The sequence below is a fragment of the Mytilus edulis genome, chromosome 3 (assembly GCF_963676685.1).
Source record: "Mytilus edulis chromosome 3, xbMytEdul2.2, whole genome shotgun sequence".
In the NCBI taxonomy this organism is placed as follows: domain Eukaryota; kingdom Metazoa; phylum Mollusca; class Bivalvia; order Mytilida; family Mytilidae; genus Mytilus; species Mytilus edulis.
The window spans coordinates 77,192,053-77,244,632 of NC_092346.1; the positions used below are offsets into that span (position 1 = coordinate 77,192,053).

At 32.2% G+C, this 52,580-nt stretch overlaps 2 protein-coding genes across 3 annotated transcripts; both read left to right on the plus strand.

Moving 5' to 3' along the window:
- The first annotated feature begins 7,315 nt into the window (after positions 1–7,315).
- LOC139517484 (thialysine N-epsilon-acetyltransferase-like) lies at positions 7,316–26,679 on the plus strand. The gene is made up of 5 exons (XM_071308594.1): positions 7,316–7,538; positions 11,122–11,173; positions 20,925–20,990; positions 23,534–23,670; positions 25,144–26,679. The coding sequence occupies exons 1-5, from the start codon at positions 7,473–7,475 to the stop codon at positions 25,342–25,344; spliced, it is 522 nt and encodes a 173-aa protein (XP_071164695.1). The 5' UTR covers positions 7,316–7,472; the 3' UTR covers positions 25,345–26,679.
- Positions 26,680–40,328: 13,649 nt separating this feature from the next.
- Positions 40,329–52,077, plus strand: LOC139517465 (prelamin-A/C-like). Of its 2 annotated transcripts, none has more exons than XM_071308549.1 (8): positions 40,329–40,567; positions 46,084–46,521; positions 46,959–47,048; positions 47,697–47,882; positions 48,519–48,798; positions 49,279–49,404; positions 50,890–51,110; positions 51,654–52,077. In XM_071308549.1, the coding sequence occupies exons 1-8, from the start codon at positions 40,524–40,526 to the stop codon at positions 51,826–51,828; spliced, it is 1,560 nt and encodes a 519-aa protein (XP_071164650.1). In that variant the 5' UTR covers positions 40,329–40,523; the 3' UTR covers positions 51,829–52,077. The 2 variants fall into 2 exon arrangements, with proteins under 2 accessions (XP_071164650.1, XP_071164651.1); XM_071308550.1 differs by lacking the exon at positions 40,329–40,567 and adding an exon at positions 41,483–41,729.
- The last annotated feature ends 503 nt before the right edge of the window (positions 52,078–52,580 follow it).

The following is a 52,580-nucleotide window of genomic DNA, read 5'->3' on the forward strand; positions in this document are numbered from 1 at the left end:
GTTTCAGCAAATCAAAATATCACGGCTTTTTAGGCAAAGATTCGGGACACAAAAGGTGTGGAATATTTATTGATGATTGAATCAAAATATAGGAAATTTGAACAGGTCAATACCGACAGAGCAATACCGATTTATTACAAAGACATTTTTACACAACATCATATAAAATAGACTAAGAAAAGGTGCCTTGATATCAGGTAAAAGAGAGACGAAAGATACAAAAGGGACATTCCGACTATTAAGACGAAAACAAACTTACAGTGCCATGGCAAAAAAAAAAAAAAACAAACACAAAAATATCAAAAGACAAACAACAGTAAACGCATAACAAAATAGATAACTGTAGACTTATACTAGTATAAGCTATTTTATAAAGAAATTAATATGAGATCTCTTATAAATTATATGCAGTATCGTATAAACTAAATCATATATCTAATAATCTATTTGAGATCTCTTTATATATGATATCTTGATTTTAGAATAAATAGTAAAACTGATTCCCGTCCATTCGATACAGAGTACGTGATTGTAGTTATGACAATTGGATCATATAGTCCGTTGTCATCTGTGAAAACTGTCATTCCATTATATTCAACCAACTCTTGATGATGTCTGTTTATGGAGAGATTATTTCAACGCTACAACTTGGAAATTCACTTGGAACTTTTGTTTTGCAGCTTCCTATTAAACAGCAACCCTCAACCAGGGTACTCAAGATGGGAAATGTAAGCTCTGGAATATTGTATGAATTAATATCTATATAAAGGTAACATCTTTATCATTTAATTCAACAAAACCGATTTAATCAGTAGAAACGAAATATCAACTGTTTTCCGAACAAAATCTCAAACCAAATCTTGTACAGCAAAGTGTAGTAATTATGCTTAAATCGGTGCCACTGGCCGTCTTAAGCTTGCAGTTTGGTGAAAGTTTGGTTTTATTTTGCTACGTGTTGGAAGCCTTTATATGACTTTGAAATGAAAAACAGCGACAAAAGCGCTTTTCTTTTGCCCAATGTGTTTAATTACAGTGCAATTTATGTTTTATGTCATGGATTGATACCACATATCCTGTCTTTTAGAATTTTTTTGTACTTGTTTTGCTTTATAAATATTTTGAACTGAGCGTCACTGATGAGTCTTAATTAAGAAGAAAGGCGCGTCTGGGGTATTGAATTATGAGCATGGTACCTTTGATAACTATTTACACCACTGGGTCGATGCCACTGCTTGTGTACGTTTCGTTCCCAAGGGTATCACCAGCCCAGTAGTTAACACTTCGGTGCTGACATGAATATCAATTATTTGGTCATTTTTATAAATTTCCTGTCTACAAAAATATGAATTTTCGAAATACTAAGGATTTGCTTATAGCAGGCATAGATTACATTAGCCTTATTTGGCACAACATTTTGGAATTTTGGATCCTCAAAGCTCTTTAACTTTGTTTAAAATATTTTTGCTATATAATTTTTTTGAGCTGAGCGTCACCGATGAGTCTTTTTTTTTAAACGAAACGCACGTCTAGTGTACAAAAGTATAAGCCTGGTACCTTTGAAAACTATTTACACTACTGGGACGATGCCACTGGGACTAATTGAATATCAATTATGTGGTCATTTTAATAAATTTCCTGTCCTATAAAGTATGAATTTTTCGAAATACTAAGGATTTTAGACGTATTTACCACAACATTTGGAATTTTGTATCCTCAAATAGTTATCAAAGGTACCAGGATTATAATTTAGTACGCCAGACGCGCGTTTCGTCTACATAAGACTCATCAGTGACGCTCAATGCTCATCAACTTTGTACTTATTTGGCTTTATAACTTTTTTGAGCTGAGCGTCACTGATGAGTCTTATGAAGACAAAACGGGTATTAAATTATAAGCATGGAACCTTTGATAACTATTCTATACTATAGCAATGTACTAGATGAGTTAATCAAACTTGTTGAAAAGTCTTGTTTCTTGACATACAATAGACCATTTTCATAATACCAACTTTTGACACCGATTCTACAGGTTACCTATTCTATGGTAGTTCATTCTGGTGTTCGGTCAATTTCAAGCAACCAAAAAACGTAAAATCAAATATATGATCGGTACAATTTAGGGGGAATTTCCTATTTTCCTAGGAATAAGTCAGATATAAAAAGCATTTAAACAGTTAATCTTCTCTCCAAATTGTATCATTTAAGATTTTGAATTTACTTATTGACGTTGCTCTTGCCTGATCGAGTACCAGGATACTCTACCACAGAGAACGTTACCTTTTGAATAATATTTATCCCGGAGTCAAAAGTCGGTTACATGAAAATGTACTATTACATAACCATAACCATAACCGTATTGTCATTAACTAGACAGTTGAAACGAAAGGTGCACTCGGAACGCTAGAATGACATATATTTGATAATAACAATATTACATTAAGAATTATAAATACCATCATTAAAAAGATAAATTACTACTTGTTATTTTTGAGGTTGTTGGTGATTAAAAATAGTAACTTAGTTTGCACTAAGTAAGGATGCAACGTGACTGTTCTCGTTATAGTCCATACCTGAAATCAATGCATAGTTGATGTGTTCACAAGAATTATTTTTTATAGACTGTGTTAACAAAATATATGAAATAACTGCTTCTCATCTAGGCAATAATTCCAACGTTTAATTGTGTAAGTACAATTATTATATACTATATATACACAAAACTTAAAATTGACTTCTTTTGAAAAAGGATGTAAATAAACTCGTTATTAGAACACAAAGCAATTGGCTAGTTATTTTAGAAAAAAATAAAATAACACGTTATAAATTAGGTTCAAATTATGTTAAGCTCCAGATAACCTCTGCATCATTAATAAAATTAACGGTACCAATTTTCTTGCACCAGATGCGCATTTCGACAGTGATGCTCGTAGCCAAAATATTTTGAACTCCAAAGCTTATATAAAAGATGAAGAGCTATAATCCAAAAGGTCCAAAAAGTATAGCAAAATCCGTGAAAGGTACCGTTCAAAATATCTGAAAATGAGATAGAATCAACAGACATAATGATGTCGTTTTAAAGACAGAATATAACAATTAGAATATTATGTTTGAGTGGATATAGAACCAACTGTTTAATTCTGTCATGTTGATTTTAACGAATGGATGTACTTATGTCTTTCTAATGATACAAGCATAAATAAACAGCAAACGAACATCACTGTTTTTGCTATTCTCCATTATAAATGCCACTTGTAAAGCGACACTAATAACTGTTCTTGGCAGAGGCGATTTAATTTCTGAAATGTATGACCCTCAGACAGAATCATTGATTCTCATTTTGCCAATTGTCAATGTCCCCCTCTTTCTGAAACATTGAGGGAAAAATATTTTGAAACGTCAAAAGATTGATACGAAAACGAATTCGTTCGAAACTTAGGTTGTTCAGAATCTTTACTAGGTTTCTTAAGTGGTACAATTTTCAGGTGTTATGAGGGTAATTCGTGCTTTGTAGTTTATTATTCTTATTAACATAAAACACAGTTATTCAACACTTACTGTTCTATCGTAAATAATACTTACACAACGAAATTTTTTGTAACATCTTTGTTTTTGACACACTAAAATGATGTATATTCAGACGTGCTTTGTAGTTTATTATTCTTATTAACATAAAAACAGTTATTCAACACTTACTGTTCTATCGTAAATAATACTTACACAACGAGATTTTTTGTAACATCTTTGTTTTTGACACACTAAAATGATGTATATTTGACAAATAGCGTTAAACATGAAGTTAGGTACAAAAACTAAGACAAATTATGTGTTTAACACTGTCATGTAAAGAAAGGTCGTAAAGTAGAAGTGTGTTAAACCTACATAATGTCACCTCAATTTTTGTTCAGTATGAAGGTTTCTTTATTCTTTATAGGTCGTTTTGTTTTCTTAATACGATGTTTTGTATTCTTTATTCTATGTTTCTAATAATGGAATGAAAAAAGAAGCAAAAACAACCAACCCAAAAGGACAATTAAACTCATCAGTCGTAAAAAACTGATAATGAAAGGTAAAAAAAAAAAAAACAACGAAAAGACAAATAACAGTTCACAAAACTAAAGACTGAGCAGAACGAACAAAACCCGGGGTAATTTTAGGTGCTCTTGAAGGTAAAGCAAATTCTGCTCTACATGGCACCCCGTCGGCTTGCTCATCCTACACTTAATGTGGCAAATATCGTGTTGCTCATGAAAATACTTACCCGGTAGTAAGTATAATACGATAGGTTGCATTCGATGAAAAATGACTGGCTTGTGGTAACAGATATTCAATAACAGTCAGTCAGCTCGAGATGGCGTCCACAAACTTTTAGAAGAGAAAATTTTAGCTCCAATATTTGGAAATCTCGGTTCTACTCCTTTCCAATGCACCAGGACCATAACTCTAGAACGAATTAAAAATCATCAATATTGAACTTGACCACCATTTTGACATCAAAGTCAACATATCAAAATTAAAAAAAAACATTCATTCATCAATAGTTGTACGAAAATATGTAAAATAACAAAAATACCGAACACAAAGGAAACTTCAAAACGGAAAGTCATTATTCACAAATGGCAATATCAATATAGCTAGCTAAACCTCTCACTTGTATGACAGTCATATAGAATTCCTTTATATTGACAGCAATATGTGCGAAAAAAAATAGACATAATCATAGGTAAAAATGTCAAAAACTGGTGTACAGCAGTCAACATAGTGTAAGGGTCTCGAAATCGCACAATAGTGTTGAAAGTTCAGTATAAAATCAATCAATCAATGAGTTAACATTGTGTTATAATCTTAATTATAATATCTTAAAAAACAAATAATTATATCAACAAAGAAAAATAAAATGACTTTCTTGGCGCGCTCCGGTTATCAATTAACTGGGTCAGATTAGGTGTACGTTCGTCTGTACGCCCACTTGTCATAGCGTACGTGTTATAGCCATTTCAACTGTGTGGTCGTCAGAGTTTTTTAACGCTTCAATCAAATAACACGAATAGCTAGCAGAGGACTAAACCTTGTGTGTTGATTTGAATACTGAATATTTTTTTCTTCTCGTGCACCTGCATGTACTTTACTCTTTTATTCTATTTAAATCCTGTCTGGGAGGCCTCTGACACACTAAGTGAGCGTAACATCACTGTTATCGAAAGCCGATGACAAGCAAGTTAAAGGTGTTTATTTTAGTATCATTACCAACATAAGTATTGCGGTTGTTCACGCTGTTATGAAAATTATTATATAAACACTCTATATTCACATATTACCATCTTAATAGTAAATTGATTTTAGAAGTTTTAAGTAACCGACACTGATACGTTCAACATTGAGGAGATGCATGGACCTGAATTATATAATTGCGAGCAGTCGCTTGATTACCTGGACGTGTCATCTCACATTACCTTTAGCAATAATTTCTTTAGCCATGCTGATGATTAAACTAGGAAAAGACCGATTAAGCAAATGAACTATTATTACATAAATAATTACCAAAGTTACCAGGTCTACATTAGACTCACCAATGACGCCAGCTTCAAATAGTTAGAAAGCCAACCAAGGACACAGTTGAAGAGCAAATTGATGATCCAAGATTCCAAAAAGTTGAGCCAAATATTACATAAATAAAGGCTACATTAGTATACTGCTGTTCGAAATTCATAAATCGATTGAGAAAAAATAAATCCGGGTTACAAAATAAAACTGAGGGAAACGCATCAAATAAAAGAGAATTACGACACAACAGAAACACAACATTAAAATGTAACACACACAGAAACGAACTATAATATAACAATGACCATTTTCCTGACTTGGTACAGGACATTTTAAGAAAACAATGGTGGGTTGAACCTGGTTTTGTGGCTTGCCAAACCTCCCACTTTAATGACAATGTTAAATATAACATTAAAACGACAACATTTCATGACAGGACTACAATACAAATGAATGGAAGAAAATAGGGGACAGAGAAACATAAAAGTGTATTCATTCTCTATTATAATTTCTTGTTTCATAAATTAAGCGAAAAAAACAGTTTACAAATGGGAGACCATATATAGAATAGATCATAAGTCGGACGACTTCTACTTTTGTCCCTTAACAAGTTTACTTTAAACGTTTACCGATAGGTTACACAACCATGTTTGATATAATTATTTTCCCTAGAATCCAGGAAACTGTGTATGCTTTTATCATTAATTTTCCTGGAAAAAAAAACGGACACTTGGCAAGTAGTTTCTGAATTACCCCTACGTTAGTCTCTGCTTGTTTTTGTACTTTGTAAAATTGAGAATGGAAATGGGTAATGTGTCAAAGAGACAATAACTCAAGGCCACAAATGGATCTTCAATGCATTGAGAAACTTCCACACCCAGAGGAGTCCTTCAGCTAACCCTAAACAAATATGTATACTAGTTCTGTGATAATGGACGTCATACTTAACTGCGAGTAGTTTATATGTATCACGGGAGAAACCATCAAGCTGTCTACATGTGAAGAATTTATGTACTTTCCATTTAAAATCGAAGAAGTTTCTTATCTATGAGAATAAAACGTTAATATTTTTTATTTGAGTTTTTTCATGCATTATAACCACAATTGCTTACATCCACTTTACAGCGAGAATTCGTTGAATGGGACGTTTTTAATTATTTTGAAATAGCTCAACCATATCGTAAATAACTAATTCTAATGATCTTAAGGAAATGTATTTGTTGAGCAATATAATGATTTGAAATGAATTAAAATAAATTGAAAAATGGTTTTGGTTTTTGTCTGACAATCTTAATTGGATATTCAGTTATCTTTTTTAAATAAGGTTAATACCTTTTTTGCCGATCAATCTTAATTTTGGTTACCAGTGTTGACAATGTGAAACAATATAAAATGTCAGTTAACAACTTATCATAATCAAAAATCATAACTTATGGACGGCGAAAGTGAAAATCATATAGATCGAGCCGAAACTCCATTTTTCCATCAGTATCACTATATTAAAAATACAAAAAGTATGGGCAAAGCGGTTCATAAGACTTTCCAAATTACATCTAAATTAATAATATTAATGAAATATGTGTTTATATCACTTTTAACCTTTTAACTAAATAATTTGTACACGTGTTAATTATGATGTTCCATTTTTATGTCCTTAATTTATAGCTGGAACAAAATAAATGAGATAATATGCATATTGTCTAAAATTTATAGCTTGCCATATGGATTTATTTTTACTGTTTGAAGGCCGTACGGTGACCAATCGCTGTTTGCAACTATGGTTGATAGTTGTCTTATTAACAATCATACCACATCTCCATATCTGTGCATATTGTCAAAAATTTCTATGTAACAATAGAAATCGTTATTATTTATACTATTTGATTTTTATAATATAAACATTAGTTTAACATTGTATGAAATTACAAAAAAATGGAAAATTATACAATCAGTCGAATGTTACCAGGAGACTGTACAGATATCCTTTCAGCAATAAAGGTATGTAATTACCATATACACATGTCTGTTTAATAACCATAGATTATCGATCTTGTTAGCACAGAGACATCGGAACTTCAAGTTGTAGACAGTAAGTTAATTAAGTAAGAATAAATTAGGTTTCAACTTTTCAGTTAATTATTTGTGCCATTAAATGTTTGAAACAAGAAGTGAGAAACTGCCGGAGTAGCTGGGCTTAAATTGACTTATTCGATGCAATATTTGTAATGCCTAATCAGTTATTATAACGTATCAACCTACTTAAAATAGGTTGTCACTCGTAACACCAGGGCGCTTGGTCATAAAACATCACTCAGTACTCATAGCACAAAAGTTCGAAAACCAAATCTATTATGTTGATTGGTTGGTTTCTGAATTTGAGTACCATGATCGTGCTCGAAAATATTATGAATGCAAGGCCTATGATGACTTTATGTTTTGATGATATTCGTGTAACTCGCTCTTTAGTTGCAATACATTGTTTTAGGGACTTGCAGTTTGGTCGTTTTTCGCCATGACAATGTTAGTTTTTTTTTATTCCAGTTTGGGATAAAGGTAGAATTTCAAACTTTTTTAATTTTCTGAATTTGAATTTTAGAACACGTATGGTATATTCTAAACTATTGGCTTCCTGGTGGTTAATGTTATATTTTAATGTCGTGTTTCTGTTGTGTCGTAGTTCTCTTATATTTGATGCGTTTCCCTCAGTTTAAATTTGTATCCCGGAATTGTTTTTTTCTCAATAGATTTATTAATTTCGAACAGCTGTATACTACTGTTGCCTTTATTTAATGTCAATAGTTTTGACGTTTACATAAACATTTTGATATCAGAAGGGAGAAAGTGCCAAGAACTAAAGATCTAAAAAAATATTTGATAATCTGTTATTGTTTTTGAAAAAGCTTTGAACCATTTTGAGTAAAAATAATTTACTTGTTTGATATGTAAGCAAGTAATTTGATAAGTCTAGATATGTGCTTGTGTGTGTGTGTGTGTGTGTGTGTGTCTTAAGTCCAATGACAAAGGCCATTTCGGTCCGTTTTATGCACAGGAAAATGAAGTCAAATTTGCACATAATGTAAGAAAAACTCTTTTAGGTAAATTTTTAGTAGCAATAAACAAAAGAACTATGTCAATTGGGCATACTTTGATACTATATCTGCCCTTGAATTTTATTAGATAACATTTTTATTCGCTTTGATGATCCCGTATATCGTCAGGTTATCGGAATTCCAATGGGGACTAACTGTGCACCACTTATTGCGGACCTGTTTTTGTATTGCTACGAGTTACAATTTATGACAAGAATCAGCAAAAACCCATCGAAACAACATCTGATACAAACATTTAATAATACTTTTACATATTTGGATGATATATTGGCTCTCAATAATGACGACTTCAGTATGTATACTAAAGAAATTTTTCCTGTTGAACTTACTTTAAATAAAGCTAATACTAACAATGACCACTGCTCTTTCCTCGATCTTGATATCTATATCATTAACGGAAAGCTTAATACTGGAATTTATGATAAAAGAGATGAATTTTCATTTCCTATTGTTAATTATCCATTTTTAGATTGTGGCGTTCCCTTGTCACCATCTTACGGTGTTTATATATCTCAACTTGTACGATTCGCTCGTGTATGTAACAACGTTTTAGATTTTAACGAGAGAAATTTATGTATTACTGAAAAATTATTACACCAGAGGTTTCGATATCACAAACTAGTCAAAACATTTACTAAATTTTATCATCGGTACAAGGACATCATTCGCAAATATAGCTCAACATGCAGACATCTTATACGTTCAGGTATTTCACATCCAATCTTTTATGGAAATATTCTATATAAAGCACAAGCATGTCAGTATTCACCTCAGAAGCTTATAAAACCTTTAAATAGACTTATTAAGAAGGGATATAGTTACGATACTGTTGTCAGGTCATTAAAGATTGCATATTTCGGCTTTAATATTGATTCACTTATAGAGTCTTTGCATCGGAACTAAACACATGTATTTAAAAACCAGTTGTTGGCATGACACGGGTTATGTTCTTCTCATATATTTATGATGGTAAGATACTAAACCCCTAACGGAAGGGAGTGTGCCTGATATTCATATGACGAAAACATAATCTTTCAATCAGTTTAATTGAAGTCTGGAGCTGGCATGTCAGTTAACTGCTAGTAGTCTGTTGTTATTTATGTATTATTGTCATTTTGTTTATTCTCTTTTGTTACATCGTCTGACATTAGACTCTGACTTCTCTTGAACGGAATTTTAATGTGCGTATTGTTATGCGTTTACTTTTCTACATTGGCTAGATGTATACAGGGGGAGTTCTCATAAACATATTTAACCCTGCCGCTTTTTTTGCGCCTGTCTCAAGTCAGAAGCTTTTAGCCTTTGTTAGTCTTGTATTATTTTTAATTTTAGTTTTTTGTGTATAATTTGGAGTTTAGTATGGCGTTCATTATCACTGAACTAGTATATATATTTGTTTGGAGGCCAGCTGAAGGACGCCTCCGGGTGCGAGAATATCTCGCTGCATTGAAGACCTATTGGTGACCTTCTGCTGTTGTCTCTCTGACGCATTCCCCATTACCATTCTTAATTTAATAATATTAAGAAATTGTAATGAATTACAAACACACACACACACAAATATGATTTTAAGAAAGATTCATTTGTTCTATTTACACAGTTTCATCCTTTATGTAAGGTTGTTTTTTTGAGGCCCCAAGTACTTTTTGAATAAAAATAATTCTTTTATTAAAACAACTGACGTTAAACTGCGAAAATCAAGACATTTTACATATTTTTTCGTGGTTTGTTGTCATGCTAAATCGTCAAATTGAAAATTTGTTTTATTTTCAAAACAATTTTAACCTCAGTATTTTAAGGTCAAGTTTAAGATCAGCTATATGGTATTTTTAAAAATAAGCAATGGCATTTTGGCCAGGGGGAGGTGTAGTATTTTTGCCCATATATTTTTTTCTAGAAAGATCTCTTAAGGTTTATAAGATGCTAAGTACATTGATGCATGCAAGAAAGCCATTCACTTTGAATCAAAATACATTTTTTTAAATTTTTTTTTTGTTTAACCAAAGCGTTTTTAGTTCTAGATATCAAAAACCTAAACTTGAGAAGGTCTGGAAAATATGTTAATCTTAAATTGCCAAGGTTGAAGCTACAGGTATGACAGTGGGCGAACCAAACAGGCGAATATGCATCAGTTGTTTGTTATTTCTTCTGATTTATATTATAAAATTCAGAATGGAAATGGGGAATGTGTCAAAGAGACAACAGCCCGACCATAGAGCAGAAAACAGCCGAATGCCACCAATGGTTCTTCAACACAGCGAGAAAATCCCGCTCGCAGAGGCGTACTTCTGTTGACCACTAAACAAAAATGTGTACTTGTTCAGTAATTATGGATGTCCGAAATATTTAAATTGCTGGACTATTTAACATTACAGTCTTTTCATAAACTTATTGAGTTGAATAAAAAAGATAACATACATCCCCTTACTCTAATTATAATGTAGATTTTAATTTCAATTGTGTTTTTACAGGAATTAGCTAAAGCCCTAAAAGCTGAAGAACAAGTAGTGATCAAGGAAGAAAGTAAGTAATTATCTAACAAAAAGATGACCAAAGTGATCATTCATACTAATAAATCGAAGGCAATTTAATATAATCGCTATGGCAAGAAAATACGAAAAACAACAAACAACTACAGTCTATACCACACAAAAAAATGGATCCTAAATACAATATTTCAAGTAGTTCTCTGCTGTAATACAATCTTCTTTTGTCTGTCCGTTCGTTACTCTTTTAGACAAGTAAACATACTAATTTGTGAAATAACAAACGGCAATATGCTTAAACACACAATTTTTGATATAAAAAAAATGCCGTTACTTCATTCAACTACATTTTTTTACATAAAATTACAATTTTTCGAAAAATTAAGGATTTTCTTATTCCAGGCATAGATTCACGGCTGGTAATCTACACACGCAGAACATTTAGTTCTACAATGAAAACCGTGAGAGGATCTTCCGGTTGTGCTTGAGTGGAGTCATTATCACCGTTTTAAAAGGTATGTACATTTCTAAATCGTAATTTTCTTATTTAACTGATCAAAATATTGAAAATCGGAGAATGCTATGCTGTGGTGAATACTTACATGGCCAGACAGGGAAGAGAAACTTGTATCATTTACTGTTGTACGTGGAGTTGAACTCCTACAAAATTAGTTATCCCACGATAAATTGCATAAAAAAGTGACATTTGAATTTTGAAATGGTTATACTAACAGACCTACAAGTTCAAATTTAGTTTGTTTTCGGTCAATGGGTATAAATGTCGTTTTGGGCGGCGTGTACGCTGTCCGGTGTTGATAGACGTCTTAATAAATCTAAAAACTACATTTTTTTCATTATTTTATGCGAGAGGGGATTGGTTCTGATTAAGGACATCGTGAATGCGTGAGGGGACGTGAAATTATTTCTTTATATCCAAGCTATAAGTTGTTGAAAGTTGTCAAAATTTGTTTAGATTGTTCATTAAAAAACACATTTGAGTGCATAAATAAAATATGAGATAGAATTTTGAAATAAATTTTGGGAAGATAGGTTTAATATTATATCTTTTACGAATAATAAAAAAAAAGAAAATGTGTAAACGTTTTTGTTTTCTTGATTCCAGTAAAATTTTTAATTTTCCCTATCAGCCCAATGCATACTTTTTACGAAAATAGTTTTCTCCCCTTTTTTGTTTATTTGAAAAAAAAAAATTGTTAAAACACAAATGTTGATGTCTGTTTAAATATTTTGATTTATACAATAAACCACCAAAACTTTTTTTTTTGAGGGGGGGGGGGGGCAGATTCGGGCAACTAATCGGTTTAATTATTTGCCCAAATCTGCAAATTTTGAGACAGATTTACAATTTATTTGTTAGACTGCTTATGTATGTAAAGAAAAGATCGACGCTATTGAAAAAAAGAAAATTTAAAAAAATTGGCTCAAACGTCATGCGCACAATATTCCACAAAAGTCTCTTATATGAATTAGCAGTCTAGCCAATGAGTTGCAAATCTGTCACAAAATTTGCGAAAATTTATTTAAACAAATATCAAAATTAGGGTTTTCTTAATCATATTTTTTCAAATGATTAATTCAAGGAGAAATAAATATTTTCGTAAAAATATATATTGGGCTGATAGGGAAAATTTTAACCTTTTTTGTAGCAAGAAAAGAAAATCGTTTACACATATTTTTATTTTTATTATTCGTAACACATATTATGAAACCTATCTTCACACAATTAATTTTAAAATTCTGTCTCATAATCTTTGTTGTACACAAATGTGTTTTTTCATGAACAATCTACCAAAAATTAGGCAACTTTCAACAACTCATAGCTTGGATATAAAGATTTGATTTTACGTCCCCTCACGCATTCACGATGTCATCAATCAGAACCAATCCCCTCACGCATAAAAGAGGGTGGTAAAGGGTTATTTTCGTGCAACGTTTTCGGCCTTTTTATTTCACGTATTTTCGTGTTTTAACGTGTTATTTCTCGTGTTCTCGTGTTTGGCTCGATTTGCGTGCTTCGTGTTTCCCCTTATTTATGTTCCGTGTTTCGTGTCAGTGCTCTTAATTTCTCGTGCAGGTCCCGAATTTGATTAAAAAGTCAGTGTGTTATAATACCTTCTGAAACTTCACGTCTTCTGTAAACTTATAGAAATTGATGTATATATTGTTACCATTCTACTTTTGCTTTTGCAATATAAAATTGAGAATGGAAATGGGGAATGTGTCAAAGAGACAACAACCCGCCCAAATAAAAAACAACAGCAGAGGGTCACCAACAGGTCTTCAATGTAGCGAGAAATTCCCGCACCCGGAGGCGTCCTTCAGCTGGCCCCTAAACAAATATATACTAGTCCAGTGATAATGAACGCCATACTAATTTCCAAATTGTACACAAGAAACTAAAATTAAAATAATACAAGACTAACAAAGGCTAGAGGCTCCTGACTTGGGACAGGCGCAAAAATGCGGCGGGGTTAAACATGTTTGTGAGATCTCAACCCTCCCCCTATACCTCTAACCAATGTAGTAAAGTAAACGCATAACAATACGCACATTAAAATTCTGTTCAAGAGAAATCCGAGTCTGATGTCAGAAGATGTAACCAAAGAAAATAAACAAAATGACAATAATACATAAATAACAACAGACTACTAGCAGTTAACTGACATGCCAGCTCCAGACTTCAACTAAACTGACTGAAAGATTATGATTTCATCATATGAACATCAGGCACAATCCTTCCCGTTAGGGGTTTAGTATCATACCATCATAACATATATGAGAAGAACATAACCCGTGTCATGCCAACAACTGTTTTTAGAATAAATGTGTTTAGTTCCGATGCAATATGTATGGTATTAATGAAGTCCATCAAATTGCTAGTCTATGAATTCAATTTTTTATCAAGTAAGATGCAAGTAGCGGACGCTAAAAGGTGACCGCAAGGTCTTCAATGTTCATTACTAATGGCTGCATGATCTACAAGAACGACTGGATATAACTTCTGGTACTTGTTTCCTTCATATTTACGATCTTATTTATCGTGCTTCGTTTTTTCCCGATTTTTATTTTTCGTGCTACGTTTTTGCGATTTTTATTTCACGTGTTTCCGTGTTCAGTACCCCCCTTTACCACCCTCATAAAATAATGAAAAAATGTAGTTTTTAGATTTATTAAGACGTCTATCAACACCGGACAGCGTACATGCCGACCAAAACGACATTTATACCCATTGACCGAAAAAAAACTAATTTTGAACTTGTAGGTCTGTTAATATAACCATATCATAATTCAAATGTCACTTTTTTATGCAATTTTTCCTGGGGCAACTAATTTTGTGGGAGTTCAACTCAACGTACAACAGTAAAGGATACATGTTTTTCTTCGTTAAAGTATTCACCACAGCATAGCATTCTCCGATTTTCAATATTTTGATCAGTTAAATAATAAAAATACGATTTAGAAATGTACATACCTTTTGAAGCGGTGACAATTACTCCACTCAAGCACAACCGGAAAATCCACTCACGGTTTTCATTGCAAAACCAAATGTTCTGCGTGTGTAGATTACCAGCCGTGAGATTACCTTAGCCGTATTTGGCACAACTTTTTGGAGTTTTTGGATCCTCAATGCTCTTCAACTTTGTACTTGTTTGGCTTTTTAAATATTTTGATATGAGCGTCACTGATGAGTCTTATGTAGACGAGACGCGCGTCGATGTACTAGGTTATAATCCTGATACCTTTGATAACTATATCATATTGAATACCTTTAACCAAAAGGAAAGAGCGTCTTCTTGCATGAAAAAAATACACATCTTTCGGATTAGGGTTTTTATGTGAAAACAATTGTTTTGTTTCCCTGTTTGGCCATGTAAGTAAATGATTATTAAAGTTATAGGCTTCATTAGCAATGATTGAAAACAAGGCCGTTAGTTTTCTCGTTTAAATTATTTACATTTGTCATTGCGGGGCCTTTTATAGCCGACTATGCGGTATGGGTTTTCCTTATTGTTGAAGGACGTACGGTGACCTATAACTTGTTGGCAATCATATCACATCTTCTGTTTTATATACAAGTCTATAGCCTGTTTAAATTAATCGGTGTTTAATTGAACTGTGTTTTTTTCTTTATATTTATGTATTTTTTAATTATGTATTTCCATTTTTATTTGTCCAAATTTAATATGAAATAATAAAAAAATCTATATAATTTTATATCAATTCAGTCGACATTACCATACAATTCACATACATCTAATGACAAAATAATGACATTCATTTGTGAAAGTGTCTTAATAAACACAAGTTCCTAATGTCAATGCATCAAAACAAAACATTTAGGCCATTGTTATATTATTGTTCGTTTCTGTGTGTGTTGCATTTTAACGTTGAGTCGTTTGTGTTTTCTCTTATTTTTGAGATATTGAGATCAGACGTGGCACGGTACTTGTCTATCCCAAATTCATGTATTTGGTTTTCTTGTTACATTTGTTATTCTCGTGATGCTTGGTCCGTTTCTGTGTGTGTTACGTTTCGGTGTTATGTCGTTGTTCTCCTCTTATATCTAATGCGTTTCCCTCGGTTTTAGTTTGTTACCCCGATTTTGTTTTTTGTCCCTGGATTTATGAGTTTTGAACAGCGGTATACTACTGTTGCCTTTATTTTTCCAATAAGTTTTACCAAATCCTGTAAGTTGAATGATGTATGATGAAGTTACATACTCTACATGCTTGTATGTGGTAACAGTGCTACAACGTTCAGGGGTGTAGCTAGGTATTCACTCAACTGTAGGCACGAATCGGCAGGGGGTCTGGGGGCCGCTCAAGCCCCCCCTCCCGACGGAAAACGAATTTCAGCGTTTTGGCTGCAAAATTTTATGCACAAAAATATTAAATTTTTCAAATATTTTCAAATCTATTCCGTTATGATCGATATATACGTTTAACTTAATTGATAGTACATATTGACGATCCTTCATTAAAAAGAGAGGCACGTGCACGTAAGCACTGATATTACTATATAATAACACTGTCCTTTTGGCTAGAAAGACATCAACCATCAATCTTTTGATTCTTAAACCTTCACCCTAGCCACACAAATACACACACACATAGTCGATGCCTAATGCAAAAGTTCTGTTCTGTTCATACTAACGTAACACAATTCAAGAAATTCGTATTTCTTTATATCCCGCTCTACTGTAAAATCCCTACCTGCTTAGGAATTTGAAAAATTGTGGTCATTACACGTAGATCTGAGAGTACTCAAAACTACTGGAAGCTATTTGATAGATTGATTTTTAAACATCCAGTGTAAAATATTTATGCAAGTTTAGAACAAACAAAAAAACAAACTGATTATTTACAACAATAAACACAACAGGGAGCTTAGTCCTGTAATAGGTGTTGTACAGGACGAAGGTCTGGAAATTTGAAAATGCCATGCATTTGAAAATGAGGGATTATTGGATAGGAGCAGAAACTTTGCCTTTCAGTAGACTAACTACGAACTCCTCAAAGAGTGGCATTCTCTCTACAACTAGGCACGGCTGGTAAACATTTGGTTCTGCAATGAAAACCGTGAGAGGATTTTCCGGTTGTGCTTGAGTGGAGTAATTGTCACCGCTTCCAAAGGTATATACATTTCTAAATCGCAATTTTCTTATTCAACTGATCAAAATATTGAAAATCTGAGAATGCTATGCTGTGGTGAATACTTTAACGAAGAGATACATGTATCATTTACTGTTGTACGTGGAGTTGAACTCCTACAAAATCAGTTGCCGCACGAGAATTTGCCTAAAAAGGTGACATTTCGATTTTGAAATGGTTCTATTAACAGACCTACAAGTTCAAATTTACTTTTTATTCGGTCAGTGGGTATGAATGTCGTTTTGGGCGGCGTGTACGCTGTCCGGTGTTGATAGACATCTTAATAAATCTAAAAACCTCATATTTTCATTTTGTCATGCGTGAGGGGATCGGTTCTGATTGAGGACATCGTGAATGCGTGAGGGGACTTGAAATCATAATTTTATATACAAGCCATCAGTCGTTGAAAGTTGCCTTAATATGGTTTGATTTGTAGTTAGATTTGTATGAAAAAAACAAATTTGTGTGCATCAATAAAAATTATGAGATAGAATTTTGAAATAACAATAAATGACCATGTTTTCTTTTTATGAGTAAAAGTCTAACCAATAAATTTCAAATATGTGTCCGAATTCGTGGATTTGGGCAAATAATCGGTATAAAATAAAATTGAGAAAGGAAATGGTGAATATGTCAAAGCGACAACCACCCGACCATAGAGCAAACAACAGCCGAAGGCAACCAATGGGTCTTCAATGTAGCGAGAATTCCCGCACCCGTAGGTGTCCTTCAGCTGGCCCCTAAAATATGCATAATAGTACAGTGATAATGGACGTCATACTAAACTCCGAATTATACACAAGAAACTAAAATTTAAAATCATACAAGACTAACAAAGGCCAGAGGCTCCTGACTTGGGACAGGCGCAAAATTGCGGCGGGGTTAAACATGTTTATGAGATCTCAACCCTCCCCCTATACCTCTAGCCAATGTAGAAAAGTAAAACAATAACAATACGCACATTAAAATTCAGTTCAAGAGAAGTCCGAGTCTGATGTCAAAAGATGTAACAAAAGAAAATAAATAAAATGACAATAATACATAAATAACAACAGACTACTAGCAGTTAACTGACATGCCAGCTCCAGACCTCAATTAAACTGATTGAAAGATTATGTCTTCATCATATGAATATCAGGTACAATCCCTCCCGTTAGGGGTTTAGTATCATACTATCATAAAATATATGAGAAGAACATAACCCGTGTCATGCCAACAACTGTTTTTTTTAGAAATAAATGTGTTTAGTTCCGATGCAAAGACCCTATCAGTGAATCAATGTTAAAGCCAAAATATGCAATCTTTAATGACCTGACAACAGTATCGTAACTATATCCCCTTTTAATAAGTCTATTTAAAGGTTTTGTTAGTTTCGTTTACTACCACAATTTGATATTAATTAATATTGTAATTTTCATTGTTATTGATAAATGTTATATCAGTATTGCAAATCTAATCCTGAATTCTGTCTATCCTATTTTTGGGATATTGTTTGAGAAATTCATATATTACGTCACTTTGTGCGTTTAAGGTTTTGGCTAACTCGGCTGTGAATTTTTATGAGCTGGTTTAGGTAATTTTATGTATCCATTTTTATTGTGTATTTAGTTACCACTTCGATTCTATCATGTACATCTATTAAAACATTAGAAAATGCCTGTACCAAGTCAGGAATATGACAGTTGTTATCCATTCGTTTGATGTGTTTGGACTTTTGATTTTACCTTTTGAATTTTGATTTTCCTTTTTGAATTTTCCTCGGAGTTCAGTATTTTTGTGTTTTTACTTTTTATATAGTCATTTTATAAAACATCACTGGTTGCAAAATTATGAATTATTCGAAATAACAAGGATGTTCTTATTCCAGGCAGAAACCCTAGCCGTTTTAGACACAACTTTTTTGAACTTTTGATCCTCTATGTACTTGTCTTGGCTTTCGAACTTTTTTTGTAATCCTTGTGTTGACGAAAGACGCGTCTGACGTATATTGAAGTGTTTTTTTCAAACCTGGTACCTTTTGTTAGCTATAATTGGAATGTTTCTCTGTCCTATATGTTCTATCATTTATTTGTATTGTAGTCCTGTCATGTAATGTTGACTTTAACTGATATATTTACCATTGCCGTAGAAGAGGTTTGGCATGCCACAAAACCGGGTTCATCCCACCATTTTTTCTTAAAATGTCCTGTGCCAAGTCCGTAAAATGGCCATTGTTAAATTGCAATTCGTTTCTGTGTGTGTTAAAGTTTAATTTTGTGTTGCTGTTGTGTCGTAGTTTTCCTCTTATATTTGATGTGTTTCCCTCAGTTTCAGTTTGTAGTCCGAATTTGTTTTTTTCTCAATCAATTTATGAATTTCGACAACGGTTTACTACTGTTGCCTTTATTGGAGACATATTTGCAATTGATAAGACTTTCTATTCATATATACAGAAAACTTTGTGATGTATTGTATAAATCAAAATATTCAACTAAATATCAAAATTTGTGTTTTCGCGATCCATTTAAAAAAAAAACGCAATACAAGGGGAGTTAACTCTTTTCGTAAAAAAAATATATACTGGGCTGATATGAAATTTTCCAACTTTTATTTGTAGCTAGAAACAAATTGTTGACAACATTTTTCCTTTTGTTGTTCGTAAAACCGATCTTCCTACAATGTATTTCAAAATTCTATCTCATTAATTTTATTTATGCACACAAATGTGTTTTTTCATCAATAATCTGAACACATTTAGGCAACTTTCAAATACTCATAGTTTGGATATAATATTATGATTTCACGTCTCCTCACGCATTCACGATGTCCTCAATCAGAACCGATCCTCTCACGCATGTCATAATGAAAATATGAGGTTTTTAGATTTATTAAGATGTCGATCAACACCGGACAGCGTACACGCCGCCCAAAACGACATTCATACCCACTGACCGAATAAAAAGTAAATTTGAACTGAGGTTCTGTAATTATAACCAATTTAAAATTTAAATGTCACTTTTTTAGGCAAATTCTCGTGCGGCAACTGATTTTGTAGGAGTTCAACTCCACGTACAACAGTAAATGATACATGTATCTTTTTGTTTAAGTATTCACCACAGCATAGCATTCTCCGATTTTCTATATTTTGATCAGTCGAATAAGAAAATTGCGATTTAGAAATGTATATACCTTTCGAAGCGGTGACAATTGCTCCACTCAAGCACAACCGGAAAATCCTCTCCCGATTTTCATTGCAGAACCAAATGTTCTGCGTGTGTAAATTACCAGCCGTGTAGGCATAAGATTAAATGTCCCCATTCTGACCAGACGTGACTACGTATTTATACATCTTGCACAGCCAAACGGACGACCAACATTGGCAAGTCGGGTGAAGACAGAGTGGAAAGCTAGTTGAAAACTAACAACTCATTAAAAATTTATGTGTCTAAGTTAAGGTTCATTCAAGTTTTTGTTGATAGAATTGAAATGATCTGAACGAAAGTTCTAGTTTATAGTTTCTATATAAGGTCCACACATAAAAAAAGCATTTAATTCTATCCAGTATTCCATTCATTAAGGACGAGAGACTAGTGTACACATGACATTCCGGATAATTAGAGTTGTGACAACTTCACTGGAGTTCATGTACATATAACGTTGTTTTTTGGGTTTTTTTTCAACAAAAAAAAAAATATTTGTGAAAAATTATGTGTAGGCACGTGCCTAAAGTGCCTAACGGCAGCTACGCCCCTGACGTTAAACCAGCGTTTTAATGGTTTATTCAAATATCAAACAATCTCTTTTAAAGTATATTCAATTATTTAACAGAATCCTGTTGTTTGTTTTGTATGATGAAGTTACATACTAAATTTAATTTATAATGTATATAAATATCTTATTTATTTGTTATTCAATTATTTAACAGAAACCTGTTCTTTGTTTTGTATGATGAAGTTACATCTAAATTTAAGTTATAATATATATAAATATATATAAATATCTTATTTATCAAATATATAATCATTAAAATTAAATCCGTTTAGTCTTAAACATTACGATTACGATATGCTGTACTTTGGAAATCAGCACATAAAAGAATATATAAAATATAACCATTCAGACAATTATTTTTTTCAGTTCTTCTAAGCGACGGATTTGGAGAGAATCGACTTTTTGAATGCTTCGTTGCAGAATATGATGATGGTAAATATTATGAACAGACAATCGTAAATGGATATAAAAATGTGTTTGAACAATAAAATTTAAAGATTTTAACCAAGATATCAAAATAAACAGTGCCATAAACCATTTGTTTTAAATATAACGCTAAAAATAAATAATCAGGTTTCGTTTAATTTTAAAATTGTTTGATGATGCCATATTCGACTCTACATGCTTGTAAATGGTAACAGTGCTAAAACGTTAAACCAGTGTTTCAATGGTTTATTCAAATATCAAACAATCTCTTTTAAAGTATATTCAATTATTTAACAGAAACCTGTTGTTTGTTTTATGGCACAGGTGTAATTTTGTTTTCATGGGTTTCGTGTCAATATATGTAAAACAGGATTTTTATCATTGGCTGCCAAGCGTTTCTAATGAAGTTTAATCCAGCATCCAATACAACAATCAATTTGGTTTTTTTTGTAGGAGATTGTCATATGTTAATGGAAATGTTGGTTATACATAAATGACAAAACAACCTAAATGACCCTGAGAAAACCTCGTTAAGTTCATAATTGCGTCAAATGGTATTGTTTTAACATCACATTAACTTGTGTCAAGATGTCATGAATTTATTGAAACTTTGTAGAGATTCGTGACTTAATGATCATAACAGTTTTCGGCCTTTTTCAAAAATGAACTCGGCTACCAGTACTCAATGTTATCATGTATTTTGTACTGGTGCAGAAAGAGAAAACGACACTCTCTAAATGCCGTGCGTCCGAACTTTTTTCAGGATATACTTTCATTCAGAATGTCCAAAGCCGAATGTTTGAAGCAAACCATGTATAAAAACGGACTTTGGCTGAGGTAGTTGAAACCTTAGTTTTTTTGGATATTTTATAAATCTATAAACGGACAATTGAAAAAATAATAAATGTGTTATTAATCATGCTTGCTGAGTACAGAGCCGATGATACCCTTTGGGACTTATACTCCACCAGTGGCTGTATTGTACTAGTACTGTAAAAAAAAAATGAAAAAAAAATAAAATTTAGTTTTTAATATAGATTGGTAATATTATAGAATATGTTAATTTAGAAAATTAACAATATTACATGGATAATATCTAACTTAAGGGATCTATACCTATTTGAAAAGCTTTCTCCTTTAAAAATTATATTTATTAATAAGGAGCGGCGCATACCCGTTAATGAAGTACATATAAAGTAAACATTCACGAGTGTAACGTTATAATTGAACATTAATCGAAATGACGGATGTTCAAGACGTTGTGGCATAGGGTATGTTACTGCTGAGAAACGGGATATTAACAATTTTAAATTTGAAATCATCCTCTTTGTCATATATTCTAGTTTGATTTCTGATTCTTTATCAAAAGTGGAAGAACAAAAATACCGAACTCCAAGAAAAACTCAATAGAGGAAGTTCACTTTAAATGGCAAATTCGGGAGCCCAAAAAATCAAGTTATTTTGCAGACCTTATACATGTGTCACATGTAGTCAAATGTATCAAATGTAGTCGTTCAGTGTATGTTTGCTTTTTTTGTTAATATGTCTTTTGATTGAGTTAAACCATTTCAATTGATATTCTATAGTGTGTCTTCCTATGTTGTGATTATTTCAGGTTAGGGTTATAATTGGTGCCTGTCAAAACATTTAAACCCGCTGCATATGTCTTTTGATTGAGTTTAACCATTTCAATTGATATTTTATAGTGCGTCTTCCTATGTAGTGATTATTTCAGGTTAGGGTGATAAATGGTGCCTGTCAAAACGTTTAAACCCGCTGCATATGTTTGCACTTGTCCTAAGTCAGGAACCTGTTATTCAGTGGTAGTTGTTTATTTCAGTGGTTTATTAGTAGTGTTTCATAAGTGTTTCTCGTTTTTGTTTCTTTTTGATATAGATTATAACGTTTATTTAACACTAGTCGTTTAAGGGGCCCTTTATAGCTGGCTGTGTGAGCCAAGGCTCCGTGTTAGAGGCCGTACTTTGTTTTAATGGTTTGCTTTTTACAACTTGTGACTTGGATGAAGAGATTTCTCATTCTCATACCACATCTTTTAATATCTACTTATAGTATCGGAAGTATTTTAGGTTCACCAGGATGTATGAGATGCATCATGCAAGGAAAACTCGATATTGAGGAACAAGACATTATCAATTTACATGAGAGCGCAATAATGAAAGATCCTTTTTTTTCTTCATTTCTTTGAAGAAGTTCTATTTAGATTCCGCAAATAACGAGTTCACAAACAAGTCTGCAAGCAGGGATGCAGAGTAAGAACTCATTGTAATACCATCTTGCAAGGCTTTACTTTGATAGCATTGAATAATTTGTATATCTAACATGTATAAAGAGTCTTATAGAAAACTTATTTTTGATATAATTCAATTATTCAGAGTTAGATATCTGTAAAATTCTCCTAATCAAAAGTTTAGAACTAATCTCGGCTCCTTTTTTTTTTACATGAAATCTTTTAACATTTTTCATGTTTATCAATTGCTGCAGTAAGATATCAATTACTGTTGTAGCAAATGAATTCTTATATATTTTAGCCATAGTTGGTTATGTGTTGTATTGTACTATGTATTCATCGTGGGTAGGGAAAAAGGCATTTATGGAAGACTTATATGTGAAACCTAAACACCAGCGACATGGGGTTGGTACCAGACTATGGAGAACAGCAGTGAAGGTATAGACTTTAAATTATTTAAAGCTTATATTTTTATTATATTATAAAAAAAATGATCATATCAATGTCGATAGGAAAAACGCCATGGACGAAGGCGGAAAATTTTCAAAAAAGATCGTCCCGTGTAAAAATGGTCTTAGATGGCAAAATTATATTTTTCAAGGAATCAATATTTGTCTTTCAAATATTTTGGCCTCGGTCATCATTGAATAGACATTGATTGTCAAAATTCGCATCTATTGCAGTAAAATTAGTATTGTTAATGTAATTACTAGGTTAAATATACAAAATATTGAAATCCAAGGAAAATTTAAATCGGAAAGTCTCCAATTGAATGGCAAACGCATTGATAGCAACTGGCATATTCTTGACTTGGTACATGCATTTTCTGATGTAGAAAATTGTGGATTAAACCTGATTTTATGGCTAACGAAAACTCTCACTTGTTTGATAGCCGTATAGATTTCAATTATATTGAAAACATTATTCGAAACAAACAGAAATATAATTCAAAACGTTAAAAACCACTGCGTCAATAACTCTGCCTAAGTGAATTTTATTTCCCTTCTTATTACCTTGCCTGTCAGGTATTTTATAATCTATTGTTTGTCAGTTTGTCCTTTTATCTCAGATAACGGTTTTTTGGGTGTTTTTTTAGGACTTAAAATTAACTTGTTTTAAGATTAGATATTCACAAACACACATACTGCGTTTGGATTCACACTACGGAGTATGGATGCGTAGCAGAATATTCTGTTCTGATTTCGGTGCTTTTTGTACACGTGTCAGATTCCCTCGGTTATTGTTCTTGACCTTGATTTGTATCTCACAAATTTATTGATAATATGTGAACATCGATAAACAAATGTTGACCCTATTATCCCACAGTAACATTAATATGATATCATGGACATCCCCGGCTTTATAATGTTTGATTTTAATTAGTGTGTTCCGTGATGATGAAGGTAACTCCATATTTGAAAAAAATGACAATCGAACGTACAAAACCACCAAACGTCTGTTTACAGATAAAGATGTCGTAAGAAAACAACCAACTAGCAAAAAGAGGTATTGAATCGTCTAAAATGGACGCTACTGTACACATAGAAAAATGCAAGTTATAAAATATGCTGCTTGATTGATATATATGGAAGTGTTTAACGACCTTGACTGGCTATACAGCCCTCGCACGGTCGGTAATGCGTGATTGATACTGATTAATGCTAATTATGTACCGATGTCATAGAAGAATGTTGTGGGGAATGGCAATTTCCGACTTTCAGGAATACACTTTCGAAATCGAACTATAGTTCTCATTTTGTAGAATTAGGTTTTTGATAAATCCTCTAATTCTAAATTTTACCCTCTTGATGTCTCGTCAAAGAAAATGATTTAGCATTTTTTTTTCATTCAATATCATAAATTCACGACCATGATTAACATTATATATGAAGCATGTATGTTTTGTTTTAGGAAGCCCTCAAAGACGGTTGTAATCAAATGGAATGGGGAGCGTGTAGCTGGAATACATCCGCAATTGAGTTTTATAAACGAAAAGGTGCTATAAATATTACTGACATTGAACAGTTTCATACCTACAGACTATCATCTGAAAGTATGCATAAGTTTGTCAATTCTGCAGAAAAAATGGGAGATTCAGATGGTGAAAGATGAACTCATGTACACTCAACGTAGACAATTGTATTTATTGTTTAACAGAAGAAGAAAAAACACATTTACTCATGTATTTTTTTTTTTATTATTTCATTCTTATAAATGTGTTAAATCGATTATTATAGTGGTATAATCTATATTTTTCTAAATATCTGTGCTTTACACCGGTTTTGATCAGTCTGACAAATTCTGAAACATCACAGAAAATTCATTCCGATGTCATTTTAAATTACATTGGTTCGAATAATAAACGAAAATATAATTTAGTTATCATGTCAGGGTAGTCTCCTTTTTAACAAACAAAATCACAATTGATTGACAATAAATTGATGAATAGACGACCTAGCCTATTTGTATTTTGATATTTTATACCAGAAAAGCTGAACAAGAATTCCAAGTAAAGTTCTTTCTCGCTTAACCGTCTGATTGATATTTGTTGATGAATTAGGAGTGATTGAGCTGTAAGATATATTTACAGTTTTTTTACACCAAGAAGTAATACTTTTCCGAGCGGGATTTGAACTGTATCTTTTGTTTATTAAAGATTTGGTCTCTACTGTTAAAATCACCTTCATCCTTAGAACAACTAGTCTTTAAAAATATAGCAGCTTTGAGATGATGTGATTGTGCAGTTACTTTATTGTTACAGTATCGTATAAGCTGCCTATAGTTTTATAATTTTGTACTTTCTTTTAAATTATGACAACTGCACGACATCTTTTCTTTATTGGTTAGCCGTGGATTCTTCGTTAAAGGTTAGCTAAAGTCATAAATGCCATTATTTATTATCCTGGGGCCCGTACGACGGTGTCTTCAACCTATGTCAACATTTGATAAAAATATATTCAACCTATGCCTACAAACTAAATACAATAGGTGTTGTTATAACAATTAATAATTAATAAAATGTAAAATACAGTCAGTTTATTCAAGCATTCAATATTATTCTAAATTTTAGAAATAAAAATAAGTATTTGCAAAATTGTGTTGTAGTAAAAATGGAATGCTAAAAAGACAAAAATTGTAAAATAGAACACTACAACTAGCAACAAAATATACAAATATACCATACTTCAACAACAATTTTTAAAAGTTAAATTAATTATGTTAATGAAACTGAGCATACATGTTCCTTATGATATGATCTTTCTAATTTTAAAGCCAAAAACCCAACTCCACGGTTTACTGAACATAGAAAATGATAATGCAATTGGGGCATCCGTGTACTATGGACACATTCCTGTAATCATATATTTTATATTATTCCTGAGAATAGAACTGTTAGATATTTAATATGAATAGATGATTGCTTCTTTAATAAAATCATAAATCCTTTTTTTCACATTATTTCATTATATCAATTGTATACTACTTCCTTTTGGAAATACAGATCTCAACTCACACAATTACCTACATTTTCGCTAGTACTTGTAAAAGAATTGTATATTGAGTTTACTATAACGCTAGTTTAAAACAGGTTGTAAATTGATTAGACCCTAATCAATTTATGTTTTAGAACACTTAATCTGAATCAAATTATTCAACCTATGCCAACATTTTTTCATACAATTTTATATCTAAATTTCCAAATGTTGGCATAGGTTGACTGAACCCGTACGACATACTTTATTTTTGTTTGTTTGTCTCCGTAGTCATACCCAATCTGCATCACATCCTGTTTCGTCATATATTTTCCGTTTATGGATAATTTAACATAAATCATTAACTCAATTTGAAAAAGGTGCTTTGTCAGTGAATATGATAATTTACGAATGAACATCATAATATTGGTGTAGTTACATTTAGCAACGCAAAGCCTAATTTATAGAAATAGACTACCCTTCTGTGTAGAAAAGAGTAGAACTATATCGGATTGAATTTGAATACAATTTGTTTGAAGAAGACAAAATGAAAACATTAATTTATTAGAATTACTTTCACTTGATATTTTTGTATGAAGAATCAGTTTTATTAAAGATCTTAAATAATAACTTTCCAAACTCAATCAAAAACGGAAAGTCCCTTATCAAATTGCATAATCCAATCTTCAGACACATCAAACAAATGGAAGACAACTGTAATATTTTTGACTTGTTACAGGTTCTTCATTATGAAAAAAAATGCGGATAAAACTCATTTTTAACTCTCATTTGATAGTTTCTCAGTCGACGGACATATCTATAAGAAAAACGATACCAGTATCCGTGCAACACAAATGCTAACGTTATATTTTGAATTCATGCAAAATGAACCATAAAAGAGGGACGACAGATACCAGAGGGAGAAACAAACTCGTAGATAGAAAATAAACTGACAACACCATGGCTAAAAATAAAAAGACAAACAGACAAATAATAGTACAGAAGACACAACTTAGAAAACTAAAGACTACGCAACACGAACCCAACCAAAAACTGGGGGTTATCTCCGTATGCAGGCGCTGCTGGAATGTTGATACATAGAAATGAAAAGTTTACAATTAGGAAGCTGAAATCATTTTTTTTGTCGTAAAGTTTTGTTTTCAACCGACCCTCATTGTCAATTTCTAGATGTAAGTCGAGATATGAGGCAGACTTAGTATCTGTAGTATCCTTTATCTCCAGTTCGATGGGATAGATTCGTTCACCATAGTCACCAAATTTTGTATTATTAAGTGAGAAAACATCATCTATATAGCGAAACGTAAAGTTAAAGGATATTGCTAACTGCTTATCTTTCTTCCTAAGAAGTATCTGTATGAATTCAGCCTCATAGTAATAAAGAAACAAGTCGAGAAGAAGAGGGGCACACTTGGTTCCCATTGGAATTCCGACAGTCTGTTGAAAAACACGTCCTCCAAACGTAACAAATATGTTGTCAATCAAGAAATCAAGCATCTTGATAATGTCAGTTTCAGAGAATTTTTGGTTTGATTCAGAGTGATTATTTACAAAGTAGGATTTATCCCTCCCCAAGACATGATACTTGTATCTACGTTCGCCATTCTTTTTAATGAAACAAAGTGATAACAACTCTTTCAATTTCTCTTTTAGTTTGGAATGGGGAATACTTGTGTAAAGTGTAACAAAGTCAAATGTTGTAATACTATTGCAATTTGAGAGAGTCTAAGATTGTATGTACTCTAAAAGATCTTTGGAATTTTTTAGTATCCACATTTGATTCACGCCACCTCTAGAAAAGGCAGTTTCACAATAACTTTGGAGCCCGGCTTTGATTTCTGATAAAAGAGATGTTAATAATGTAGAAAGAGGTTTCCTGGGGCACTTGGAAGACCAAGCAATATATTGTTGTTTGTAAGGACACTTATGTAGTTTAGGTATCCAATACAGTGTTGAAAGATCCAGTTTTCATCTTTGGTTGAAACTTCAAAAGAACATACCACAGACCTATGATTTCCAGGATTTCCTCTTTGGTAAGTGTCGTGAGGGTAAATGTTGAGTTTCCAAGTGAATTGTCAATTCCTAATTCATTTATCAAGCAGTTTATGTAATGATATTTACACACACACACGATATTGTTTGGGGCTTTATGTGCGGGAACAACAACATGTCTGTTATGAAGGTAAGACAAGTGTTTTGCAACATTTTTGTCTTTGAAAATTGACGTAGCGAGGGTATTGATAGACCCATTAAGTGTCTTAATTCGGATTTTTTTTAACGACCTCAAGGCCTTAGTCCATTCGGAAAGAGTATCTACATCTTGTTTCTCGCGTTTAGCCCATTACCTGGCATAATCCTCGACTGAATCCATCAGATTTTTGAAGTTGTATTTCCAATTGAACGATTTAGGTTCACGATATTCCGGACCTTTAGATAACAAATTTCGTACAGAAGTGTTATTGACAATGTTGAGGTCTCCTGTAATAAAGTGGTCAGGCGGATTATATGTGAATTGGGAACTAGCACAGGTGCAATCAGGAGGTTTAGACTTGAAGTCGTCAATGTTGAGATCCTGCAAAACGTGTTTGTAATTGAAAATTTTAGTTGCAATAGGTTTGGTATAGATATAAGTAATAATTGGTACAGACTGATCTTTAAAATAATGAGGTATTTTCGACTGAACTAATTTATGATGAGGGATATTGCCTAAGTTGACGCAATCGAGACCTTTATTGGCAAAGGAGAGTTTAAGAAAAGATCTTTTCTCTTTTTCATCTTTCCCAATACGAACTGATTTGAAAAGTCTGTGACTTGCAATATTATAAGTTTGTATTGGTTTGAATGAGGGTTTGTAACAGTGGTTTCCAAACATAAATTGAACAGAGAATGAAGTTTTGAAGGTGGTAATAAATAAAGTTTCGTGCGAATATGATGAATACCTAAGGTCTTTTGCATAAATGGCAGCAAGTCATTAATAGAGATATAATGCAAAGAAGGTGATGTAAAATGAAGATGACCATGACTGCGTCTACGTCAAGGAGCAGAATTGAAAATGTTCATCACATTCACCGATCTACAGGAAGGACTAGTTAGAATACCTATACCATCAATTTTGCCATTGCATCCATATGGTGCCGCAGTTCCCAATTGTCGAATCCAGTAGTCCTCTTTTCGTCTACGGAGAGGCGTTGCATGTTGAGGATTGTTAGTCTTGTGGTACATCTTTTCGGTTATACGAACTGTCATAGAAACGATGGAATGATAAGGCTGATTAAAATGCTTGTACAGAATGTCGTTAGCATTGAGGTTATTATCTGTTTTATCGCCGCACATACGTTTTGTAGCCTTCCTTTCGTTTCACCAACGTAAACTAATCCGCAAAGGTTACACTCTAATCCCTAGACGTCGTTTTAGTTAAATTGCTAGTAAACTGAGCATCTGTTATTAAAATTTCATAAGTTTTGCAGCCCTTTAATTCACATTGCGAAATGAGACAGTGCTGCTAAGAGTCGTCAAAACTCAAAATATCTTTAATAAACTTTCGCACCCATACCGAAAACAAAGGGTGTATACCCGGATAGAAATAAAACATTGTTACATGCAATTTTTAAACCATTTTTCACGATTGATATCTTTTGTGAATGAACTCTTTGAAAGATTTTGTCAGTGAATGGTATAATTGATTTTCGAATTTTAACTTTTGGTAAATTATGTAACTAATTACAACATTGAAAGATAATTTTGATGAATTATAACAAACAAAAATAAAGACCTAGGAAACAGTTCATTCCGTTGTTATGTGCAAGGAGAACAGTTGAAATAGGCTCTACTCATTGAGGTTGATTATATGTACTTTTTTTTAAAATTTGGAATATTAAAATAGAACAAAAAGAAAAAGCAAAATGTACTCATGGAATGTTCGATATCGAAGGCAAGTATAATTTTATTAAAAATAAAAACTTTTTTTTTATTTTGTCAGGTTGGTAAACAAATTAGACAGTAGAATTTAAAACTGTTTATACATATAACCATTATGGCAACAAACTACTATAACCAAATATCATTCGTTTTCGAAAAGTTCACCCAGCTAAAGTAAAGAAAGAACATGTTAACTACTTATGCTAATCAACAGTACCAAAAGTGCGGATAACGGTTGCTTGGTTTTCATTGCAAATGCACCAGATTTCATTGAATCAAAGTAGTCTTAAAACTAAATAGCTACAATTAGCATCCAGTTGGCGAAAACCTTTTTCTTGTGCGATTGAAAGACGTGTTAATGATCAGTTGCATATCTAAAATTAAAGGAGCAGAATATAAAAATTGGAAGCTTTAAACACTAATGTTTAATATTTTTTTAATTTTGCATTATGTTTTCGTATATTTCTGTCACATGGATTCAACAGCAAAATATGGCATTTGTATGCCGTTCTTAACACATTTGTGTAAATCGGCTACTAAATGTTTTTGATGTAAAATATATGTTAAAACTCTAAGATCGTTGAACTTTAAATAATTCATATCATTATCCTTTGATGTTTGCCCTTTTTCATTTGATTCCTTGGTTACATATTTCAAATAGCCATTGTTGTTGTTAGTTCAATCTGGTTCATGCCAAAAAAATATTATCCTTGAATTAAATTTCTGGCAGTAAAATGTTTCTAATCATGATGCACATAGACATATATAGATCGTTTATAACTTTTAATTAAATCACAAACAGTCAATGATATAATAAGCTAATTGTAAAGTTAAATACATGGGACTTTCAGGTACATGTACACTCGAACAGAGCAGCGTAATTGAAGGATATTTAGATTGCAGTACGATCTTTATTGTAACAAAACAGTACTCAAATAAATATCGAGATCAAATTCAGGTTTTATTGATTTCTGTTTCTGAGTTGATAGGGCTGAGAAAAAAAATAAAGGAATAAATTACAGCAACGATTAAACCTAGTAAATTATAATCGAATTCAAGACCTTTTGTATTGACAGTTTGTAGACGAACAGAAGGTACTGCACACGCTATTTTATCTTGTGAAATAAATACAAATCGTCGTGTGAATCTTATAGTGTCATTATTATTATATAGACTCTCGTATTTGCGACTTGGATGGAAAGCTGTCTCATTGGCACTAATACCACATCTTCTTTTTTTTTATACCTGCATATTTGAGATCCAAGTAAATGGTCTATCTCCCTATGGTACTAAAATACGAGATTTCTGCACTCTAAAAGTGTTTGTAAAGACCACCCGTTGACCTTTGACATATTTGCTGTTACATGCCGTTTGGTTGCCTCTCATCTACGTTTATTAAACACATTGTCCCTGTCTCATTCGTTTTGTTTCATGTAGAGAGCAACGATTAAGAGGTATGGAACTACTGTATTTTAACAAAACATACGAGTCAACAAGAAAAAACACAACTATAGGATAGCAATTATAAAATTATAAAATGAAGAGATACTAATAGTAAGTTAGGTTTATGATACAAGTCCATTACTAAAACTAAAGCTTGGTCATAAGTTGTTGGGATCGAATTATTTTGCGCCAGAAAGGTTCTGTAAAATCGAAAAACTTTTTAAAACGTTTACACATTACCTACCGAAAAGATAAAATAATCACAGTAACAATTGATATGCAGCTTCAAAATTGTTGACTTTAAATAGCTGGTTAAAGGTATTTACCGAAGAAATCGTTTGAAAACACAATATTCTATTTTCAAAGGTATTCTGAAGAAAAATGACTTTGTAATGCTAACAGTGAATATATTTGCACGTATAATAGTGTATAAATGATACATAGCTGAAAGGGTGATAGAGCAGATTGTTACTCCGAAGCCAAGGTTGACAATGCTTTTTCGAGGGGTACCAATGTGCTCTATCACCCTCTCAGCTATGTGTTATTTAATTTATTATACTGAATGTCCTATCGTTATAGTCTTTTACAGATTAATTTTATTTAAAAATTATTTTCTATGACGACACGTACATAACAACGTTACGGGTATTAGAAAATACAACAAAGTTAAGCAAAATTTGTTATTTCTTTTTATACTGACAGTCAAATAATAAAATCTGATCCAAAACGTAGAAATTTAGCATCGTATTTAATTACTTGATGTAAATGCAATTCATTGTCCTTTAAACTATCGATTTTTGATTGGTCTAGACGAGAGGGTAACATTCAAAAACATTGTCACCCTCTCACCCATGTGAAAAAGTACCCTCGTATCAGCCAATCAAAATATGGCATTTTAACGTGAAGTATATTAATGTAAGTTGACAATCTCAAGTATTCTTTAAACAAAACGCCATCATATCAACGCCACAATACAATTAGACAAGGTCGAAGTTATTCTTGAAATATGTATACCCCATTCCGACGACTAAATCTAATGCGGACATATGTGATGGATGGACTAGATTGCGCCTGAAATTTAATCAAAATGTTTTCGCGAGAAATAGTTTAATGAGACTTCATATTGAGCTTTTCATGAACAAAATTTCAATAATATAGGTAGGGTATGTAGACTTTTCATCAATTTATTGTCAATCTGTTATATTTTTTAAAATAGGAGAATGTCATGCCAGAGATAACTGAATGAGAGTTTGTCGGAATACGTAATGTTTCTATCAGTATATACATGTATGAATATTCTTCTTCGTCACTATAAACGTATAATAATCGTTTTTTGTTTATGTCTTTACGAATAAAATGTTATTAATCTAACTATGTTATAAAGTATGTCAGGTTGAGATTTTCTAGTACGATTGTGATATTCTGGAACAATGTTTTGATATTCTGTCAAATCAAACATCCAAGTGGCTAGATGTCAATTAGATACGACTGTTAAAATTCGTGTTCTTTAACCTTCTGTATAGTGGTTGTCATTATAGCTTGTTTCTTGTTTTGACATAAGTTGTGTATGACTAAGCGGAAATCCCTAACCAAATTGCAAAATCAAAAGTCCAAACACATCAAACGAATGGATAATAACTGTCATATTTCATACTCGGTACAGGTATTTTCATGTGTAGAAAAGGGTGAATTAAACCTGGTTTTAAAACTAGAAAAACTCTAACTGGTATGACAGTTGCATAAAATTCTATTTTATTGAAACCAAACCGATGTATGAACAAAACAAACAGACATAAAACGCTAAAATTTCAAAAAAAGAGAAATAATGTCTATCGATGTAGAGCTGCAAATGTTCGAGGAATAAAGTATAGCGTGCAAGATATAAGGTCTAGCACTTCAAATAAAAAGTTGAGCGCTGTGTGTATTAGGTAGCAGTACACAGTTATGAGTTTCATCAAATTGATTTTAACAGCTTAAACGTTAAAAAAAATGTTAAATAAAGGCAATAGTAGTATATCAGTGTTCAAAAGCACACATCAATAATTTCGGGGCCTTATGTCGGTACAGTTGTGATATAAGGACTGTCAAACAGAACATTCTCAATGAATAAAGACAACAGTGGTAAGCCGTTGTTCAAAAGTTATAAATCAATTGAGATAAAACAAATCCGTGTTCCAAATTAAAACCGAGGAAAACACATCAACAAAAAACAGGAAAATAGCGGAACAACAGAAACACTGAAGTGCAACAAAAACAAACGCCAATAAACATAGAAACGGACTAATTATATTTGATAACAACGGTCATACTCCTGACTTGGTGCCATACATTTTAAGGTTTTATTGATAGCCAAACATCCCGCTTATATGATAATTTTTAAAAATATCGCTACAATGACAACACTATTGGAATAAAGTTCACACAGACAACAAACGCAAGAACACTCAACACAGAATCGCATATATAACTTATATACAGTACATAACAACATGTTAATCGCAGAAAAAAAACAAAGGATATATTCCTTTAACGACAGAACAGCATACTTTAAACAGTGACGTAATCTTGTGATGTATATATATTCGTGAAATTCATACAATTATGTGGAACGTGATCCAAAAATTCACAACTATTTTCACAATATTAGTACAAATAATTATCATGATTACGACGGTCTTGTAAGGCTATTTTAAATAAATGCTGTGACGAATAAATATTTGGACTAGCACAATTCTTTATCCATGGGAAATGGATTAACTCGAGTAAACTGACAAATAAAACATATGTGAAATTTGTCAAAAATACACAAACAACATTTTCCAAAAGACCAAAAAAGTGAAAAAGTATATTTAAACAAAACGCATTTGACTAACAGGTCGAACAACTGATGTTTTTTTTTAACCCTGCTGAATGCCATTGGCGATTGCCAAATAAAATTGATCACAAGATGTAACAAAATGGATCTTAATATAAATTTAATACTAAACAGAAAAAAAAATCAGAATTCAAAGTACAAACGATAAGACATAACACAATATCCAACATAACTGACAAAAGAAACAATCTAATTAAATACATGAATGTTGAGTGTATAAATACCGAGAGACGTCATATTGCAATGCAAATTCTTATTCAGTAAAACATATTCGGGAAGATGTCACGTTCGGTATTTAGCAGACAGCCGACATAGATGTTAAACCACAATCTAGTTTTAGTTTTTTTTACTAATCACTGAACTAGTGCACACTTTTTTCAGGAGCCATCTGAATCACGTCTCCTATTGTGGGACTTTTTCGTTGTATTGAAGACCCATTGGTGGCCTTTTGCTGTTTTATGCTCTTTGGTTGGGTTGTTATCTCTTTGACACATTCCCGATTTCCATTCTCCATTTTATTTGCACACCAACTTTATTATTGGGCAAATACATCGGAGCCGAATTGCAAAACCAAACTTCTAACTGTGTATTGCTTCATAATACATGCAGCGCTCGGCTTTATATATAAAACGATATACCATAAATCTTAAGCACTAGACGTTTTCCTCTAGTGCTTACTTAACATCTTCAGCCTAAAAAGCGGTAGACTTTATATTTCATTTTCGGCATTTTTAAAATTGAAAATGGAAATGGGAAATATGACAAAGAGACAACAACCAAAACAAAGAGCAGATAACAGACGAATGCCAGTTATGGGTCTTCAATCTCTTTATTTGTTATGTCTGTTTGTTTTTTAATAGAATGTTATGCGACTGTCATACAGGTGAGAGGTTTTACTAGCTTTAAAAACAGGTTTAATCCACAATTGTCTACATAATAAAATTCCTGTACCGATTCAGAAATATGACAGTTGCTATCCATTGGTATGATGTGTTTGAGCTTTTAATTTTGTCATTTGTTAAGGTACTTTTCGCTTTGAATTTCTTCGGAGTTCGGTTATTTTGTTATGTTAAATTTGTCTAAGTTTTAAAAATCACTACTCGTCCGTATTTGTATTTATAGACCTACAGAACTAAATCATACAAAACTATATAGCTAATGTCAAAACAAAAAGAAGCTATAATGACAACCACTATACAGAGGGTTCACGAATTTTGACAGATGTTTCTGATTGAAATCTAGCTTCTTGGATATTTAATTTGACAGAAAATCTCAACATTGTTACAGAATATAATATTCGATATCAGACGATCTCAATCTGACATACTTTAGAACATATTAAGTTAATAAAACGGCGTTCGTAAAGAGAGGAAAAACTGTCGAATTGGTCAGAGTAATGAACGAGACAAGCTCTCAAACGGTTATCCATGGCATCTCATTTAACAAAATATTTACAGATTGACAATGAATTGATGAAACGTCGACCCACTCTATATTTAATTTTGATATTTTGTACCAGAAAAGCTGTACAGGAAGTGCCTGTAAACTTTTTTTCCCGTTTGACCATGATTTAGTTGAGATTTGAAGGTTTTGCAGGCGTGAACTACATATACAAGTTGGGAATCTAGTCAAACTAGTTTGATACCAGATTTCAACAACTGATCTGAGTATATGATGTATAATTATACGTGTAATGGTAAATGCATATCTTTAACAAGAATTTCTCTTATAGTGCTTGCTATGTTTTGCGCCAGAAAATCGCGTGCATTGACATATTTCTCTTGTATTTAGTATGCAGAATTTAATCTACTGTAGATTCAGAAATTATTGCGTGCTTTTATTAGCACGATTTAGTCATTGAAGACTTAAAAGCGATTTTGATTTTTGCAGTATTGAGAAAATTCCTGTTTAATTCATATAAATGTTTTCAAAATGCGAGTTTAAATATTTAGCGATTATAATTCCCTGTCGCATTTTTTTGGCAATAATAAAAGCATCGCAATAATTTCTGAATTACAGCTAGACTAACAATTATACATACAAAACATCGTGTGACGGCAAAGTTGGTAAATTTAGATACACTGAATAAAACTCAGATATACATCGGATTTCATTATCATCCGATTTAAATCTAGCATGTATGTACACAAGGTATCATGTATATGGTTGAGATAAAATTAAAATGAAATATTTGTTTATCGGTATTTGGAAATATGCCCGTCTAATTAATCGTGCATCTATATCAATTTTTATTCTTGATACCGGTTTGCAAATCGTCGTTTTATATCTCAAGCATACTATGCAATAAGATTAATATAGTCCGAAGCGCATTTATTTATTGTTCTTCTTTATGAGCGCTCAACCCTTAATATGTGAAATCCATGTGAAGTGAAAATACGCTGTAACACAATAAGTAGATTTATTCTCCAAAGAGACATAAAAAAAATAGTAAAATGCATCCAAGGTCAACTGTGAAGGAGTTGAAACCTCTATATATTTATTATTCCTGGACGAACTTTCTTTCCCATTGTTAATTGACCTACTTCGTGTTGGTTCGTTCTTACTGTGTAAACATTTTCACTTATACATTAAACTAAGGTTGCAAGTTATAGAAAACAGAAATATAAACCAAAAGCTTGACCACAAGTTTAAATGATTTAGACTCTCGTTTTGTACTACAAGTGAGACACAGAAAAGAATGTTATTGGTTTGATACATGTAAGTTTACTTGCAAGGAAACCACTTAGAACATGTTGTACTCGGCTTTATTAATGCTTAGAAAGATGTGTAACTTACATCAACTGATATGAAAATCAAAGAAGGATGGGATTTTTACTAGACAATTTCCAAAATTGCATTTCATTGGTTTTGTATAGAAGTCAATTTAGGCCTTTAAAAATATCATTTGAATTCAGGTTACGTATTACAACAATTTTTATAACGAATCATTATTCGTTTTCACGCATTGAAAACGTGAATTAAAGTTTGACATACTAACATGTATAGACATCTGTCTTTCGTCAAAGACCGAATGTTGTCTTTTTGGTTTGTTTGTATTTTGGGGTTGCTAACTCGTTGACGTATACTCCACGTCTTCTTTTATTCTTAAACAATGCCTGTTATTGAATTAGGTGTGTAATTTAAATTATTCTTCAAATGTCGATGCAATAGTTCATGTGAAAATTTTATAATGATAGGCTTGAGTGGTGGTGCTACGTTTGAAATGTAACATGCCCATAATATTTGTGATAGTATTGAATTGTTTACATGGTTACATTGATAACACTAAGATGGTTTTCCCGGATAATTATATCATTATTATTAAATATTTCATATCTATCGCTACACAATTAAATTTTGAAATGAAATGTCCATTAAGTGTTAAACAAATTACTGAAGCGAGCACGGGAAAAAAATCTTTTATTGTATACTTTTCTCTTTAAAAACTTTTTTTGCATTTCACACACATTTTATACATTTTTTTAATCGTACGTTACTTGCATAAACTGTTTTCATTTAATTTTGATTTTATTTGTAATTGGCACTCATAGTTTGATCATTTAATATAGCCAACGAATAAAAAATGGAACGATGCACTTTAATCTTGAGACTATTTTAAATCCACATAAATAAACGTAAATATGTTTTAGGCATTCATTGAAAAATTAAATTTCATTTATAAAAAGTGTTATCACAAAATAAATATTCTTAGATCTAATTTACGCCACTTATCTTTTAGACCTTGTCAGAGTACTTCAAATATTTTGAACTATATCTAAACATTTGTAAAAAAAAAATAAAGACATAACGAACGTATAGCGAGGCTGACTGGGAATCGTCACAGATGCAAATATTTACATTTTTGAACGAAGAAATCTGTCATTTTGTTAACGATGGCGACGAATTATCGGAGGTCAAGTAATGGCTTATTATGCTTCTTTTTGTGGTGGCTATATTATACCGCAATCCAATAAAGAAACACTTCAACTCGATTGAATTTAAGGAGATTTTGGATCCACGTCAAATTGATAGTAATTGCAAACACACCAAAATGCGGTCATTGACAATATAAAATTGCGAATGGAAGCGGGGAATGTGTTAAAGAGACAACAACCTGACCAAAGGGCAAAAACCAGCCCGAGGCCACCAAACGGGTCTCCACCACAGCGAAAAAAAGCAGCACCCGGAGTCGGGTATCAGCTGGCCCCTTAACAGCAATGTGTTCTAGTTCAGCGAAAAATGACATCACACTAAACTAGAATGTAAAACACTACATCGACCCAAAGTTAACAACAATAGAAGTGATTAAAATAACAACATCTTCCATCAACACAATAACACAATTCCTGTAAAGAAGGGCAAAATAAAAACGAGCAATTGAAATATACTCAAACGATGCAAACGGCTAAGCGCGCACACGTTTTGATCATTTGTTTCTAACATACGTTTGCAAAGTTTACATAAACGTTGACAAACTATGCCCTCGCTAGAAATGCGTCTACCGTTTGTGTTTCATCGTTTGTTAGTACAAATTCTACATTGTTTCTAACTTCTAAGTTAAATACAAGGAATGCCCACTTACTCTCATTACTAAATGTTATCCAATGGTAAAAAAAAACACAGTAGAATTATAAGAAAACATTGGAATAATCTGCAAAAAGACAAACAATGCAGTGAAATATTCACCCAAGTGCTCATCATAGCGTATAAACTTAACAAAAATATAAAATAATTTCTTGTAATGTAGGCTTTAATTGGAAAACATTTGAAAGTGACCCATGCTTTAACAGTATAAGAAAAAATCCCGATCACTGTTAGTAATTATTTTAATTCTAGGCAACAAACTTTCATATATATGAAATAGAAAAAAACGGTGTAAAGTCTTGCAGATTTTTAAGTATGTTCAGTGGTAAAAAAAGAGTCGCATTTAATTATAATTAACTTTATTGAAAGTTCAAACAGGGTAAGTAAACACTGACTAGACGATGTATTTGTTTCTACTTTTGTAGCGTTTAGAAAACGATTACAAACGCCACACAACGTTTACACAATTTTTGTTGGAAAGAAATGCACTCACTACTTTGTCATTTTCTTTAGAATCGTTGATCCTAGTGCATGTGCAGCAACGAATGGAGCTTCCAAGTCCCGACGTAAAAGAGGCTTATCGGAACTAGTATTTCGATTTTATATAGTTTTAAGTGCGCTTGTGATTCTCTATGTAGAATTCTACAGATTGATTTTAGTGCACAAGTTGACAAATTCCTCCTCTTAAAACATTAGTTCACGGTTAGGTCAGTTAAATCCATGCAATTACTATATCTACTATAAACCTTCAAAATATTATGAATGTTTATCCAATGTAATGTTTTGTGATTTACCTGAATAATAACAACAAAAAGTCAGTTTTAAAATAGTTACAATCAGACTCCTTGGAAACAATTCACCCCGTTGTTATATAAACAAAGAAACATTATCCGTTGCGTATACAAGTTACAAATATAAATAAAAATGCATCAATAGATATTTTCACTTTTTAAATTTAAATTAACTAGAGAGTAAGTGAAATGTTTCGGTGGAATTCATCATATTGTGAAAACCGGTGTAGAAGGTAAGCATAATTGTATTTGAATAGGTTCAGTTAATGGGACTTTTTTTCTTTATTTAAAATTAAACTTATTGTTTCTCTTCATTTCCCATTCTTTATAAGAGGAGACGGGGTGGCATTAAAGTATTTTTTTCAAGTACACACTAAAACAGCAACAAAACATAATTAAACATAAGAGACATTTAGAGGTAAAAATTTATTTTTCAACAAAAGACCAGTGTCTACTAGTATTTATTATTATGGTATTAGTAACAGACAAATATGTATCAAGGTCTTCGACAATAAGCAAATGCTTATTTCTTATTTCTTATCATGTTTGGTGGACTTTTATTATCATGTCGAAGTGACGAAAAATACTGTTAAAACGTTTAATTGAAAAATAAGAGGAAAAGTATTGTTAGAATTTCAACATATTGTTATATTCGAAGTACAATTTAGTCAACTGCTACACATCAGCTCACTTTTTTAAAATGAAACTAAAATATATGACTCTTTATATAAAAAAGAATATAGAAATTTACGTTAGCATAATTTTAAAGCAACAGTTTACGGATTTGTTTTTTTTTCTCAATCGATTTATGACTTTTGAACACTGGCATACTACTGTTGCCTTTATTTACTTGAACCTTACATTTTGACAGTATATAATAATGATAGTTATTGTATATTTTCTCAAATTTCATGGCATTTAATTATAGTTGAGGTTAATTTTGGGAAAGGGCTAAACTGTTCAGCTAAAGACAAAAAATAGTTTTCCAAAAAAAAGTATAGCGTGAATTCACCTGTATCTATAAAAACCCTGTTGCTAACAACTTGGGTAGAACAAAGGTTTACTTATTATATAATTAAAATAATCACCAAAATATGCGCTTTAAACAATCTCTCTTTTTTCCCTTTTAATAACACGTCAGATGAAATGTGATAAAACAACGGAGTCCTTGTTACGGTTTATAAATCTTTCCGTATTAGACTTTTAATAAAACAAAGATTCTAAAAAGTGAGAATACACTATTAGCCCTTGGATACATCAGCACCGCCTAGATGTATACATAGAAACCAAGTTTACTTTTCACTTATGTTTAAACTGACATTTAATCATTGAATTAAAGAAGATCTAATCTACTTTCAATATGTTTCCGTGGATGTCAGGAGTCAGACATAACAGGTAGGAATAAAAGTCTTACATTACTTGAAATCCTAGCGTTTTTTATGCCCCACCTACAAAAGTAGAGGGGCATTATATTTTCTAGTCCATTCATTCGTCCGTTCGGCCGTTCGTGGTACCGTTCGTTCGTTCGTTCGTTCGTCTGTCCCGCTTCATGTTAAAGTTTTTGGTCAAGGTAGTTTTTGATGAAGTTGATGTCCAATCAACTTGAAACTTAGTACTCATGTTCCCTATGATATGATCTTTCTAATTTTAATGCCAAATAAGAGTTTTATCCCAAATTTCACGCTGAACATAGAAACTGGGGACATATTCTTGCTCAGTCTTGTATTGATTTATTTTTGCTAACGATTAAGAGATGATATTCTTGACATGTGTATTTGAATGTTAAGAACGACTATCCTCCATAACACACACATGCATATGAAAGTTTTGTTTATAGCAGCAGGGGTGAAGTATAAAAAGTTAAAAGAATATAGCGTTTTTGTGTCAAAATAAACATTAAAATACAAATGGGTAAAGTGAAAAAAAACCTAAATACTGAAGTAAACTTCATTTTCACCCTTAATTCATTCCTCTTTCATTTATTTAAAACTAATTATCTTTACCAAATTAGAATTAAGTGCTAAACTTGTATATTTAGTATCATTATTTCATTTAATGACGTTGTGACTTGCTAATTGTGTCTTTGCACTAAAATATCTGTTTATTACCCACACTATCCACACACATTTGACAAATGCAAAGGGAGAATGCTTGTATTGCTGTTTTTCATCTCAAAGTCGCGATGAGATCTTCAATTCTGAACCAATGCAAGTTTATGCCGTTGTTCACGCAGACTTCTTTGAGATGTCGACTACCGCGCATGTAGGGATTGATGATCTTAGATATACAACAAACCGACATTAATTGAAACAGAAATCTAAAAATACCGTCATAACTGGGCTATCATTCCTAGTGAAAATAGAAAACCCAAATAACATTTATCATTTCATTTCAACAACCAAGGGACACATCAAGACTTTTGTTAGATAATTATATGAATAAAGGCAACAGTAGTATACCGCTGTTCGAAACTCATAAATCGATGGAAAAAAAACAAATCCGGGTTACAAACTAAAGCTGAGGGAAACGCATTAAATATAAGAGGACAACAACGACACAAGTAAAGGCAACAGTTGTATATCGCTGTTCAAAACTCATAAATCGATGGACAAAAAACAAAATCGGGGTAACAAACTAAAACTGAGGGAAACGCATTAAATATAAGAGGAGAGCAACGACACAACATTAAAATGTAACACACACAGCAGCGGACTAAGCATTAGACAAAATCCGATGAGAGTAACAAATATAAAATCAAAACCAAATACATGAATTTGGGATAGAAAAGTACCGTAATGTGAATCCACACTCACATATATTATTAGAAAACAAACGACACAACGGAAACACAACGTAAAAATGTTACACACACAGAAACGAACATTAAAATGTAAAACACACAGAGAAACGAACTAAGCAATAGACAAAATCCGATGAGACGTAGATTTAGTCAACATTGTTGTATTTGTGGAGCTCTAAAGTGCAAACATAGAGTATCCATTAGTCATTGGGGATCTTCTGAAATAAACTCTAGGAAGTATAAATCTTGATTGCAAAGAAATATTCTTCAATTCCACAGGTAACAAAATAGAACGAAAATTAAAAATAAAAATAACCTTTATATTCATTATGCCTACCCCCTCAGATTATAGATTCATTTAGTAGGTTCTAAAAACTGGAAATGATTTGAAAGAGACGAACAGGGGAATATAGCACATTCTAGAAATGATACATTTGCCTTGCTTTTCCATTTATGGGTCCACCAATCAGTTGTTGATAGGGTTCTTTAAAAATAGTCCCGACGTTCTGTGTTTGTGTTCATAACTGTACAATGATGTCAGATATATAATACTTTCATGCAGAAATCCTGCTCCACAGCTGTCAAATGAAATATACGTGGTATTCAAAATCTTAGTTAAAGGCAGACGGTCCATTAAAATTCGTTTTCGTCCGTTATTAGTCATAAACTTCCAAACATAAGTCTTAAAAATAACATCAAAAAGTATTATTTGATTTTTTTTTAAATGAAGTCATCATTCTAACGAGATGATTAAAATCGTTTTTATTAAAGGTAAATGAACACAGTCAATTAAACTACAAAACACATATTCCCTGTGATAACTTTTCACAAGTTTTACCTATACTAAAAATCTGCATAATTTAAAAAACACACAACTCCTACTTCAGCTTAAAATATGCAGAATATGGTTTAGTTTAAACATATTTTGTTTGCTGAAAGATAATCAAATAAGACATCATCAAATAGTCTAATATTCAAAGTTCAAGAGATTTAAATATACAAATAATAGAACACATATAATGAATATCATGTCTACTCTTATATAAAAGCAATCTGTCAAAAAAGAGAGAAAGAAACAGAAAAGAATAGAAACAAAACTTAACGTATATAATGTTTATATATGGACATTTTGTTGCTATTTGTTCAATAACAAATCTTACTGACCTAACGACATGTAAAAAGACATACCTTTTTGCTTCTTTTTCGGTACAAGTCTTATATGATTGAGGCATCATTCTCTTATTTTAGTTAGTTACCAACTGTAGATGCATCAAGGGTGAAGTATTTTGTAGATTATTATTATAAAAAACTGTTCTCTTTCTTTTTCTGTCAAAAGTTATAGCTGAACTGATTCAAATTGATGGAATGTGTCAAAGAGACAACAACCCGACCATAGAGCAGACAAAAGCCGAAGGCCACCAATGGGTCTTCAACGTAGCGAGAAACTCCCGTACCCGTAGGCGTCCTTCAGCTGGCCCCTTAAAAAATATGTATACTAGTACAGTGATAATGGACGTCATACTAAACTCCGAATTATACACAAGAAACTAAAATTAAAAATCATACAAGACTAACAAAGGCCTGAGGTTCCTGACTTTGGACAGGCGCAAAATTGCGGCGGGTTTAAAAATGTTTATGAGATCTCAACCCTCCCCCTATACCTCTAGCCAATGTAAAGAAGTAAACGCATAACAATACGCACATTAAAAAAATTCAGTTCAAGAAAAGTCCGAGTCCGATGTCAGAAGATGTAACAAAAGAAAATAAATAAAATGACTATAATACATTAATAACAACAGACTACTAGCAGTTAACTGATATGCCAGCTCCCGACCTCAATTAAACTGATTGAAAGATTATGTCTTCATCATATGAATATCAGGCACAATAGTTCCGATGCAAAGACCCTATAAGTGAATCAATATTAAAACCAAAATATGAAAAGGACAAAAATATGAAAATCACGTTGAAACTTGTAAATCTGACGCTAGAATGTTTCGTATAGTCATTGAAAATGTCAGGCAAAACAGCAGTTTGATACGCTTCTATTCAAAAGTGAGATAAAAAAATTCAAAATTTGTCATACAGGTCTTCTTACCACAACATCTCAAACGCTAGTTAACAGCGAGGGTTGACTTGGGTATAGCCATATAATTACCTTAGGTTTTCAGAGTGAAATGTTCAAGTTTAAATGCGAATTTTGTTGAACGTTTTATTAAATATAGAATCACTAATCAAAGAATTCAAAGGTCGAAAAATATTCAACTCGTGACCTAACAATAGATATAGGAAGATATGGTGTGAGTGCCAATGAGACAACTCTCGATCCAATAACAATTTATAAAAGTAAACCATTATAGGTCAACAAAACTAATAACATACGCGCATTCGTGAATTAATGTGTTGTTCGGACACTCGTTGAATATTTTCTCTATTGAATTCTTCGATTTGTTATTCTTTTCATTTGTTGGTGAACTATGTCTCAATGGGCATATATACTCGCCAACAAAGGAAACTATGCCAGGCAATACATGGTCCGTATAAAAGAAATTGGAGCATACACGGTACCAAGCTTAAAATTGCTCAATTGTTCTAATGCTTACATAGAGTTGTTTTCTCGTCAAAACATTCGAACAAATGCACAAAACAAATTTCATTTAAAATGTTTAAAACGATATTTCAACCTTTAATTAGAATATAAACATGGTTGGATTATAAGTTTGAAATCATTCAAATTTTCTAATTTCGTCGCTGATAAAACATTTAGGTAACATTCTCTTTTCTAAATATACAGGTTCAAAATCAAATACCAAATCTTTGATCTAATTCAGATTCAGATCCAAATTAAATAAGAATGTATTTAAGATTTTGATAGTAGTAACCCTAACTTATTATTATTAAGTTTCACTCATCTTTATAAGAATAAGAAACATTATTGGTTTTTTTCAGTGGTAACAGCAGTTATGGAAATAAACCACACAGCCGAGGCAGCTATATGTTCAACTCCAGTGAAACTAAAGGAAATATCAATGCCTTTTCTAACCCTAAGACTGTCGCTTTTCAATCGTTTTCGAGATCATCCTCAGCAGAACCAAAAGCATGGCAAAATGGTGGAGGAATGACTTCAAGTAGCAGTTACACTTACACTGGAAAAGACATCGGAAATACGTATAACCAGAACAGTTTTACGTCTACAGTTCGTTTAGAGGATAAAGAGGAACTACAGAGGTTAAATGACAGACTGTCACAATATATAGTTAAAGTAAGACAGCTTTGGGAACAACGAGGACAAATTGATTCCGTCGCTTTCATTAAATCAACAAAAATACTGGAAGAAGAGGTTATAAAGCTAAAAGGATTATATGAACACGAACTTGAAAAAATAAGGTACAGCGTTATGTTTTTGTTCCATCGACACCAAAAAATATGTTACAACATTATGTGTTAGTCCCATAGAAACTACAGTTTCGGTTAGAACGTTGTCATATAATAAAGATATAGATAAATATTATCTAAGACTTTATTTGAAAAATTATTTTAAATGTAAAGTTCCTTTTTTATAGGTTGTACTTTAGACGATCAATAAGTTTGATTAAACTGTTAAATGTATACATGTAAACAGCCTTTTTGTCAAGCAGTAAAAAGTCTAGAAAATACCTATCACTCAAAAATAGATATTGGTCGCTTACGAAAAAAAACAGTCATGTAATTGTAAGCCAACTTTTTAACCATAAAAAGTAAAATATGCAACTGTATTCATTAAAGCTTCCTACGTTTAATAAATAACCAATGAACAATCTAACTTATTTTATTTTCATGTGTAGAAAGCAACTACAAGACAATGCACGTGATAAAAACAACTTCCAGCAACAATGTGGGATCTACATGCAAACCATTGAAGATCTGAAAAAGAGGTATGTCTGCTAAATGAAATACTTACACTTTGTTAGAGGATTTTGCAAAAAATACATTCAATAGTGTATCGAATATTTTACCGAGTAATGTACTTCTGATGAAACTTGAAACATGAATTCCAATTAGAGAAATAAGACATAATTGAAAACAAAACAAAACAAAACAAAACAAAACAACAGATATGAAATGAATCAACTATGTATTGCATTATACCTACATGACTGTATCATAATCAATATTCATGTAGTGTGAAAAGATCAACCATTGTTTCGCAAGTTTAAAACCATGGAATCAATCGTTATATTTTGATATATGCAACCGTATGAAATTGCATAGAAATTAACGTACAATAATAAAGTTGCTTTTAAAAACAATATTTAAATAAATAGTATATGCCCGTGTATGTCATGGTTAAATTATAAAATTTTCGTTTATGTTGTGATTTCTTTAAACATTTAGTGAGCACAGTATTGCCAGTATGATATAAAATAGTAAAGCTTTCTGAGACATATGATACAACACAACACAACATATATGAATGTGTCTTTTCCCGTGTTTTCTTTGTTTTTATCTGCTAAAACACTGTAAATTGTTTCCAGAATTTTTATTTTGAGATATTGAATGCTAAAACTAATCTGCTTTTACAGCTTATCGTTGGAATCTGATAAAAACCGAGGTCTAATTGAAAGAATCAATGGATATGAACAGGAAATGAGTTACTTAAAACAAGAAATATCTAAGATGAAGTCAGCACCTAAAGCTATTGATGAAAGTCCGATGTTGAGAAAGCAAGTAGGGGATCTATCTAGGGAAAGAGAAGACTTCATGGGAAGGTAATAAGTCCATAGAAAAAATATTATCTTAGTATCATCCATAATCTTTGCTAAATGAAATCGTTCTGAAACGGAATTTTTACTATTTGTGCGACATAACACGGACAAATAAATATATTCTAATTACTCGAGATAAGTTATGAAATTCTTGAGTATTTTCCTAAAGCAAATAATACACATGTTGTGTTTTTTTGTCATTCCTTTTGATGGTATATATTATCTATGACATTCTTGGAACAATATCAATACTTATCAATGAGCATACAGTGCTTTAAAACAAATTCGGCATCAGGCCATCTTATTATGTATCCCTATCACTGCGGTAATGCAACTACTTAAATAGACTACTATGATAATCAGAGAGAAGCGAGGAAGCTCAAGTAAGGTTGTCATTCTTCTCCCAACAATTACATGCTCCATTTAATAACGGCGCTATTAAGAAAGACTTTATGTTTTGTTTTGTTTTAATGACTTGACAATTGTTTAGAAAACACATAATTTGCAGAATGCCCACATTTCATATGAACAAGCTTAATTTCATATGAACACGCTTAATTTCATATGAACAAGCTTAATTTCATATGAACAAGCTTAATTTCATATGAACAAGCTTAATGTATTTATAATCCATTTCAGATGGGAAAAAGAAGTACACTTTAGAAAGGGTATTGAAGAAGCATTTGGTGCATATAAAAAGAAAGCAGAATTCGACATTAATGTGTTAAATCAGCAGCTGGCTGACATGACCCAACGTTTCGAGGCGACAAAATCTACTATAATGACTATGGAGACCCGTATTAGAGAGTCTGGCAAGTCTGAAACAAATATCAAGGATCTACTAAGACAAGTGCGCTTAGCTGCAGAAGAGGAACTTAGAAAATACCAATCAGATGCTGAATTGAAATATAGCAAAAGTGTAAATATATCTATTATAATATAAAAAGATTATAAATGTATATTACAAACAAATGATGAATTTGACAAGGGCTACACGCATGCATAATAGTATTCAGCAACGATAGTCATATGACTGCAACAGCAGTATTATTGTTTGATTAAGTGTGAAACTCTGTCGAACCAATTTTATTTGTTAAAAGTGTACCAGTAATTCTTCATTTATATTTTCTACTACTAAAATCTAAGTTAAATTGAACAGCGTAACGTATCTCGAATAAGAGAAAGGATTTGAGAATGATTTTAAAGAGAATATATCCAATATGTTATACATGTAAATATTATATGTTGCTTGACGATTTTTTAAACAAAAAAGAAAAAAAGGACATATTGAAGGTTAACAACCGATTCTAATCGATTTTTTTAAAATGATTTTAAAATGATTTCACTTCTTTTTTATGTGTACAAGTCTGTGTTCTTTTTATACCACATTCTATTTTAGATTTCCGCATTGCAATCACAATTACAAGGTGATGCTGGTGTTATAGGAAAGTTGGAACAAGAGAAAACACAAATCATGGGCAGTTTCGGCGATTTAAAAACAAGAATCGCAGCATTGGAGGCACAAGTGAGTTAAAGTCATATGAAACCTCACATTAAAATAAAATAAAAAATGATGCATATGTTTTTATGACCAACCTACAATAGTAGAGAGGCATTATGTATTCTGGTCTGTGGCTCCGTTCGTCCGTTCTTTCGTCCGTCCGTCCGTCGCGCCGTCCGTTCGTTCGTTCGTCCCACTTCAGGTTAAAGTTTTTGGTCAAGGTAGTTTTTGATGAAGCTGAAGTCCAATCAACTTGAAACTTAATACACATGTTCCCTATAGTATAATCTTTCTTATTTTCATGCCAAATTAGATATTTTCCCAATTTTACGGTCCATGGAACATGAAAAAGGATAGTACAAGTGGGGCATTCGTGTACTCTGGACACATTCTTGTTATAACTAAATGGATAGTTTTCAATATAAAACTTATGAACATATACTTTCTTTCTGAAGAAAATTCTAATATTTGTCCACACTTAGAAGAAGTTTATTTTTTTTTAATTGCTTGCTTTCTAGGAAGCAATTCGCAGACATATTTTCCGTATGCAAAGTGACCTTAGTGTGGCCCTTCTCGTAAAAATCCAGTGATCGCAATACGCATGGATCTGTCATTAAATAACAATTATCTGATTTTACATGTTAAATACGAGCTCAAACTTCATTCTTTTTTGTGGATTGTTTACTATTAGGTGACAATCGGTAAACTACGGCTTCAAAACACAAAGTTGCCATGTGTTCACCTCATTATAGACAGAGAGGTAAAACAAATTACGATTAAACGATATATTTGCGAAAAAAATTGATAAAATCGTGCACAGAAGACTAAGTTTATGATATATACATGCATTGGTCCAAGAATTGGATAAACATTAGTTTTCACCAGTCACTCATTTTGATCATATGACTTTAACGATTGATAACCACATTATTTGTTATTATACCTTATGCGAAAAAAGCCATCATGGCTGATTTGTTTTATTCGACTGTTTGATCATTACTGTTTTGTACAAATTCAATAATGATGCGGAACATGACTCTTCCCCTCCGGTAAAAAAAATATATGGTGTACTAGAAAGGTCTTTTCAAGGGATATGTTATGTGTATGTAGGGTAAATTTGGACATATAAGAGCCATTTAATCAATTTTTGATGAGAAAAGGGTTGGATAGTACCAGTGGGCACACAATCTATGGAAGGTCTATCACTAGAAAAAAAAGTTCAAAACATTAGTTTTAAATTCCGCACGTGGCAGGTGCTGAACTACACTCTCAATGGACTAAGTTTGTCTGTTTTCTACCGAAGTTCAGTGGTTCTCTTCCAGCAATACGACATCATTCACCAATAAAAACTGACCACAATAGTGCTAAAAGTGGAGAATAACATCAATCATACAAATCAATCTATTTGATTTCTACTATGATACCAATGTTAATATTATTGACATGACAAAATTGATAATTATCATTGAAAATACAATTTTGTAACCATGCTAAAATATGTGATTTAAGATTGGCGCCATGGGCCAGGAAAAACGATCATTAGAGGCTTTGATAGCACAAGAAAGGTCAATGGCTGCTGCACAACTTCGTGAGATGGAACGAAGATTCAAAGAAATGCAGAGTGCTCTGTTTGTTAAGTTAGAAGAATTGCATGTTTCTAAGGAATCTTATATTCCACTTAAAGCAGAGATTGAAGCCATGAAAATATTGCTTGCCGAAGAAGAAAAAAGGTAATTTATAAACATTAGGTAATTTAAGATCACTTAAAGCAGAAACTGAAAGCATGAATATCTGGCTGAGGAAGAGAAATTGTAATATGATTACATGTATTAGCCAATATTTATCTATAGAAAGTAACGCATAGAATCGTAAATTCTGCTTAGCGCAGAAATTGAAGCCATGGAAATATTGCTTGCTGTGGAAAAGAAAAGGTAGTGTACACACATTGGGTATATTTGTTTATAGAAAGTAATGCGAAGAATTGTATATATATATATATAACTCAAATTAAGTTAAGAAAATATTAACATATGGCCAATAATTGAACACAGAAACGGTAATAAACCTTTCACGTGTATCTTTATGTTTTTATTTTTTTTAAATTTCTGATCAGTTACATATAGTTCCTAAGTAACATATGAGTCATTTGGCCTCTACAGGATGGTTGTCTCGTTCGCAATTATTCCAGATCTCCCTAATTTATATAAGTCATCATGCATAATATGGAGTCTTAATTAAGACTATCAATATGAATTCATATTTGTATTTTGTAGATTGAGCTCACCAATAAAGTACACAACTACGGTCAAACAAACCTTCCATCAGGCAGATTCCTCGTTTACAAATCAGAGTTGCTGTGAGAATGGTGGTAACTGGACTACAAAGAGTAGAGGAAATGTTTATGCGCCAGGGGCAACAACTACTCGTCGCACTTATTACTCTAAATAAACTGCAATGGTTAAAATTTGAAAAATGCTAACTAGATATAGACTTTGAAGAATATATACAAACGTTATTCAGCTTGTATAGCTTTATAGTAATTGCATCAGTAGAAAGTTTATCGGTGGTTTATTATGTATAACAATTGTACCGAATATTTATTTATTCATTTCAACATTTAGAATCTTATTGTGTATTTATTTTTATCTTACTTATTTACTTTACTTTTACCATTATTAAAAATGTGTCTGAAGGTAGTCTGAAGGTAGTATGGACATCTTTCGCCATAATTGTTTGAAAAATAGCAGGACACAAAAGGTATTTATTTTATCAAGTCAGCAAAAATTGATGCAAAAAAAAAACAACATATGGAGACCCTCTCTTCAGAAAGCTTTTCCTATGATTATCATTTGTCGTTTATACTTTCATGCCACATGAAAGAGGTTTTTATATTGATCAAAGGAAAATGTTGTATATACGCCAATGAGATCGAAAAATAAAAGCAACAGTAGTATACCGGTCTTCAAAAGTCATAAATCGATTAAGAGAAAACAAATCCGGGTTACAGAAACACATCAACTCTAGGAGGAAAAGAAAGGAACATCGGAAACACGGAAGTGCAAAAAACAAACGCCAACAAACATAGAATCGAACTTTTAGATTAAAAACAATCAAGGAAACATAAACAGCTGTATTCTCTTCTTGTCGATGAAAACTTTGGATCGCTTCATGAAGTGCTGCCGTAATAATGTATAACAAAC

Bases quoted from the DNA above. Each gene is read 5' to 3' on its own strand.
- LOC139517484 (XM_071308594.1), top strand. From the start codon at position 7,473: ATGGAAAATTATACAATCAGTCGAATGTTACCAGGAGACTGTACAGAT. The intron at 7,539-11,121 runs GTATGTAATTAC...GTGTTTTTACAG, and splicing joins ATATCCTTTCAGCAATAAAG to GAATTAGCTAAAGCCCTAAA. The intron at 23,671-25,143 runs GTATAGACTTTA...GTTTTGTTTTAG, and splicing joins TATGGAGAACAGCAGTGAAG to GAAGCCCTCAAAGACGGTTG.
- LOC139517465 (XM_071308549.1), top strand. From the start codon at position 40,524: ATGTTTCGGTGGAATTCATCATATTGTGAAAACCGGTGTAGAAG. The intron at 47,049-47,696 runs GTATGTCTGCTA...CTGCTTTTACAG, and splicing joins ATTGAAGATCTGAAAAAGAG to CTTATCGTTGGAATCTGATA. The intron at 49,405-50,889 runs GTGAGTTAAAGT...ATGTGATTTAAG, and splicing joins TCGCAGCATTGGAGGCACAA to ATTGGCGCCATGGGCCAGGA.